The sequence below is a fragment of the Ranitomeya variabilis genome, chromosome 4, assembly GCF_051348905.1.
Source record: "Ranitomeya variabilis isolate aRanVar5 chromosome 4, aRanVar5.hap1, whole genome shotgun sequence".
Lineage (NCBI taxonomy): Eukaryota > Metazoa > Chordata > Amphibia > Anura > Dendrobatidae > Ranitomeya > Ranitomeya variabilis.
This window is the reverse complement of record NC_135235.1, coordinates 498679158-498751246: the sequence shown is the minus strand read 5'-3', so window position 1 is coordinate 498751246 and position 72089 is coordinate 498679158.

Below are 72089 nucleotides of genomic sequence, written 5' to 3'. Positions count from 1 at the left end.
TCAAAAAATCTAATACCCAGCCAAGCCAAAAATGGCTGATTTTCAGCCAAATATTTTTTTTCCACAAATCAAACACGCACTATACCCCATCTTTGAGAACTCTTTTGGGAAGCTTTCCAACAAAGTTTTAACCCTCTAGATGTAGAAGTAGGAAAATTAAGTGATTTTTCGCAAAACCTGAAAACTTCAAAAAATCTAATAACCGGCCATGCCAAATATGGCTGATTTTCAGCCAAATTTTTTTTATACAAATCAAACACGCACTATACCCCCTCTTTGGGAACTTTTTTGGAATGCTTTCCAACATAGTTTTAACCCTCTAGATGTAGAAAGAGAATTAAGTGATTTTTCGCAAAACCTGGAAATGTCAAAAAATCTAATAACCGGCCAAGCAAAAAATGGCTGATTTTCAGCCAAATGTTTTTTTCCACAAATCAAACACACACTATACCCCCTCTTTGAGAACTGTTTTGGGATGCTTTCCAACATAGTTTTAACCCTCTAGATGTAGAAGTAGGAGAATTAAGTGATTTTTCGCAAAACCTGAAAATGTCAAAAAATCTAATACCCGGCTAAGCAAAAAATGGCTGATTTTCAGCCAAATTTTTTTTCCACAAATCAAAAACGCACTATACCCCCTCTTTGAGAACTCTTTTGGGATGCTTTCCAACATAGTTTTAACCCTCTAGATGTAGAAGTAGGAGAATTAAGTGATTTTTCGCAAAACCTGAAAACGTCAAAAAATCTAATACCCGGCCAATCCAAAAATGGCTGATTTTCAGACGAAATTTTTTTTCACAAATCAAACACGCACTATACCCCCTTTTTGAGAACTGTTTTGGGATGCTTTCCAACGTAGTTTTAACCCTCTAGATGTAGAAGTAGGAGAATTAAGTGATTTTTCGCAAAACCTGAAAACTTCAAAAAATCTAATACCCGGCCAAGCCAAAAATGGCTGATTTTCAGCCAAATTTTTTTTTCCACAAATCAAACATACACTATACCCCCTCTTTGAGAACTCTTTTGGGATGCTTTCCAACATAGTTTTAACCCTCTATATGTGAAGTAGGAGAATTAAGTGATTTCTCTCAAAACCTGAAAACGTCAAAAAATCTAATACCAGGCCAAGCCAAATATGGCTGATTTTCAGCCAAAATTTTTTTTCCACAAATCAAACACGCACTATACCCCCTCTTTGGGAACTCTTTTGGAATGCTTCCCTGCATAGTTTTAACCCTCTAGATGTAGAACGTGAATTAAGTGATTTTTCACAAAACCTGAAAACGTCAAAAAATCTAATACCCGGCCAAGCCAAAAATGGCTGATTTTCAGACAAAAATTTTTTTTCACAAATCAAGCACGCACTATACCCCCTCTTTGGGAGATCTTTTGGGATGCTTTCCAACATAGTTTTAACCCACTAGATGTAGAAGTAGGAGAATTCAGTGATTTTTCGCAAAACCTGGAAACGTAAAAAAAATGTAATACCCGGCCAAGCCAAAAATGGCTGATTTTCAGCCAAAATGTTTTTTTCCACAAATCAAACACGCACTACACCGCCTCTTTGGGAACTCTTTTGGGATGCTTTCCAACATAGTTTTAACTCTCTAGATGTAGAAGTAGGAGAATTAAGTGATTTTTCGCAAAACCTGAAAACGTCAAAAAATCTAATACCCGGCCAAGCCAAAAATGGCTGATTTTCAGCCAATTTTTTTTTTTATACAAATCAAACACGCACTATACCCCATCTTTGAGAACTCTTTTGGGAAGCTTTCCAACAAAGTTTTAACCCTCTAGATGTAGAAGTAGGAAAATTAAGTGATTTTTCGCAAAACCTGAAAACTTCAAAAAATCTAATAACCGGCCATGCCAAATATGGCTGATTTTCAGCCAAATTTTTTTTTATACAAATCAAACACGCACTATACCCCCTCTTTGGGAACTTTTTTGGAATGCTTTCCAACATAGTTTTAACCCTCTAGATGTAGAAAGAGAATTAAGTGATTTTTCGCAAAACCTGGAAATGTCAAAAAATCTAATAACCGGCCAAGCAAAAAATGGCTGATTTTCAGCCAAATGTTTTTTTCCACAAATCAAACACGCACTATACCCCCTCTTTGAGAACTGTTTTGGGATGCTTTCCAACATAGTTTTAACCCTCTAGATGTAGAAGTAGGAGAATTAAGTGATTTTTCGCAAAACCTGAAAATGTCAAAAAATCTAATACCCGGCTAAGCAAAAAATGGCTGATTTTCAGCCAAATTTTTTTTCCACAAATCAAAAACGCACTATACCCCCTCTTTGAGAACTCTTTTGGGATGCTTTCCAACATAGTTTTAACCCTCTAGATGTAGAAGTAGGAGAATTAAGTGATTTTTCGCAAAACCTGAAAACGTCAAAAAATCTAATACCCGGCCAATCCAAAAATGGCTGATTTTCAGACAAAATTTTTTTTCACAAATCAAACACGCACTATTCCCCCTTTTTGAGAACTCTTTTGGGATGCTTTCCAACATAGTTTTAACCCTCTAGATGTAGAAGTAGGAGAATTAAGTGATTTTTCGCAAAACCTGAAAACGTCAAAAAATCTAATACCCGACCAAGCCAAAAATGGCTGATTTTCAGCCAAAAAATTTTTTTCCACAAATCAAACACGCACTATATTCCCTCTTTGGGAACTCTTTTGGGATACTTTCCAACATAGTTTTAACCCTCTAGATGTAGAAGTAGGAGAATTAACTGATTTTTCGAAAACCTGAAAACGTCAAAAAATCTAATGCCCGGCCAAGCCAAAAATGGCTGATTTTCAGCCAATATTTTTTTTCCCATGAATCAAACACGCACTATACCCCCTCTTTGGGAACTCTTTTGGGATGCTTTCCAACATAGTTTAAACACTCTAGATGTAGAAGTAGGAGAATTAAGCGATTTTTCGCAAAACCTGAAAACGCCAAAAAATCTAATACCCGGCCAAGCCAAAAATGGCTGATTTTCAGCCAAATTTTTTTTTTCCACAAATCAAACACGCACTATATTCCCTCTTTGGGAACTCTTTTGGGATGCTTTCCAACATAGTTTTAACCCTCTAGATGTAGAAGTAGGAGAATTAAGTGATTTTTCGCAAAACCTGAAAACGTCAAAAAATCTAATACCCGGCCAAGCCAAAAATGGCTGATTTTCAGCCAAAATAGTTTTTTCCACAAATCAAACACGCACTATATTCCCTCTTTGGGAACTCTTTTGGGATGCTTTCCAACATAGTTTTAACCCTCTAGATGTAGAAGTAGGAGAATTAAGTGATTTTTCGCAAAACCTGAAAACGTCAAAAAATCTAATACCCGGCCAAGCCAAAAATGGCTGATTTTCAGCCAAAATTTTTTTTCCACAAATCAAACACGCACTATACCCCCTCTTTGGGAACTCTTTTGGAATGCTTTCCAACAAAGTTTTAACCCTCTAGATGTAGAAGTAGGAGAATTAAGTGATTTTTCGCAAAACCTGAAAACGTCAAAAAATCTAATACCCGGCCAATCCAAAAATGGCTGATTTTCAGACAAAATTTTTTTTCACAAATCAAACACGCACTATTCCCCCTTTTTGAGAACTCTTTTGGGATGCTTTCCAACATAGTTTTAACCCTCTAGATGTAGAAGTAGGAGAATTAAGTGATTTTTCGCAAAACCTGAAAACGTCAAAAAATCTAATACCCGACCAAGCCAAAAATGGCTGATTTTCAGCCAAAAAATTTTTTTCCACAAATCAAACACGCACTATATTCCCTCTTTGGGAACTCTTTTGGGATACTTTCCAACATAGTTTTAACCCTCTAGATGTAGAAGTAGGAGAATTAACTGATTTTTCGAAAACCTGAAAACGTCAAAAAATCTAATGCCCGGCCAAGCCAAAAATGGCTGATTTTCAGCCAAATTTTTTTTTTCCACAAATCAAACACGCACTATATTCCCTCTTTGGCAACTCTTTTGGGATGCTTTCCAACATAGTTTTAACCCTCTAGATGTAGAAGTAGGAGAATTAAGTGATTTTTCGAAAACCTGAAAACGTCAAAAAATCTAATACCCGGCCAAGCCAAAAATGGCTGATTTTCAGCCAAAATTTTTTTTTCCACAAATCAAACACGCACTATATTCCCTCTTTGGGGACTCTTTTGGGATGCTTTCCAACATAGTTTTAACCCTCTAGATGTAGAATTAGGAGAATTAAGTGATTTTTCGCAAAACCTGAAAACGTCAAAAAATCTAATACCCGGCCAAGCCAAAAATGGCAGATTTTCAGCCAATATTTTTTTTCCCATGAATCAAACACGCACTATACCCCCTCTTTGGGAACTCTTTTGGGATGCTTTCCAACATAGTTTAAACACTCTAGATGTAGAAGTAGGAGAATTAAGCGATTTTTCGCAAAACCTGAAAACGCCAAAAAATCTAATACCCGGCCAAGCCAAAAATGGCTGATTTTCAGCCAAATTTTTTTTTTCCACAAATCAAACACGCACTATATTCCCTCTTTGGGAACTCTTTTGGGATGCTTTCCAACATAGTTTTAACCCTCTAGATGTAGAAGTAGGAGAATTAAGTGATTTTTCGCAAAACCTGAAAACGTCAAAAAATCTAATACCCGGCCAAGCCAAAAATGGCTGATTTTCAGCCAAAATAGTTTTTTCCACAAATCAAACACGCACTATATTCCCTCTTTGGGAACTCTTTTGGGATGCTTTCCAACATAGTTTTAACCCTCTAGATGTAGAAGTAGGAGAATTAAGTGATTTTTCGCAAAACCTGAAAACGTCAAAAAATCTAATACCCGGCCAAGCCAAAAATGGCTGATTTTCAGCCAAAATTTTTTTTCCACAAATCAAACACGCACTATACCCCCTCTTTGGGAACTCTTTTGGAATGCTTTCCAACAAAGTTTTAACCCTCTAGATGTAGAAGTAGGAGAATTAAGTGATTTATCTCAAAACCTGAAAACGTCAAAAAATCTAATACCAGGCCAAGCCAAATATGGCTGATTTTCAGCCAAAAATTTTTTTCCACAAATCAAACACGCACTATACCCCCTCTTTGGGAACTCTTTTGGAATGCTTCCCTGCATAGTTTTAACCCTCTAGATGTAGAACGTGAATTAAGTGATTTTTCACAAAACCTGAAAACGTCAAAAAATCTAATACCCGGCCAAGCCAAAAATGGCTGATTTTCAGCCAATTTTTTTTTTTATACAAATCAAACACGCACTATACCCCATCTTTGAGAACTCTTTTGGGAAGCTTTCCAACAAAGTTTTAACCCTCTAGATGTAGAAGTAGGAAAATTAAGTGATTTTTCGCAAAACCTGAAAACTTCAAAAAATCTAATAACCGGCCATGCCAAATATGGCTGATTTTCAGCCAAATTTTTTTTTATACAAATCAAACACGCACTATACCCCCTCTTTGGGAACTTTTTTGGAATGCTTTCCAACATAGTTTTAACCCTCTAGATGTAGAAAGAGAATTAAGTGATTTTTCGCAAAACCTGGAAATGTCAAAAAATCTAATAACCGGCCAAGCAAAAAATGGCTGATTTTCAGCCAAATGTTTTTTTCCACAAATCAAACACGCACTATACCCCCTCTTTGAGAACTGTTTTGGGATGCTTTCCAACATAGTTTTAACCCTCTAGATGTAGAAGTAGGAGAATTAAGTGATTTTTCGCAAAACCTGAAAATGTCAAAAAATCTAATACCCGGCTAAGCAAAAAATGGCTGATTTTCAGCCAAATTTTTTTTCCACAAATCAAAAACGCACTATACCCCCTCTTTGAGAACTCTTTTGGGATGCTTTCCAACATAGTTTTAACCCTCTAGATGTAGAAGTAGGAGAATTAAGTGATTTTTCGCAAAACCTGAAAACGTCAAAAAATCTAATACCCGGCCAATCCAAAAATGGCTGATTTTCAGACAAAATTTTTTTTCACAAATCAAACACGCACTATTCCCCCTTTTTGAGAACTCTTTTGGGATGCTTTCCAACATAGTTTTAACCCTCTAGATGTAGAAGTAGGAGAATTAAGTGATTTTTCGCAAAACCTGAAAACGTCAAAAAATCTAATACCCGACCAAGCCAAAAATGGCTGATTTTCAGCCAAAAATTTTTTTTCCACAAATCAAACACGCACTATATTCCCTCTTTGGGAACTCTTTTGGGATGCTTTCCAACATAGTTTTAACCCTCTAGATGTAGAAGTAGGAGAATTAACTGATTTTTCGAAAACCTGAAAACGTCAAAAAATCTAATGCCCGGCCAAGCCAAAAATGGCTGATTTTCAGCCAAATTTTTTTTTTCCACAAATCAAACACGCACTATATTCCCTCTTTGGCAACTCTTTTGGGATGCTTTCCAACATAGTTTTAACCCTCTAGATGTAGAAGTAGGAGAATTAAGTGATTTTTCGAAAACCTGAAAACGTCAAAAAATCTAATACCCGGCCAAGCCAAAAATGGCTGATTTTCAGCCAAAATTTTTTTTTCCACAAATCAAACACGCACTATATTCCCTCTTTGGGGACTCTTTTGGGATGCTTTCCAACATAGTTTTAACCCTCTAGATGTAGAATTAGGAGAATTAAGTGATTTTTCGCAAAACCTGAAAACGTCAAAAAATCTAATACCCGGCCAAGCCAAAAATGGCAGATTTTCAGCCAATATTTTTTTTCCCATGAATCAAACACGCACTATACCCCCTCTTTGGGAACTCTTTTGGGATGCTTTCCAACATAGTTTTAACACTCTAGATGTAGAAGTAGGAGAATTAAGTGATTTTTCGCAAAACCTGAAAACGCCAAAAAATCTAATACCCGGCCAAGCCAAAAATGGCTGATTTTCAGCCAAATTTTTTTTTTCCACAAATCAAACACGCACTATATTCCCTCTTTGGGAACTCTTTTGGGATGCTTTCCAACATAGTTTTAACCCTCTAGATGTAGAAGTAGGAGAATTAAGTGATTTTTCGCAAAACCTGAAAACGTCAAAAAATCTAATACCCGGCCAAGCCAAAAATGGCTGATTTTCAGCCAAAATAGTTTTTTCCACAAATCAAACACGCACTATATTCCCTCTTTGGGAACTCTTTTGGGATGCTTTCCAACATAGTTTTAACCCTCTAGATGTAGAAGTAGGAGAATTAAGTGATTTTTCGCAAAACCTGAAAACGTCAAAAAATCTAATACCCGGCCAAGCCAAAAATGGCTGATTTTCAGCCAAAATTTTTTTTCCACAAATCAAACACGCACTATACCCCCTCTTTGGGAACTCTTTTGGAATGCTTCCCTGCATAGTTTTAACCCTCTAGATGTAGAACGTGAATTAAGTGATTTTTCACAAAACCTGAAAACGCCAAAAAATCTAATACCCGGCCAAGCCAAAAATGGCTGATTTTCAGCCAAATTTTTTTTTTCCACAAATCAAACACGCACTATATTCCCTCTTTGGGAACTCTTTTGGGATGCTTTCCAACATAGTTTTAACCCTCTAGATGTAGAAGTAGGAGAATTAACTGATTTTTCGAAAACCTGAAAACGTCAAAAAATCTAATGCCCGGCCAAGCCAAAAATGGCTGATTTTCAGCCAAATTTTTTTTTTCCACAAATCAAACACGCACTATATTCCCTCTTTGGCAACTCTTTTGGGATGCTTTCCAACATAGTTTTAACCCTCTAGATGTAGAAGTAGGAGAATTAAGTGATTTTTCGAAAACCTGAAAACGTCAAAAAATCTAATACCCGGCCAAGCCAAATATGGCTGATTTTCAGCCAAAATTTTTTTTCCACAAATCAAACACGCACTATACCCCCTCTTTGGGAACTCTTTTGGAATGCTTCCCTGCATAGTTTTAACCCTCTAGATGTAGAACGTGAATTACGTGATTTTTCACAAAACCTGAAAACGTCAAAAAATCTAATACCCGGCCAAGCCAAAAATGGCTGATTTTCAGCCAATTTTTTTTTTTATACAAATCAAACACGCACTATACCCCCTTTTTGAGAACTGTTTTGGGATCTTTCCAACGTAGTTTTAACCCTCTAGATGTAGAAGTAGGAGAATTAAGTGATTTTTCGCAAAACCTGAAAACGTCAAAAAATCTAATACCCGGCCAAGCCAAAAATGGCTGATTTTCAGCCAAAATTTTTTTTCCACAAATCAAACATGCACTATACCCCCTCTTTGGGAACTCTTTTGGAATGCTTTCCAACATAGTTTTAACCCTCTACATGCAGAAAGAGAATTAAGTGATTTTTTCCAAAACCTGAAAATGTCAAAAAATCTAATAACCGGCCAAGCAAAAAATGGCTAATTTTCAGCCAAATGTTTTTTTCCACAAATCAAACACGCACTATACCCCCTCTTTGAGAACTCTTTTGGGATGCTTTCCAACATAGTTTTAACCCTCTAGATGTAGAAGTAGGAGAATTAAGTGATTTATCTCAAAACCTGAAAACGTCAAAAAATCTAATACCAGGCCAAGCCAAATATGGCTGATTTTCAGCCAAAATTTTTTTTCCACAAATCAAACACGCACTATACCCCCTCTTTGGGAACTCTTTTGGAATGCTTCCCTGCATAGTTTTAACCCTCTAGATGTAGAACGTGAATTAAGTGATTTTTCACAAAACCTGAAAACGTCAAAAAATCTAATACCCGGCCAAGCCAAAAATGGCTGATTTTCAGCCAATTTTTTTTTTTATACAAATCAAACACGCACTATACCCCATCTTTGAGAACTCTTTTGGGAAGCTTTCCAACAAAGTTTTAACCCTCTAGATGTAGAAGTAGGAAAATTAAGTGATTTTTCGCAAAACCTGAAAACTTCAAAAAATCTAATAACCGGCCATGCCAAATATGGCTGATTTTCAGCCAAATTTTTTTTTATACAAGTCAAACACGCACTATACCCCCTCTTTGGGAACTTTTTTGGAATGCTTTCCAACATAGTTTTAACCCTCTAGATGTAGAAAGAGAATTAAGTGATTTTTCGCAAAACCTGGAAATGTCAAAAAATCTAATAACCGGCCAAGCAAAAAATGGCTGATTTTCAGCCAAATGTTTTTTTCCACAAATCAAACACGCACTATACCCCCTCTTTGAGAACTGTTTTGGGATGCTTTCCAACATAGTTTTAACCCTCTAGATGTAGAAGTAGGAGAATTAAGTGATTTTTCGCAAAACCTGAAAATGTCAAAAAATCTAATACCCGGCTAAGCAAAAAATGGCTGATTTTCAGCCAAATTTTTTTTCCACAAATCAAAAACGCACTATACCCCCTCTTTGAGAACTCTTTTGGGATGCTTTCCAACATAGTTTTAACCCTCTAGATGTAGAAGTAGGAGAATTAAGTGATTTTTCGCAAAACCTGAAAACGTCAAAAAATCTAATACCCGGCCAATCCAAAAATGGCTGATTTTCAGACAAATTTTTTTTTCACAAATCAAACACGCACTATACCCCCTTTTTGAGAACTGTTTTGGGATGCTTTCCAACGTAGTTTTAACCCTCTAGATGTAGAAGTAGGAGAATTAAGTGATTTTTCGCAAAACCTGAAAACTTCAAAAAATCTAATACCCGGCCAAGCCAAAAATGGCTGATTTTCAGCCAAATTTTTTTTTCCACAAATCAAACATACACTATACCCCCTCTTTGAGAACTCTTTTGGGATGCTTTCCAACATAGTTTTAACCCTCTATATGTGAAGTAGGAGAATTAAGTGATTTCTCTCAAAACCTGAAAACGTCAAAAAATCTAATACCAGGCCAAGCCAAATATGGCTGATTTTCAGCCAAAATTTTTTTTCCACAAATCAAACACGCACTATACCCCCTCTTTGGGAACTCTTTTGGAATGCTTCCCTGCATAGTTTTAACCCTCTAGATGTAGAACGTGAATTAAGTGATTTTTCACAAAACCTGAAAACGTCAAAAAATCTAATACCCGGCCAAGCCAAAAATGGCTGATTTTCAGACAAAAAATTTTTTTCACAAATCAAGCACGCACTATACCCCCTCTTTGGGAAATCTTTTGGGATGCTTTCCAACATAGTTTTAATCCACTAGATGTAGAAGTAGGAGAATTCAGTGATTTTTCGCAAAACCTGGAAACGTAAAAAAAATGTAATACCCGGCACAGCAAAAATGGCTGATTTTCAGCCAAAATGTTTTTTTCCACAAATCAAACACGCACTACACCGCCTCTTTGGGAACTCTTTTGGGATGCTTTCCAACATAGTTTTAACCCTCTAGATGTAGAAGTAGGAGAATTAAGTGATTTTTCGCAAAACCTGAAAACGTCAAAAAATCTAATACCCGGCCAAGCCAAAAATGGCTGATTTTCAGACAAAATTTTTTTTCACAAATCAAACACGCACTATTCCCCCTTTTTGAGAACTCTTTTGGGATGCTTTCCAACATAGTTTTAACCCTCTAGATGTAGAAGTAGGAGAATTAAGTGATTTTTCGCAAAACCTGAAAACATCAAAAAATCTAATACCCGACCAAGCCAAAAATGGCTGATTTTCAGCCAAAAAATTTTTTTCCACAAATCAAACACGCACTATATTCCCTCTTTGGGAACTCTTTTGGGATGCTTTCCAACATAGTTTTAACCCTCTAGATGTAGAAGTAGGAGAATTAACTGATTTTTCGAAAACCTGAAAACGTCAAAAAATCTAATGCCCGGCCAAGCCAAAAATGGCTGATTTTCAGCCAAATTTTTTTTTTCCACAAATCAAACACGCACTATATTCCCTCTTTGGCAACTCTTTTGGGATGCTTTCCAACATAGTTTTAACCCTCTAGATGTAGAAGTAGGAGAATTAAGTGATTTTTCGAAAACCTGAAAACGTCAAAAAATCTAATACCCGGCCAAGCCAAAAATGGCTGATTTTCAGCCAAAATTTTTTTTTCCACAAATCAAACACGCACTATATTCCCTCTTTGGTGACTCTTTTGGGATGCTTTCCAACATAGTTTTAACCCTCTAGATGTAGAATTAGGAGAATTAAGTGATTTTTCGCAAAACCTGAAAACGTCAAAAAATCTAATACCCGGCCAAGCCAAAAATGGCAGATTTTCAGCCAATATTTTTTTTCCCATGAATCAAACACGCACTATACCCCCTCTTTGGGAACTCTTTTGGGATGCTTTCCAACATAGTTTTAACACTCTAGATGTAGAAGTAGGAGAATTAAGTGATTTTTCGCAAAACCTGAAAACGCCAAAAAATCTAATACCCGGCCAAGCCAAAAATGGCTGATTTTCAGCCAAATTTTTTTTTTCCACAAATCAAACACGCACTATATTCCCTCTTTGGGAACTCTTTTGGGATGCTTTCCAACATAGTTTTAACCCTCTAGATGTAGAAGTAGGAGAATTAAGTGATTTTTCGCAAAACCTGAAAACGTCAAAAAATCTAATACCCGGCCAAGCCAAAAATGGCTGATTTTCAGCCAAAATAGTTTTTTCCACAAATCAAACACGCACTATATTCCCTCTTTGGGAACTCTTTTGGGATGCTTTCCAACATAGTTTTAACCCTCTAGATGTAGAAGTAGGAGAATTAAGTGATTTTTCGCAAAACCTGAAAACGTCAAAAAATCTAATACCCGGCCAAGCCAAAAATGGCTGATTTTCAGCCAAAATTTTTTTTCCACAAATCAAACACGCACTATACCCCCTCTTTGGGAACTCTTTTGGAATGCTTTCCAACAAAGTTTTAACCCTCTAGATGTAGAAGTAGGAGAATTAAGTGATTTTTCGCAAAACCTGAAAACGTCAAAAAGTCTAATACCCGGCCAAGCCAAAAATGGCTGATTTTCAGCCAAAATTTTTTTTTCCACAAATCAAACACGCACTATATTCCCTCTTTGGGAACTCTTTTGGGATGCTTTCCAACATAGTTTTAACCCTCTAGATGTAGAAGTAGGAGAATTAAGTGATTTTTCGCAAAACCTGAAAACGTCAAAAAATCTAATACCCGGCCAAGCCAAAAATGGCTGATTTTCAGCCAAAAATTTTTTCCACAAATCAAACACGCACTATACCCCCTCTTTGGGAACTCTTTTGGAATGCTTTCCAACATAGTTTTAACCCTCTAGATGTAGAAGTAGGAGAATTAAGTGATTTTTCGCAAAACCTGAAAACGTCAAAAAATCTAATACCCGGCCAAGCCAAAAATGGCTGATTTTCAGCCAAAATTTTTTTTTCCACAAATCAAACACGCACTATATTCCCTCTTTGGGAACTCTTTTGGGATGCTTTCCAACATAGTTTTAACCCTCTAGATGTAGAAGTAGCAGAATTAACTGATTTTTCGAAAACCCGAAAACGTCAAAAAATCTAATACCCGGCCAAGCCAAAAATGGCTGATTTTCAGGCAAAATTTTTTTTTCCACAAATCAAACACGCACTATATTCCCTCTTTGGGAACTCTTTTGGGATGCTTTCCAACATAGTTTTAACCCTCTAGATGTAGAAGTAGGAGAATTAAGTGATTTTTCGCAAAGCCTGAAAACGTCAAAAAATCTAATACCCGGCCAAGCCAAAAATGGTTAATTTTCAGCCAAATTTTTTTTTCCACAAATCAAACACGCACTATATTCCCTCTTTGGGAACTCTTTTGGGATGCTTTACAACATAGTTTTAACCCTCTAGATGTAGAAGTAGGAGAATTAAGTGATTTTTCGAAAACCTGAAAACGTAAAAAAATCTAATACCCGGCCAAGCCAAAAATGGCTGATTTTCAGCCAAATTTTTTCTTTCCACAAATCAAACACGCACTATATTCCCTCTTTGGGAACTCTTTTGGGATGCTTTCCAACATAGTTTTAACCCTCTAGATGTAGAAGTAGGAAAATTAAGTGATTTATCGCAAAACCTGAAAACGTCAAAAAATCTAATACCCGGCCAAGCCAAAAATGGCTGATTTTCAGCCAAAATTTTTATTTCCACAAATCAAACACGCACTATATTCCCTCTTTGGGAACTCTTTTGGGATGCTTTCCAACATAGTTTTAACCCTCTAGGTGTAGAAGTAGGAGAATTAAGTGATTTTTCGCAAAACCTGAAAACGTCAAAAAATCTAATACCCGGCCAAGCCAAAAATGGCAGATTTTCAGCCAAAATTTTTTTTCCCACGAATCAAACACGCACTATACCCCCTCTTTGGGAACTCTTTTGGGATGCTTTCCAACATAGTTTTAACCCTCTAGATGTAGAAGTAGGAGAATTAAGTGATTTTTCGCAAAACCTGAAAACGTCAAAAAATCTAATACCCGGCCAAGCCAAAAATGGCTGATTTTCAGCCAAAATAGTTTTTTCCACAAATCAAACACGCACTATATTCCCACTTTGGGAACTCTTTTGGGATGCTTTCCAACATAGTTTTAACCCTCTAGATGTAGAAGTAGGAGAATTAAGTGATTTTTCGCAAAACCTGAAAACGTCAAAAAATCTAATACCCGGCCAAGCCAAAAATGGCTGATGTTCAGCCAAAAATTTTTTTCCACAAATCAAACACGCACAATACCCCCTCTTTGGGAACTCTTTTGGAATGCTTTCCAACATAGTTTTAACCCTCTAGATGTAGAAGTAGGAGAATTAAGTGATTTTTCGCAAAGCCTGAAAACGTCAAAAAATCTAATACCCGGCCAAGCCAAAAATGGTTGATTTTCAGCCAAAATAGTTTTTTCCACAAATCAAACACGCACTATATTCCCTCTTTGGGAACTCTTTTGGGATGCTTTCCAACATAGTTTTAACCCTCTAGATGTAGAAGTAGGAGAATTAAGTCATTTTTTGCAAAACCTGAAAACGTCAAAAAATCTAATACCCGGCCAAGCCATAAATGGCTGATTTTCAGCCAAAATTTTTTTTCCACAAATCAAACACGCACTATACCCCCTCTTTGGGAACTCTTTTGGAATGCTTTCCAACATAGTTTTAACCCTCTAGATGTAGAAGTAGGAGAATTAAGTGATTTTTTCCAAAACCTGAAAATGTGACAAAATCTAATACCCGGCCAAGCCAAAAATGGCTGATTTTCAGCCAAAATTTTTTTTTCCGCAAATCAAACACGCACTATACCCCCTCTTTGAGAACTCTTTTGGGATGCTTTCCAACATAGTTTTAACCCTCTAGATGTAGAAGTAGGAGAATTAAGTGATTTTTCGCAAAACCTGAAAACGTTAAAAAATCTAATACCCGGCCAAGCCAAAAATGGCTGATTTTCAGCCAAATTTTTTTTTTCCACAAATCAAACACGCACTATATTCCCTCTTTGGGAACTCTTTTGGGATGCTTTCCAACATAGTTTTAACCCTCTAGATGTAGAAGTAGGAGAATTAAGTGATTTTTCGCAAAACCTGAAAACGTCAAAAAATCTAATACCCGGCCAAGCCAAAAATGGCTGATTTTCAGCCAAAAATTTTTTTTCCACAAATCAAACACGCACTATATTCCCTCTTTGGGAACTCTTTTGGGATGCTTTCCAACATAGTTTTAACCCTCTAGATGTAGAAGTAGCAGAATTAACTGATTTTTTGAAAACCCGAAAACGTCAAAAAATCTAATACCCGGCCAAGCCAAAAATGGCAGATTTTCAGCCAAAATTTTTTTTTCCACAAATCAAACACGCACTATATTCCCTCTTTGGGAACTCTTTTGGGATGCTTTCCAACATAGTTTTAACCCTCTAGATGTAGAAGTAGGAGAATTAAGTGATTTTTCGCAAAGCCTGAAAACGTCAAAAAATCTAATACCCGGCCAAGCCAAAAATGGTTGATTTTCAGCCAAATTTTTTTTTCCACAAATCAAACACGCACTATATTCCCTCTTTGGGAACTCTTTTGGGATGCTTTCCAACATAGTTTTAACCCTCTAGATGTAGAAGTAGGAGAATTAAGTGATTTTTCGAAAACCTGAAAACGTCAAAAAATCTAATACCCGGCCAAGCCAAAAATGGCTGATTTTCAGCCAAAATTTTTTTTTCCACAAATCAAACACGCACTATATTCCCTCTTTGGGAACTCTTTTGGGATGCTTTCCAACATAGTTTTAACCCTCTAGATGTAGAAGTAGGAGAATTAAGTGATTTATCGCAAAACCTGAAAACGTCAAAAAATCTAATACCCGGCCAAGCCAAAAATGGCTGATTTTCAGCCAAATTTTTTTTTCCACAAATCAAACACGCACTATATTCCCTCTTTGGGAACTCTTTTGGGATGCTTTCCAACATAGTTTTAACCCTCTAGATGTAGAAGTAGGAGAATTAAGTGATGTTTCGCAAAACCTGAAAACGTCAAAAAATCTAATACCCGGCCAAGCCAAAAATGGCAGATTTTCAGCCAAAATTTTTTTTCCCACGAATCAAACACGCACTATACCCCCTCTTTGGGAACTCTTTTGGGATGCTTTCCAACATAGTTTTAACCCTCTAGATGTAGAAGTAGGAGAATTAAGTGATTTTTCGAAAACCTGAAAACGTAAAAAAATCTAATACCCGGCCAAGCCAAAAATGGCTGATTTTCAGCCAAAATTTTTTTTTCCACAAATCAAACACGCACTATATTCCCTCTTTGGGAACTCTTTTGGGATGCTTTACAACATAGTTTTAACCCTCTAGATGTAGAAGTAGGAGAATTAAGTGATTTTTCGAAAACCTGAAAACGTAAAAAAATCTAATACCCGGCCAAGCCAAAAATGGCTGATTTTCAGCCAAATTTTTTCTTTCCACAAATCAAACACGCACTATATTCCCTCTTTGGGAACTCTTTTGGGATGCTTTCCAACATAGTTTTAACCCTCTAGATGTAGAAGTAGGAAAATTAAGTGATTTATCGCAAAACCTGAAAACGTCAAAAAATCTAATACCCGGCCAACCCAAAAATGGCTGATTTTCAGCCAAAATTTTTTTTTCCACAAATCAAACACGCACTATATTCCCTCTTTGGGAACTCTTTTGGGATGCTTTCCAACATAGTTTTAACCCTCTAGATGTAGAAGTAGGAGAATTAAGTGATTTTTCGCAAAACCTGAAAACGTCAAAAAATCTAATACCCGGCCAAGCCAAAAATGGCAGATTTTCAGCCAAAATTTTTTTTCCCACGAATCAAACACGCACTATACCCCCTCTTTGGGAACTCTTTTGGGATGCTTTCCAACATAGTTTTAACCCTCTAGATGTAGAAGTAGGAGAATTAAGTGATTTTTCGCAAAACCTGAAAACGTCAAAAAATCTAATACCCGGCCAAGCCAAAAATGGCTGATTTTCAGCCAAAATTTTTTTTCCACAAATCAAACACGCACAATACCCCCTCTTTGGGAACTCTTTTGGAATGCTTTCCAACATAGTTTTAACCCTCTAGATGTAGAAGTAGGAGAATTAAGTGATTTTTCGCAAAGCCTGAAAACGTCAAAAAATCTAATACCCGGCCAAGCCAAAAATGGTTGATTTTCAGCCAAAATAGTTTTTTCCACAAATCAAACACGCACTATATTCCCTCTTTGGGAACTCTTTTGGGATGCTTTCCAACATAGTTTTAACCCTCTAGATGTAGAAGTAGGAGAATTAAGTCATTTTTTGCAAAACCTGAAAACGTCAAAAAATCTAATACCCGGCCAAGCCATAAATGGCTGATTTTCAGCCAAATTTTTTTTTCCACAAATCAAACACGCACTATACCCCCTCTTTGGGAACTCTTTTGGAATGCTTTCCAACATAGTTTTAACCCTCTAGATGTAGAAGTAGGAGAATTAAGTGATTTTTTCCAAAACCTGAAAATGTGACAAAATCTAATACCCGGCCAAGCCAAAAATGGCTGATTTTCAGCCAAAAATTTTTTTTCCGCAAATCAAACACGCACTATACCCCCTCTTTGAGAACTCTTTTGGGATGCTTTCCAACATAGTTTTAACCCTCTAGATGTAGAAGTAGGAGAATTAAGTGATTTTTCGCAAAACCTGAAAACGTCAAAAAATCTAATACCCGGCCAAGCCAAAAATGGCTGATTTTCAGCCAAAAATTTTTTTTCCACAAATCAAACACGCACTATATTCCCTCTTTGGGAACTCTTTTGGGATGCTTTCCAACATAGTTTTAACCCTCTAGATGTAGAAGTAGCAGAATTAACTGATTTTTTGAAAACCCGAAAACGTCAAAAAATCTAATACCCGGCCAAGCCAAAAATGGCAGATTTTCAGCCAAAAATTTTTTTTCCACAAATCAAACACGCACTATATTCCCTCTTTGGGAACTCTTTTGGGATGCTTTCCAACATAGTTTTAACCCTCTAGATGTAGAAGTAGGAGAATTAAGTGATTTTTCACAAAGCCTGAAAACGTCAAAAAATCTAATACCCGGCCAAGCCAAAAATGGTTGATTTTCAGCCAAATTTTTTTTTCCACAAATCAAACACGCACTATATTCCCTCTTTGGGAACTCTTTTGGGATGCTTTCCAACATAGTTTTAACCCTCTAGATGTAGAAGTAGGAGAATTAAGTGATTTTTCGAAAACCTGAAAACGTCAAAAAATCTAATACCCGGCCAAGCCAAAAATGGCTGATTTTCAGCCAAAATTTTTTTTTCCACAAATCAAACACGCACTATATTCCCTCTTTGGGAACTCTTTTGGGATGCTTTCCAACATAGTTTTAACCCTCTAGATGTAGAAGTAGGAGAATTAAGTGATTTATCGCAAAACCTGAAAACGTCAAAAAATCTAATACCCGGCCAAGCCAAAAATGGCTGATTTTCAGCCAAATTTTTTTTTCCACAAATCAAACACGCACTATATTCCCTCTTTGGGAACTCTTTTGGGATGCTTTCCAACATAGTTTTAACCCTCTAGATGTAGAAGTAGGAGAATTAAGTGATTTTTCGCAAAACCTGAAAACGTCAAAAAATCTAATACCCGGCCAAGCCAAAAATGGCAGATTTTCAGCCAAAATTTTTTTTCCCACGAATCAAACACGCACTATACCCCCTCTTTGGGAACTCTTTTGGGATGCTTTCCAACATAGTTTTAACCCTCTAGATGTAGAAGTAGGAGAATTAAGTGATTTTTCGAAAACCTGAAAACGTAAAAAAATCTAATACCCGGCCAAGCCAAAAATGGCTGATTTTCAGCCAAAATTTTTTTTTCCACAAATCAAACACGCACTATATTCCCTCTTTGGGAACTCTTTTGGGATGCTTTCCAACATAGTTTTAACCCTCTAGATGTAGAAGTAGGAGAATTAAGTGATTTTTCGCAAAACCTGAAAACATCAAAAAATCTAATACCCGGCCAAGCCAAAAATGGCTGATTTTCAGCCAAATTTTCTTTTTCCACAAATCAAACACGCACTATATTCCCTCTTTGGGAACTCTTTTGGGATGCTTTCCAACATAGTTTTAACCCTCTAGATGTAGAAGTAGGAGAATTAAGTGATTTTTCGCAAAACCTGAAAACGTTAAAAAATCTAATACCCGGCCAAGCCAAAAATGGTTGATTTTCAGCCAAATTTTTTTTTCCACAAATCAAACACGCACTATATTCCCTCTTTGGGAACTCTTTTGGGATGCTTTCCAACATAGTTTTAACCCTCTAGATGTAGAAGTAGCAGAATTAACTGATATTTCGAAAACCCGAAAACGTCAAAAAATCTAATACCCGGCCAAGCCAAAAATGGCTGATTTTCAGCCAAAATTTTTTTTTCCACAAATCAAACACGCACTATATTCCCTCTTTGGGAACTCTTTTGGGATGCTTTCCAACATAGTTTTAACCCTCTAGATGTAGAAGTAGGAGAATTAAGTGATTTTTCGCAAAGCCTGAAAACGTCAAAAAATCTAATACCCGGCCAAGCCAAAAATGGTTGATTTTCAGCCAATTTTTTTTTTCCACAAATCAAACACGCACTATATTCCCTCTTTGGGAACTCTTTTGGGATGCTTTCCAACATAGTTTTAACCCTCTAGATGTAGAAGTAGGAGAATTAAGTGATTTTTCGCAAAACCTGAAAACGTCAAAAAATCTAATACCCGGCCAAGCCAAAAATGGCTGATTTTCAGCCAAAAGTTTTTTTTCCACAAATCAAACACGCACTATATTCCCTCTTTGGGAACTCTTTTCTGATGCTTTCCAACATAGTTTTAACCCTCTAGATGTATAAGTAGGAGAATTAAGTGATTTTTCGAAAACCTGAAAACGTCAAAAAATCTAATACCCGGCCAAGCCAAAAATGGCTGATTTTCAGCCAAAAGTTTTTTTTCCACAAATCAAACACGCACTATATTCCGTCTTTGGGAACTCTTTTGGGATGCTTTCCAACATAGTTTTAACCCTCAAGATGTAGAAGTAGGAGAATTAACTGATTTTTTGAAAACCTGAAAACGTCAAAAAATCTAATACCCGGCCAAGCCAAAAATGGCTGATTTTCAGCCAAATATTTTTTTTTCCACAAATCAAACACGCACTATATTCCCTCTTTGTGAACTCTTTTGGGATGCTTTCCAACATAGTTTTAACCCTCTAGATGTAGAAGTAGGAGAATTAAGTGATTTTTCGCAAAACCTGAAAACGTCAAAAAATCTAATACCCGACCAAGCCAAAAATGGCTGATTTTCAGCCAAAATTTTTTTTTCCACAAATCAAACACGCTAACTATATTCCCTCTTTGGGAACTCTTTTGGGATGCTTTCCAACATAGTTTTAACCCTCTAGATGTAGAAGTAGGAGAATTAAGTGATTTTTCGCAAAACCTGAAAACGTCAAAAAATCTAATACCCGGCCAAGCCAAAAATGGTTGATTTTCAGCCAAAATTTTTTTTCCACAAATCAAACACGCACTATATTCCCTCTTTGGGAACTCTTTTGGGATGCTTTCCAACATAGTTTTAACCCTCTAGATGTAGAAGTAGGAGAATTAAGTGATTTTTCGAAAACCTGAAAAGTCAAAAAATCTAATACCCGGCCAAGCCAAAAATGGTTGATTTTCAGCCAAATTTTTTTTCCACAAATCAAACACGCACTATATTCCCTCTTTGTGAACTCTTTTGGGATGCTTTCCAACATAGTTTTAACCCTCTAGATGTAGAAGTAGGAGAATTAAGTGATTTTTCGCAAAACCTGAAAACGTAAAAAAATCTAATACCCGGCCAAGCCAAAAATGGCTGATTTTCAGCCAAATTTTTTTTTTTCCACAAATCAAACACGCACTATATTCCCTCTTTGGGAACTCTTTTGGGATGCTTTCCAACATAGTTTTAACCCTCTAGATGTAGAAGTAGGAGAATTAAGTGATTTTTCGCAAAGCCTGAAAACGTCAAAAAATCTAATACCCGGCCAAGCCAAAAATGGTTGATTTTCAGCCAATTTTTTTTTTCCACAAATCAAACACGCACTATATTCCCTCTTTGGGAACTCTTTTGGGATGCTTTCCAACATAGTTTTAACCCTCTAGATGTAGAAGTAGGAGAATTAAGTGATTTTTCGCAAAACCTGAAAACGTCAAAAAATCTAATACCCGGCCAAGCCAAAAATGGCTGATTTTCAGCCAAAAGTTTTTTTTCCACAAATCAAACACGCACTATATTCCCTCTTTGGGAACTCTTTTCTGATGCTTTCCAACATAGTTTTAACCCTCTAGATGTATAAGTAGGAGAATTAAGTGATTTTTCGAAAACCTGAAAACGTCAAAAAATCTAATACCCGGCCAAGCCAAAAATGGCTGATTTTCAGCCAAAATTTTTTTTTCCACAAATCAAACACGCACTATATTCCGTCTTTGGGAACTCTTTTGGGATGCTTTCCAACATAGTTTTAACCCTCTAGATGTAGAAGTAGGAGAATTAAGTGATTTTTCGAAAACCTGAAAAGTCAAAAAATCTAATACCCGGCCAAGCCAAAAATGGTTGATTTTCAGCCAAAATTTTTTTCCACAAATCAAACACGCACTATATTCCCTCTTTGGGAACTCTTTTGGGATGCTTTCCAACATAGTTTTAACCCTCTAGATGTAGAAGTAGGAGAATTAAGTGATTTTTCGCAAAACCTGAAAACGTAAAAAAATCTAATACCCGGCCAAGCCAAAAATGGCTGATTTTCAGCCAAATTTTTTTTTTCCACAAATCAAACACGCACTATATTCCCTCTTTGGGAACTCTTTTGGGATGCTTTCCAACATAGTTTTAACCCTCTAGATGTAGAAGTAGGAGAATTAAGTAATTTTTCGCAAAACCTGAAAACGTCAAAAAATCTAATACCCGGCCAAGCCAAAAATGGCTGATTTTCAGCCAAAAGTTTTTTTTCCACAAATCAAACACGCACTATATTCCCTCTTTGGGAACTCTTTTCTGATGCTTTCCAACATAGTTTTAACCCTCTAGATGTATAAGTAGGAGAATTAAGTGATTTTTCGAAAACCTGAAAACGTCAAAAAATCTAATACCCGGCCAAGCCAAAAATGGCTGATTTTCAGCCAAAATTTTTTTTTCCACAAATCAAACACGCACTATATTCCGTCTTTGGGAACTCTTTTGGGATGCTTTCCAACATAGTTTTAACCCTCAAGATGTAGAAGTAGGAGAATTAACTGATTTTTTGAAAACCTGAAAACGTCAAAAAATCTAATACCCGGCCAAGCCAAAAATGGCTGATTTTCAGCCAAATATTTTTTTTTCCACAAATCAAACACGCTAACTATATTCCCTCTTTGGGAACTCTTTTGGGATGCTTTCCAACATAGTTTTAACCCTCTAGATGTAGAAGTAGGAGAATTAAGTGATTTTTCGCAAAACCTGAAAACGTCAAAAAATCTAATACCCGGCCAAGCCAAAAATGGTTGATTTTCAGTCAAAATTTTTTTTCCACAAATCAAACACGCACTATATTCCCTCTTTGGGAACTCTTTTGGGATGCTTTCCAACATAGTTTTAACCCTCTAGATGTAGAAGTAGGAGAATTAAGTGATTTTTCGAAAACCTGAAAAGTCAAAAAATCTAATACCCGGCCAAGCCAAAAATGGTTGATTTTCAGCCAAAATTTTTTTCCACAAATCAAACACGCACTATATTCCCTCTTTGGGAACTCTTTTGGGATGCTTTCCAACATAGTTTTAACCCTCTAGATGTAGAAGTAGGAGAATTAAGTGATTTTTCGAAAACCTGAAAACGTCAAAAAATCTAATACCCGGCCAAGCCAAAAATGGCTGATTTTCAGCCAAAATTTTTTTTTCCACAAATCAAACACGCACTATATTCCCTCTTTGGGAACTCTTTTGGGATGCTTTCCAACATAGTATTAACCCTCTAGATGTAGAAGTAGGAGAATTAAGTGATTTTTCGAAAACCTGAAAACGTCAAAAAATCTAATACCCGGCCAAGCCAAAAATGGCTGTATTTCAGCCAAAAAATTTTTTTTGCACAAATCAAACACGCACTATATTCCCTCTTTGGGAACTCTTTTGGGATGCTTTCCAACATAGTTTTAACCCTCTAGATGTAGAAGTAGGAGAATTAAGTGATTTTTCGCAAAACCTGAAAACGTCAAAAAATCTAATACCCGGCCAAGCCAAAAATGGTTGATTTTCAGCCAAAATTTTTTTTCCACAAATCAAACACGCACTATATTCCCTCTTTGGGAACTCTTTTGGGATGCTTTCCAACATAGTTTTAACCCTCTAGATGTAGAAGTAGGAGAATTAAGTGATTTTTCGCAAAACCTGAAAACGTAAAAAAATCTAATACCCGGCCAAGCCAAAAATGGCTGATTTTCAGCCAAAATTTTTTTTTCCACAAATCAAACACGCACTATATTCCCTCTTTGGGAACTCTTTTGGGATGCTTTCCAACATAGTTTTAACCCTCTAGATGTAGAAGTAGCAGAATTAACTGATTTTTTGAAAACCCGAAAACGTCAAAAAATCTAATACCCGGCCAAGCCAAAAATGGCAGATTTTCAGCCAAAAATTTTTTTTCCACAAATCAAACACGCACTATATTCCCTCTTTGGGAACTCTTTTGGGATGCTTTCTGTCATGATCTCAATGGCAAGAGATCATAGCATAGCATATATAGGAACTAGCTCTTGGAAGATGGAAACTGAGCTGACCATGAACTAAACCTAACGCACAACTAGCAGTGGCCGGGTAGCATGCCTACATTGATTCTAGATGCCCAGCACCAGCCGGAGGACTAAATAAAGCTAGCAGAGGAAAACATTAGTCCTAGCTCACCTCTAGAGAAATACCCCGAAAGGAGACAGAGGCCCCCCACATGTATTGGCGGTGAATCAAGATGAAATAACAAACGTAGTATGAAAATAGGTTTAGCAAATTTGAGGTCCACTTACTACATAGCAGAAGACAGAAAGGACACTTTCATGGTCAGCTAAAAAACTCTATCAAAACACCATCCAGAAATTACTTTAAAACTCTGGCATTAACTCATAACACCAGAGTGGCAATTCCTGTTCACAAGAGCTTTCCAGACACAGTAACGAAACTACAGCTGTGAACTGGAACAAAAATGCAAAAACAAACATGGACAAGAGTCCAACTTATCTAGTAGTTGTCTAGGAGCAGGAACAAGCACAGAGAGGCTTCTGATAACATTGTTGACCGGCAAGCAACTAACAGAGCAGCAAGGTTATATAGCGACTCCCACCTCTTGATGGGAACAGGTGAACAGAGAAGATGAAGACACCAGTTCAATTCCACCAGTAGCCACCGGGGGAGCCCAGAATCCAGATTCACAACAGTACCCCCCCCTCAAGGAGGGGGCACCGAACCCTCACCAGAACCACCAGGGCGATCAGGATGGGCCCTATGAAAGGCACGAACCAGATCAGAGGCATGAACATCAGATGCATTCACCCAAGAATTATCCTCCTGGCCGTATCCCTTCCACTTGACCAGATACTGGAGTCTCCGTCTGGAAACACGAGAGTCTAAGATTTTCTCCACAACGTACTCCAACTCACCCTCAACCAACACCGGAGCAGGAGGCTCAACGGAAGGCACAACCGGTACCTCATACCTGCGCAATAATGACCGATGAAAAACGTTATGAATAGAAAAGGATGCAGGGAGGTCCAAACGGAAGGAAACAGGGTTAAGAATCTCCAATATCTTATACGGGCCGATGAACCGAGGCTTAAACTTAGGAGAAGAGACCCTCATAGGGACAAAACGAGAAGACAACCACACCAAGTCCCCAACACGAAGACGAGGACCAACACGACGACGGCGGTTAGCAAAAAGCTGAGTCTTCTCCTGGGACAACCTCAAATTGTCCACCACCTGCCCCCAGATCTGATGCAATCTCTCCACCACAGCATCCACTCCAGGACAATCCGAAGATTCCACCTGACCAGAGGAAAATCGAGGATGAAACCCCGAATTACAGAAAAACGGGGACACCAAAGTGGCAGAGCTGGCCCGATTATTGAGAGCGAACTCCGCCAATGGCAAAAAAGCAACCCAATCATCCTGGTCAGCAGACACAAAACACCTCAGATATGTCTCCAGGGTCTGATTAATCCGCTCAGTCTGGCCATTCGTCTGAGGATGGAAAGCGGACGAAAAAGATAAATCTATGCCCATCCTAGCACAGAATGCCCGCCAAAATCTAGACACGAATTGGGTCCCTCTGTCAGAAACGATATTCTCAGGAATACCATGCAAACGAACAACATTTTGAAAAAACAGAGGAACCAACTCGGAAGAAGAAGGCAACTTGGGCAGAGGAACCAAATGGACCATCTTAGAGAAACGGTCACACACCACCCAGATGACAGACATCTTCTGAGAGACAGGCAGATCTGAAATAAAATCCATCGAGATGTGCGTCCAAGGCCTCTTAGGAATAGGCAAGGGCAACAACAATCCACTAGCCCGAGAACAACAAGGCTTGGCCCGAGCACAAACGTCACAAGACTGCACAAAGCCTCGCACATCTCGTGACAGGGAAGGCCACCAGAAGGACCTTGCCACCAAATCCCTGGTACCAAAAATGCCAGGATGACCTGCCAACGCAGAAGAATGAACCTCAGAGATGACTCTACTGGTCCAATCATCAGGAACAAACAGTTTATCAGGTGGGCAACGATCATGTCTATCCGCCTGAAACTCCTGCAAGGCCCGCCGCAGATCTGGAGAAACGGCTGACAATACCACTCCATCCTTAAGGATACCTGTGGGCTCAGAGTTACCAGGCGAGTCAGGCTCAAAACTCCTAGAAAGGGCATCCGCCTTAACATTCTTAGAACCCGGTAGGTATGACACCACAAAATTAAACCGAGAGAAAAATAATGACCAGCGCGCCTGTCTAGGATTCAGGCGCCTGGCGGTCTCAAGATAAACCAAATTTTTGTGGTCAGTCAATACCACCACCTGATGTCTGGCCCCCTCAAGCCAATGGCGCCACTCCTCAAAAGCCCACTTCATGGCCAAAAGCTCCCGATTCCCAACATCATAATTCCGCTCAGCGGGCGAAAATTTACGGGAAAAGAAGGCACAAGGCCTCATCACGGAGCAGTCAGAACTTTTCTGCGACAACACTGCCCCAGCTCCGATCTCAGAAGCGTCGACCTCAACCTGAAAAGGTAGAGCAACATCAGGCTGACGCAACACAGGGGCAGAGGAAAAACGGCGCTTAAGCTCCCGAAAGGCCTCCACAGCATCAGGGGACCAATCAGCAACATCAGCACCCTTCTTAGTCAAATCGGTCAATGGCTTAGCAATATCCGAAAAACCAGCAATAAATCGACGATAAAAGTTAGCAAAGCCCAAAAATTTCTGAAGACTCTTAAGAGAAGAGGGCTGCGTCCAATCACAAATAGCTTGAACCTTGACAGGATCCATTTCAATGGAAGAGGGGGAAAAAATATATCCCAAAAAGGAAATCCTCTGTACCCCAAAAACACACTTAGAACCCTTCACACACAAAGAATTAGACCGCAAAACCTGAAAAACCCTCCTGACTTGCTGGACATGAGAGTCCCAGTCATCCGAAAAAATCAGAATATCATCCAGATACACAATCATAAATTTATCCAAATAATCGCGAAAAATATCATGCATAAAGGACTGGAAAACTGACGGAGCATTTGAAAGACCAAAAGGCATCACTAAATACTCAAAGTGGCCCTCGGGCGTATTAAATGCGGTTTTCCACTCATCCCCCTGCCTGATTCGCACCAAATTATACGCCCCACGAAGGTCAATCTTAGAGAACCACTTGGCCCCCTTTATGCGAGCAAACAAATCAGTCAGCAACGGCAATGGGTATTGATATTTAACAGTGATTTTATTCAAAAGCCGATAATCAATACATGGTCTCAAAGAGCCGTCTTTTTTTGACACAAAGAAAAAACCGGCTCCTAAGGGAGATGACGATGGACGAATATGTCCCTTTTCCAAGGACTCCTTTATATATTCACGCATAGCAGCATGTTCAGGCACAGACAGATTAAATAAACGACCCTTTGGGTATTTACTACCCGGGATTAAATCTATGGCACAATCGCACTCTCGGTGCGGAGGTAACGAACCAAGCTTGGATTCTTCAAAGACGTCACGATAGTCAGACAGGAACTCAGGAATTTCAGAGGGAATAGATGATGAAATGGAAACCACAGGTACATCCCCATGAGCCCCCTTACATCCCCAGCTCAACACAGACATAGCTTTCCAGTCGAGGACTGGGTTGTGAGATTGCAGCCAAGGCAATCCTAGCACCAAATCATCATGTAGATTATACAGCACCAGAAAGCGAATAATCTCCTGGTGATCCGGATTAATACGCATAGTTACTTGTGTCCAGTATTGTGGTTTATTATTAGCCAATGGGGTGGAGTCAATCCCCTTCAGAGGAATAGGAGTCTCCAAAGGCTCTAAATCATACCCACAGCGTTTGGCAAAGGACCAATCCATAAGACTCAAAGCGGCGCCAGAGTCGACATAGGCGTCCGTGGTAATAGATGACAAAGAGCAAATCAGGGTCACAGATAGAATAAACTTAGACGGTAAGGTGCAAATGGAAACAGATTTACCAAGCTTTTTAGTGCGCTTAGAGCATGCTGATATAACATGAGTAGAATCACCACAATAGAAACACAACCCATTTTTCCGTCTAAAACTCTGCCGCTCGCTTCGGGACAGAATTCTATCACACTGCATACTCTCTGGCGATTTCTCAGTGGACACCGCCAGATGGTGCACTGGTTTGCGCTCCCGCAAACGCCTATCGATCTGAATAGCCATTGTCATGGACTCATTCAGACCCGCAGGCACAGGGAACCCCACCATAACATCCTTAATGGCATCAGAGAGACCCTCTCTGAAAGTCGCCGCCAGGGCGCACTCATTCCACTGAGTAAGCACAGACCATTTACGGAATCTTTGGCAGTAAATTTCCGCTTCATCTTGCCCCTGAGATAGGGACATCAAAGTTTTTTCTGCCTGAAGCTCCAAATGAGGTTCGTCATAAAGCAACCCCAAGGCCAGAAAAAACGCATCCACATTGAGCAACGCAGGATCCCCTGGTGTCAATGAAAAAGCCCAGTCTTGAGGGTCGCCCCGGAGCAAGGAAATCACAATCCTGACCTGCTGTGCAGGATCTCCGGCAGAGCGAGATTTCAGGGACAAAAATAATTTGCAATTATTTCGAAAATTCTGAAACCCAGATCTATTCCCCGAGAAAAATTCCGGCAAAGGAATTCTCGGCTCAGATACAGGTGCATGACAAACAAAATCTTGCAAATTTTGTACCTTCGTGGCGAGATTATTCAAACCTGCAGTTACACTCTGAAGATCCATTGCAAACAGGTGAACACAGAGCCATTCAAAGGAGAGAAAAAAAAAAAAAAAAAAAAAAAAATTTCAGCAGACTACTTATTTCTCTCCTTTCTCAGCCAAGGATTTTAACCCTTTAGTGGGCCGGTCAAACTGTCATGATCTCAATGGCAAGAGATCATAGCATAGCATATATAGGAACTAGCTCTTGGAAGATGGAAACTGAGCTGACCATGAACTAAACCTAACGCACAACTAGCAGTGGCCGGGTAGCATGCCTACGTTGATTCTAGATGCCCAGCACCAGCCGGAGGACTAAATAAAGCTAGCAGAGGAAAATATTAGTCCTAGCTCACCTCTAGAGAAATACCCCGAAAGGAGACAGAGGCCCCCCACATGTATTGGCGGTGAATCAAGATGAAATAACAAACGTAGTATGAAAATAGGTTTAGCAAATTTGAGGTCCACTTACTACATAGCAGAAGACAGAAAGGACACTTTCATGGTCAGCTAAAAAACTCTATCAAAACACCATCCAGAAATTACTTTAAAACTCTGGCATTAACTCATAACACCAGAGTGGCAATTCCTGTTCACAAGAGCTTTCCAGACACAGTAACGAAACTACAGCTGTGAACTGGAACAAAAATGCAAAAACAAACATGGACAAGAGTCCAACTTATCTAGTAGTTGTCTAGGAGCAGGAACAAGCACAGAGAGGCTTCTGATAACATTGTTGACCGGCAAGCAACTAACAGAGCAGCAAGGTTATATAGCGACTCCCACCTCTTGATGGGAACAGGTGAACAGAGAAGATGAAGACACCAGTTCAATTCCACCAGTAGCCACCGGGGGAGCCCAGAATCCAGATTCACAACAGCTTTCCAACATAGTTTTAACCCTCTAGATGTAGAAGTAGGAGAATTAAGTGATTTTTCACAAAGCCTGAAAACGTCAAAAAATCTAATACCCGGCCAAGCCAAAAATGGTTGATTTTCAGCCAAATTTTTTTTCCCACAAATCAAACACGCACTATATTCCCTCTTTGGGAACTCTTTTGGGATGCTTTCCAACATAGTTTTAACCCTCTAGATGTAGAAGTAGGAGAATTAAGTGATTTTTCGAAAACCTGAAAACGTCAAAAAATCTAATACCCGGCCAAGCCAAAAATGGCTGATTTTCAGCCAAATTTTCTTTTTCCACAAATCAAACACGCACTATATTCCCTCTTTGGGAACTCTTTTGGGATGCTTTCCAACATAGTTTTAACCCTCTAGATGTAGAAGTAGGAGAATTAAGTGATTTTTCGCAAAACCTGAAAACGTTAAAAAATCTAATACCCGGCCAAGCCAAAAATGGTTGATTTTCAGCCAAATTTTTTTTTCCACAAATCAAACACGCACTATATTCCCTCTTTGGGAACTCTTTTGGGATGCTTTCCAACATAGTTTTAACCCTCTAGATGTAGAAGTAGCAGAATTAACTGATATTTCGAAAACCCGAAAACGTCAAAAAATCTAATACCCGGCCAAGCCAAAAATGGCTGATTTTCAGCCAAAATTTTTTTTTCCACAAATCAAACACGCACTATATTCCCTCTTTGGGAACTCTTTTGGGATGCTTTCCAACATAGTTTTAACCCTCTAGATGTAGAAGTAGGAGAATTAAGTGATTTTTCGCAAAGCCTGAAAACGTCAAAAAATCTAATACCCGGCCAAGCCAAAAATGGTTGATTTTCAGCCAATTTTTTTTTTCCACAAATCAAACACGCACTATATTCCCTCTTTGGGAACTCTTTTGGGATGCTTTCCAACATAGTTTTAACCCTCTAGATGTAGAAGTAGGAGAATTAAGTGATTTTTCGCAAAACCTGAAAACGTCAAAAAATCTAATACCCGGCCAAGCCAAAAATGGCTGATTTTCAGCCAAAAGTTTTTTTTCCACAAATCAAACACGCACTATATTCCCTCTTTGGGAACTCTTTTCTGATGCTTTCCAACATAGTTTTAACCCTCTAGATGTATAAGTAGGAGAATTAAGTGATTTTTCGAAAACCTGAAAACGTCAAAAAATCTAATACCCGGCCAAGCCAAAAATGGCTGATTTTCAGCCAAAAGTTTTTTTTCCACAAATCAAACACGCACTATATTCCGTCTTTGGGAACTCTTTTGGGATGCTTTCCAACATAGTTTTAACCCTCAAGATGTAGAAGTAGGAGAATTAACTGATTTTTTGAAAACCTGAAAACGTCAAAAAATCTAATACCCGGCCAAGCCAAAAATGGCTGATTTTCAGCCAAATATTTTTTTTTCCACAAATCAAACACGCACTATATTCCCTCTTTGTGAACTCTTTTGGGATGCTTTCCAACATAGTTTTAACCCTCTAGATGTAGAAGTAGGAGAATTAAGTGATTTTTCGCAAAACCTGAAAACGTCAAAAAATCTAATACCCGACCAAGCCAAAAATGGCTGATTTTCAGCCAAAATTTTTTTTTCCACAAATCAAACACGCTAACTATATTCCCTCTTTGGGAACTCTTTTGGGATGCTTTCCAACATAGTTTTAACCCTCTAGATGTAGAAGTAGGAGAATTAAGTGATTTTTCGCAAAACCTGAAAACGTCAAAAAATCTAATACCCGGCCAAGCCAAAAATGGTTGATTTTCAGCCAAAATTTTTTTTCCACAAATCAAACACGCACTATATTCCCTCTTTGGGAACTCTTTTGGGATGCTTTCCAACATAGTTTTAACCCTCTAGATGTAGAAGTAGGAGAATTAAGTGATTTTTCGAAAACCTGAAAAGTCAAAAAATCTAATACCCGGCCAAGCCAAAAATGGTTGATTTTCAGCCAAAATTTTTTTCCACAAATCAAACACGCACTATATTCCCTCTTTGTGAACTCTTTTGGGATGCTTTCCAACATAGTTTTAACCCTCTAGATGTAGAAGTAGGAGAATTAAGTGATTTTTCGCAAAACCTGAAAACGTAAAAAAATCTAATACCCGGCCAAGCCAAAAATGGCTGATTTTCAGCCAAATTTTTTTTTTTCCACAAATCAAACACGCACTATATTCCCTCTTTGGGAACTCTTTTGGGATGCTTTCCAACATAGTTTTAACCCTCTAGATGTAGAAGTAGGAGAATTAAGTGATTTTTCGCAAAGCCTGAAAACGTCAAAAAATCTAATACCCGGCCAAGCCAAAAATGGTTGATTTTCAGCCAATTTTTTTTTTCCACAAATCAAACACGCACTATATTCCCTCTTTGGGAACTCTTTTGGGATGCTTTCCAACATAGTTTTAACCCTCTAGATGTAGAAGTAGGAGAATTAAGTGATTTTTCGCAAAACCTGAAAACGTCAAAAAATCTAATACCCGGCCAAGCCAAAAATGGCTGATTTTCAGCCAAAAGTTTTTTTTCCACAAATCAAACACGCACTATATTCCCTCTTTGGGAACTCTTTTCTGATGCTTTCCAACATAGTTTTAACCCTCTAGATGTATAAGTAGGAGAATTAAGTGATTTTTCGAAAACCTGAAAACGTCAAAAAATCTAATACCCGGCCAAGCCAAAAATGGCTGATTTTCAGCCAAAATTTTTTTTTCCACAAATCAAACACGCACTATATTCCGTCTTTGGGAACTCTTTTGGGATGCTTTCCAACATAGTTTTAACCCTCTAGATGTAGAAGTAGGAGAATTAAGTGATTTTTCGAAAACCTGAAAAGTCAAAAAATCTAATACCCGGCCAAGCCAAAAATGGTTGATTTTCAGCCAAAATTTTTTTCCACAAATCAAACACGCACTATATTCCCTCTTTGGGAACTCTTTTGGGATGCTTTCCAACATAGTTTTAACCCTCTAGATGTAGAAGTAGGAGAATTAAGTGATTTTTCGCAAAACCTGAAAACGTAAAAAAATCTAATACCCGGCCAAGCCAAAAATGGCTGATTTTCAGCCAAATTTTTTTTTTTCCACAAATCAAACACGCACTATATTCCCTCTTTGGGAACTCTTTTGGGATGCTTTCCAACATAGTTTTAACCCTCTAGATGTAGAAGTAGGAGAATTAAGTAATTTTTCGCAAAACCTGAAAACGTCAAAAAATCTAATACCCGGCCAAGCCAAAAATGGCTGATTTTCAGCCAAAAGTTTTTTTTCCACAAATCAAACACGCACTATATTCCCTCTTTGGGAACTCTTTTCTGATGCTTTCCAACATAGTTTTAACCCTCTAGATGTATAAGTAGGAGAATTAAGTGATTTTTCGAAAACCTGAAAACGTCAAAAAATCTAATACCCGGCCAAGCCAAAAATGGCTGATTTTCAGCCAAAATTTTTTTTTCCACAAATCAAACACGCACTATATTCCGTCTTTGGGAACTCTTTTGGGATGCTTTCCAACATAGTTTTAACCCTCAAGATGTAGAAGTAGGAGAATTAACTGATTTTTTGAAAACCTGAAAACGTCAAAAAATCTAATACCCGGCCAAGCCAAAAATGGCTGATTTTCAGCCAAATATTTTTTTTTCCACAAATCAAACACGCTAACTATATTCCCTCTTTGGGAACTCTTTTGGGATGCTTTCCAACATAGTTTTAACCCTCTAGATGTAGAAGTAGGAGAATTAAGTGATTTTTCGCAAAACCTGAAAACGTCAAAAAATCTAATACCCGGCCAAGCCAAAAATGGTTGATTTTCAGCCAAAATTTTTTTTCCACAAATCAAACACGCACTATATTCCCTCTTTGGGAACTCTTTTGGGATGCTTTCCAACATAGTTTTAACCCTCTAGATGTAGAAGTAGGAGAATTAAGTGATTTTTCGAAAACCTGAAAAGTCAAAAAATCTAATACCCGGCCAAGCCAAAAATGGTTGATTTTCAGCCAAAATTTTTTTCCACAAATCAAACACGCACTATATTCCCTCTTTGGGAACTCTTTTGGGATGCTTTCCAACATAGTTTTAACCCTCTAGATGTAGAAGTAGGAGAATTAAGTGATTTTTCGAAAACCTGAAAACGTCAAAAAATCTAATACCCGGCCAAGCCAAAAATGGCTGATTTTCAGCCAAAATTTTTTTTTCCACAAATCAAACACGCACTATATTCCCTCTTTGGGAACTCTTTTGGGATGCTTTCCAACATAGTATTAACCCTCTAGATGTAGAAGTAGGAGAATTAAGTGATTTTTCGAAAACCTGAAAACGTCAAAAAATCTAATACCCGGCCAAGCCAAAAATGGCTGTATTTCAGCCAAAAAATTTTTTTTGCACAAATCAAACACGCACTATATTCCCTCTTTGGGAACTCTTTTGGGATGCTTTCCAACATAGTTTTAACCCTCTAGATGTAGAAGTAGGAGAATTAAGTGATTTTTCGCAAAACCTGAAAACGTCAAAAAATCTAATACCCGGCCAAGCCAAAAATGGTTGATTTTCAGCCAAAATTTTTTTTCCACAAATCAAACACGCACTATATTCCCTCTTTGGGAACTCTTTTGGGATGCTTTCCAACATAGTTTTAACCCTCTAGATGTAGAAGTAGGAGAATTAAGTGATTTTTCGCAAAACCTGAAAACGTAAAAAAATCTAATACCCGGCCAAGCCAAAAATGGCTGATTTTCAGCCAAAATTTTTTTTTCCACAAATCAAACACGCACTATATTCCCTCTTTGGGAACTCTTTTGGGATGCTTTCCAACATAGTTTTAACCCTCTAGATGTAGAAGTAGCAGAATTAACTGATTTTTTGAAAACCCGAAAACGTCAAAAAATCTAATACCCGGCCAAGCCAAAAATGGCAGATTTTCAGCCAAAAATTTTTTTTCCACAAATCAAACACGCACTATATTCCCTCTTTGGGAACTCTTTTGGGATGCTTTCTGTCATGATCTCAATGGCAAGAGATCATAGCATAGCATATATAGGAACTAGCTCTTGGAAGATGGAAACTGAGCTGACCATGAACTAAACCTAACGCACAACTAGCAGTGGCCGGGTAGCATGCCTACATTGATTCTAGATGCCCAGCACCAGCCGGAGGACTAAATAAAGCTAGCAGAGGAAAACATTAGTCCTAGCTCACCTCTAGAGAAATACCCCGAAAGGAGACAGAGGCCCCCCACATGTATTGGCGGTGAATCAAGATGAAATAACAAACGTAGTATGAAAATAGGTTTAGCAAATTTGAGGTCCACTTACTACATAGCAGAAGACAGAAAGGACACTTTCATGGTCAGCTAAAAAACTCTATCAAAACACCATCCAGAAATTACTTTAAAACTCTGGCATTAACTCATAACACCAGAGTGGCAATTCCTGTTCACAAGAGCTTTCCAGACACAGTAACGAAACTACAGCTGTGAACTGGAACAAAAATGCAAAAACAAACATGGACAAGAGTCCAACTTATCTAGTAGTTGTCTAGGAGCAGGAACAAGCACAGAGAGGCTTCTGATAACATTGTTGACCGGCAAGCAACTAACAGAGCAGCAAGGTTATATAGCGACTCCCACCTCTTGATGGGAACAGGTGAACAGAGAAGATGAAGACACCAGTTCAATTCCACCAGTAGCCACCGGGGGAGCCCAGAATCCAGATTCACAACAGTACCCCCCCCTCAAGGAGGGGGCACCGAACCCTCACCAGAACCACCAGGGCGATCAGGATGGGCCCTATGAAAGGCACGAACCAGATCAGAGGCATGAACATCAGATGCATTCACCCAAGAATTATCCTCCTGGCCGTATCCCTTCCACTTGACCAGATACTGGAGTCTCCGTCTGGAAACACGAGAGTCTAAGATTTTCTCCACAACGTACTCCAACTCACCCTCAACCAACACCGGAGCAGGAGGCTCAACGGAAGGCACAACCGGTACCTCATACCTGCGCAATAATGACCGATGAAAAACGTTATGAATAGAAAAGGATGCAGGGAGGTCCAAACGGAAGGAAACAGGGTTAAGAATCTCCAATATCTTATACGGGCCGATGAACCGAGGCTTAAACTTAGGAGAAGAGACCCTCATAGGGACAAAACGAGAAGACAACCACACCAAGTCCCCAACACGAAGACGAGGACCAACACGACGACGGCGGTTAGCAAAAAGCTGAGTCTTCTCCTGGGACAACCTCAAATTGTCCACCACCTGCCCCCAGATCTGATGCAATCTCTCCACCACAGCATCCACTCCAGGACAATCCGAAGATTCCACCTGACCAGAGGAAAATCGAGGATGAAACCCCGAATTACAGAAAAACGGGGACACCAAAGTGGCAGAGCTGGCCCGATTATTGAGAGCGAACTCCGCCAATGGCAAAAAAGCAACCCAATCATCCTGGTCAGCAGACACAAAACACCTCAGATATGTCTCCAGGGTCTGATTAATCCGCTCAGTCTGGCCATTCGTCTGAGGATGGAAAGCGGACGAAAAAGATAAATCTATGCCCATCCTAGCACAGAATGCCCGCCAAAATCTAGACACGAATTGGGTCCCTCTGTCAGAAACGATATTCTCAGGAATACCATGCAAACGAACAACATTTTGAAAAAACAGAGGAACCAACTCGGAAGAAGAAGGCAACTTGGGCAGAGGAACCAAATGGACCATCTTAGAGAAACGGTCACACACCACCCAGATGACAGACATCTTCTGAGAGACAGGCAGATCTGAAATAAAATCCATCGAGATGTGCGTCCAAGGCCTCTTAGGAATAGGCAAGGGCAACAACAATCCACTAGCCCGAGAACAACAAGGCTTGGCCCGAGCACAAACGTCACAAGACTGCACAAAGCCTCGCACATCTCGTGACAGGGAAGGCCACCAGAAGGACCTTGCCACCAAATCCCTGGTACCAAAAATGCCAGGATGACCTGCCAACGCAGAAGAATGAACCTCAGAGATGACTCTACTGGTCCAATCATCAGGAACAAACAGTTTATCAGGTGGGCAACGATCATGTCTATCCGCCTGAAACTCCTGCAAGGCCCGCCGCAGATCTGGAGAAACGGCTGACAATACCACTCCATCCTTAAGGATACCTGTGGGCTCAGAGTTACCAGGCGAGTCAGGCTCAAAACTCCTAGAAAGGGCATCCGCCTTAACATTCTTAGAACCCGGTAGGTATGACACCACAAAATTAAACCGAGAGAAAAATAATGACCAGCGCGCCTGTCTAGGATTCAGGCGCCTGGCGGTCTCAAGATAAACCAAATTTTTGTGGTCAGTCAATACCACCACCTGATGTCTGGCCCCCTCAAGCCAATGGCGCCACTCCTCAAAAGCCCACTTCATGGCCAAAAGCTCCCGATTCCCAACATCATAATTCCGCTCAGCGGGCGAAAATTTACGGGAAAAGAAGGCACAAGGCCTCATCACGGAGCAGTCAGAACTTTTCTGCGACAACACTGCCCCAGCTCCGATCTCAGAAGCGTCGACCTCAACCTGAAAAGGTAGAGCAACATCAGGCTGACGCAACACAGGGGCAGAGGAAAAACGGCGCTTAAGCTCCCGAAAGGCCTCCACAGCATCAGGGGACCAATCAGCAACATCAGCACCCTTCTTAGTCAAATCGGTCAATGGCTTAGCAATATCCGAAAAACCAGCAATAAATCGACGATAAAAGTTAGCAAAGCCCAAAAATTTCTGAAGACTCTTAAGAGAAGAGGGCTGCGTCCAATCACAAATAGCTTGAACCTTGACAGGATCCATTTCAATGGAAGAGGGGGAAAAAATATATCCCAAAAAGGAAATCCTCTGTACCCCAAAAACACACTTAGAACCCTTCACACACAAAGAATTAGACCGCAAAACCTGAAAAACCCTCCTGACTTGCTGGACATGAGAGTCCCAGTCATCCGAAAAAATCAGAATATCATCCAGATACACAATCATAAATTTATCCAAATAATCGCGAAAAATATCATGCATAAAGGACTGGAAAACTGACGGAGCATTTGAAAGACCAAAAGGCATCACTAAATACTCAAAGTGGCCCTCGGGCGTATTAAATGCGGTTTTCCACTCATCCCCCTGCCTGATTCGCACCAAATTATACGCCCCACGAAGGTCAATCTTAGAGAACCACTTGGCCCCCTTTATGCGAGCAAACAAATCAGTCAGCAACGGCAATGGGTATTGATATTTAACAGTGATTTTATTCAAAAGCCGATAATCAATACATGGTCTCAAAGAGCCGTCTTTTTTTGACACAAAGAAAAAACCGGCTCCTAAGGGAGATGACGATGGACGAATATGTCCCTTTTCCAAGGACTCCTTTATATATTCACGCATAGCAGCATGTTCAGGCACAGACAGATTAAATAAACGACCCTTTGGGTATTTACTACCCGGGATTAAATCTATGGCACAATCGCACTCTCGGTGCGGAGGTAACGAACCAAGCTTGGATTCTTCAAAGACGTCACGATAGTCAGACAGGAACTCAGGAATTTCAGAGGGAATAGATGATGAAATGGAAACCACAGGTACATCCCCATGAGCCCCCTTACATCCCCAGCTCAACACAGACATAGCTTTCCAGTCGAGGACTGGGTTGTGAGATTGCAGCCAAGGCAATCCTAGCACCAAATCATCATGTAGATTATACAGCACCAGAAAGCGAATAATCTCCTGGTGATCCGGATTAATACGCATAGTTACTTGTGTCCAGTATTGTGGTTTATTATTAGCCAATGGGGTGGAGTCAATCCCCTTCAGAGGAATAGGAGTCTCCAAAGGCTCTAAATCATACCCACAGCGTTTGGCAAAGGACCAATCCATAAGACTCAAAGCGGCGCCAGAGTCGACATAGGCGTCCGTGGTAATAGATGACAAAGAGCAAATCAGGGTCACAGATAGAATAAACTTAGACGGTAAGGTGCAAATGGAAACAGATTTACCAAGCTTTTTAGTGCGCTTAGAGCATGCTGATATAACATGAGTAGAATCACCACAATAGAAACACAACCCATTTTTCCGTCTAAAACTCTGCCGCTCGCTTCGGGACAGAATTCTATCACACTGCATACTCTCTGGCGATTTCTCAGTGGACACCGCCAGATGGTGCACTGGTTTGCGCTCCCGCAAACGCCTATCGATCTGAATAGCCATTGTCATGGACTCATTCAGACCCGCAGGCACAGGGAACCCCACCATAACATCCTTAATGGCATCAGAGAGACCCTCTCTGAAAGTCGCCGCCAGGGCGCACTCATTCCACTGAGTAAGCACAGACCATTTACGGAATCTTTGGCAGTAAATTTCCGCTTCATCTTGCCCCTGAGATAGGGACATCAAAGTTTTTTCTGCCTGAAGCTCCAAATGAGGTTCGTCATAAAGCAACCCCAAGGCCAGAAAAAACGCATCCACATTGAGCAACGCAGGATCCCCTGGTGTCAATGAAAAAGCCCAGTCTTGAGGGTCGCCCCGGAGCAAGGAAATCACAATCCTGACCTGCTGTGCAGGATCTCCGGCAGAGCGAGATTTCAGGGACAAAAATAATTTGCAATTATTTCGAAAATTCTGAAACCCAGATCTATTCCCCGAGAAAAATTCCGGCAAAGGAATTCTCGGCTCAGATACAGGTGCATGACAAACAAAATCTTGCAAATTTTGTACCTTCGTGGCGAGATTATTCAAACCTGCAGTTACACTCTGAAGATCCATTGCAAACAGGTGAACACAGAGCCATTCAAAGGAGAGAAAAAAAAAAAAAAAAAAAAAAAATTTCAGCAGACTACTTATTTCTCTCCTTTCTCAGCCAAGGATTTTAACCCTTTAGTGGGCCGGTCAAACTGTCATGATCTCAATGGCAAGAGATCATAGCATAGCATATATAGGAACTAGCTCTTGGAAGATGGAAACTGAGCTGACCATGAACTAAACCTAACGCACAACTAGCAGTGGCCGGGTAGCATGCCTACGTTGATTCTAGATGCCCAGCACCAGCCGGAGGACTAAATAAAGCTAGCAGAGGAAAATATTAGTCCTAGCTCACCTCTAGAGAAATACCCCGAAAGGAGACAGAGGCCCCCCACATGTATTGGCGGTGAATCAAGATGAAATAACAAACGTAGTATGAAAATAGGTTTAGCAAATTTGAGGTCCACTTACTACATAGCAGAAGACAGAAAGGACACTTTCATGGTCAGCTAAAAAACTCTATCAAAACACCATCCAGAAATTACTTTAAAACTCTGGCATTAACTCATAACACCAGAGTGGCAATTCCTGTTCACAAGAGCTTTCCAGACACAGTAACGAAACTACAGCTGTGAACTGGAACAAAAATGCAAAAACAAACATGGACAAGAGTCCAACTTATCTAGTAGTTGTCTAGGAGCAGGAACAAGCACAGAGAGGCTTCTGATAACATTGTTGACCGGCAAGCAACTAACAGAGCAGCAAGGTTATATAGCGACTCCCACCTCTTGATGGGAACAGGTGAACAGAGAAGATGAAGACACCAGTTCAATTCCACCAGTAGCCACCGGGGGAGCCCAGAATCCAGATTCACAACAGCTTTCCAACATAGTTTTAACCCTCTAGATGTAGAAGTAGGAGAATTAAGTGATTTTTCACAAAGCCTGAAAACGTCAAAAAATCTAATACCCGGCCAAGCCAAAAATGGTTGATTTTCAGCCAAATTTTTTTTCCCACAAATCAAACACGCACTATATTCCCTCTTTGGGAACTCTTTTGGGATGCTTTCCAACATAGTTTTAACCCTCTAGATGTAGAAGTAGGAGAATTAAGTGATTTTTCGAAAACCTGAAAACGTCAAAAAATCTAATACCCGGCCAAGCCAAAAATGGCTGATTTTCAGCCAAAAATTTTTTTTCCACAAATCAAACACGCACTATATTCCCTCTTTGGGAACTCTTTTGGGATGCTTTCCAACATAGTTTTAACCCTCTAGATGTAGAAGTAGGAGAATTAAGTGATTTATCGCAAAACCTGAAAACGTCAAAAAATCGAATACCCGGCCAAGCCAAAAATGGCTGATTTTCAGCCAAATTTTTTTTTCCACAAATCAAACACGCACTATATTCCCTCTTTGGGAACTCTTTTGGGATGCTTTCCAACATAGTTTTAACCCTCTAGATGTAGAAGTAGGAGAATTAAGTGATTTTTCGCAAAACCTGAAAACGTCAAAAAATCTAATACCCGGCCAAGCCAAAAATGGCAGATTTTCAGCCAAAATTTTTTTTCCCACGAATCAAACACGCACTATACCCCCTCTTTGGGAACTCTTTTGGGATGCTTTCCAACATAGTTTTAACCCTCTAGATGTAGAAGTAGGAGAATTAAGTGATTTTTCGAAAACCTGAAAACGTAAAAAAATCTAATACCCGGCCAAGCCAAAAATGGCTGATTTTCAGCCAAAATTTTTTTTTCCACAAATCAAACACGCACTATATTCCCTCTTTGGGAACTCTTTTGGGATGCTTTCCAACATAGTTTTAACCCTCTAGATGTAGAAGTAGGAGAATTAAGTGATTTTTCGCAAAACCTGAAAACATCAAAAAATCTAATACCCGGCCAAGCCAAAAATGGCTGATTTTCAGCCAAATTTTCTTTTTCCACAAATCAAACACGCACTATATTCCCTCTTTGGGAACTCTTTTGGGATGCTTTCCAACATAGTTTTAACCCTCTAGATGTAGAAGTAGGAGAATTAAGTGATTTTTCGCAAAACCTGAAAACGTTAAAAAATCTAATACCCGGCCAAGCCAAAAATGGTTGATTTTCAGCCAAATTTTTTTTTCCACAAATCAAACACGCACTATATTCCCTCTTTGGGAACTCTTTTGGGATGCTTTCCAACATAGTTTTAACCCTCTAGATGTAGAAGTAGCAGAATTAACTGATTTTTCGAAAACCCGAAAACGTCAAAAAATCTAATACCCGGCCAAGCCAAAAATGGCTGATTTTCAGCCAAAAGTTTTTTTTCCACAAATCAAACACGCACTATATTCCCTCTTTGGGAACTCTTTTCTGATGCTTTCCAACATAGTTTTAACCCTCTAGATGTATAAGTAGGAGAATTAAGTGATTTTTCGAAAACCTGAAAACGTCAAAAAATCTAATACCCGGCCAAGCCAAAAATGGCTGATTTTCAGCCAAAATTTTTTTTTCCACAAATCAAACACGCACTATATTCCGTCTTTGGGAACTCTTTTGGGATGCTTTCCAACATAGTTTTAACCCTCAAGATGTAGAAGTAGGAGAATTAACTGATTTTTTGAAAACCTGAAAACGTCAAAAAATCTAATACCCGGCCAAGCCAAAAATGGCTGATTTTCAGCCAAATATTTTTTTTTCCACAAATCAAACACGCACTATATTCCCTCTTTGTGAACTCTTTTGGGATGCTTTCCAACATAGTTTTAACCCTCTAGATGTAGAAGTAGGAGAATTAAGTGATTTTTCGCAAAACCTGAAAACGTCAAAAAATCTAATACCCGACCAAGCCAAAAATGGCTGATTTTCAGCCAAAAATTTTTTTTCCACAAATCAAACACGCTAACTATATTCCCTCTTTGGGAACTCTTTTGGGATGCTTTCCAACATAGTTTTAACCCTCTAGATGTAGAAGTAGGAGAATTAAGTGATTTTTCGCAAAACCTGAAAACGTCAAAAAATCTAATACCCGGCCAAGCCAAAAATGGTTGATTTTCAGCCAAAATTTTTTTTCCACAAATCAAACACGCACTATATTCCCTCTTTGGGAACTCTTTTGGGATGCTTTCCAACATAGTTTTAACCCTCTAGATGTAGAAGTAGGAGAATTAAGTGATTTTTCGAAAACCTGAAAAGTCAAAAAATCTAATACCCGGCCAAGCCAAAAATGGTTGATTTTCAGCCAAAATTTTTTCCACAAATCAAACACGCACTATATTCCCTCTTTGGGAACTCTTTTGGGATGCTTTCCAACATAGTTTTAACCCTCTAGATGTAGAAGTAGGAGAATTAAGTGATTTTTCGCAAAACCTGAAAACGTAAAAAAATCTAATACCCGGCCAAGCCAAAAATGGCTGATTTTCAGCCAAATTTTTTTTTTTCCACAAATCAAACACGCACTATATTCCCTCTTTGGGAACTCTTTTGGGATGCTTTCCAACATAGTTTTAACCCTCTAGATGTAGAAGTAGGAGAATTAAGTGATTTTTCGCAAAGCCTGAAAACGTCAAAAAATCTAATACCCGGCCAAGCCAAAAATGGTTGATTTTCAGCCAATTTTTTTTTTCCACAAATCAAACACGCACTATATTCCCTCTTTGGGAACTCTTTTGGGATGCTTTCCAACATAGTTTTAACCCTCTAGATGTAGAAGTAGGAGAATTAAGTGATTTTTCGCAAAACCTGAAAACGTCAAAAAATCTAATACCCGGCCAAGCGAAAAATGGCTGATTTTCAGCCAAAAGTTTTTTTTCCACAAATCAAACACGCACTATATTCCCTCTTTGGGAACTCTTTTCTGATGCTTTCCAACATAGTTTTAACCCTCTAGATGTATAAGTAGGAGAATTAAGTGATTTTTCGAAAACCTGAAAACGTCAAAAAATCTAATACCCGGCCAAGCCAAAAATGGCTGATTTTCAGCCAAAATTTTTTTTTCCACAAATCAAACACGCACTATATTCCGTCTTTGGGAACTCTTTTGGGATGCTTTCCAACATAGTTTTAACCCTCAAGATGTAGAAGTAGGAGAATTAACTGATTTTTTGAAAACCTGAAAACGTCAAAAAATCTAATACCCGGCCAAGCCAAAAATGGCTGATTTTCAGCCAAATATTTTTTTTTCCACAAATCAAACACGCACTATATTCCCTCTTTGTGAACTCTTTTGGGATGCTTTCCAACATAGTTTTAACCCTCTAGATGTAGAAGTAGGAGAATTAAGTGATTTTTCGCAAAACCTGAAAACGTCAAAAAATCTAATACCCGACCAAGCCAAAAATGGCTGATTTTCAGCCAAAATTTTTTTTTCCACAAATCAAACACGCTAACTATATTCCCTCTTTGGGAACTCTTTTGGGATGCTTTCCAACATAGTTTTAACCCTCTAGATGTAGAAGTAGGAGAATTAAGTGATTTTTCGCAAAACCTGAAAACGTCAAAAAATCTAATACCCGGCCAAGCCAAAAATGGTTGATTTTCAGCCAAAATTTTTTTTCCACAAATCAAACACGCACTATATTCCCTCTTTGGGAACTCTTTTGGGATGCTTTCCAACATAGTTTTAACCCTCTAGATGTAGAAGTAGGAGAATTAAGTGATTTTTCGAAAACCTGAAAAGTCAAAAAATCTAATACCCGGCCAAGCCAAAAATGGTTGATTTTCAGCCAAAAATTTTTTCCACAAATCAAACACGCACTATATTCCCTCTTTGGGAACTCTTTTGGGATGCTTTCCAACATAGTTTTAACCCTCTAGATGTAGAAGTAGGAGAATTAAGTGATTTTTCGCAAAACCTGAAAACGTAAAAAAATCTAATACCCGGCCAAGCCAAAAATGGTAGATTTTCAGCCAATTTTTTTTTTCCACAAATCAAACACGCACTATATTCCCTCTTTGGGAACTCTTTTGGGATGCTTTCCAACATAGTTTTAACCCTCTAGATGTAGAAGTAGGAGAATTAAGTGATTTTTCGCAAAACCTGAAAACGTCAAAAAATCTAATACCCGGCCAAGCCAAAAATGGCTGATTTTCAGCCAAAAGTTTTTTTTCCACAAATCAAACACGCACTATATTCCCTCTTTGGGAACTCTTTTCTGATGCTTTCCAACATAGTTTTAACCCTCTAGATGTATAAGTAGGAGAATTAAGTGATTTTTCGAAAACCTGAAAACGTCAAAAAATCTAATACCCGGCCAAGCCAAAAATGGCTGATTTTCAGCCAAAATTTTTTTTTCCACAAATCAAACACGCACTATATTCCGTCTTTGGGAACTCTTTTGGGATGCTTTCCAACATAGTTTTAACCCTCAAGATGTAGAAGTAGGAGAATTAACTGATTTTTTGAAAACCTGAAAACGTCAAAAAATCTAATACCCGGCCAAGCCAAAAATGGCTGATTTTCAGCCAAATATTTTTTTTCCACAAATCAAACACGCACTATATTCCCTCTTTGTGAACTCTTTTGGGATGCTTTCCAACATAGTTTTAACCCTCTAGATGTAGAAGTAGGAGAATTAAGTGATTTTTCGCAAAACCTGAAAACGTCAAAAAATCTAATACCCGACCAAGCCAAAAATGGCTGATTTTCAGCCAAAATTTTTTTTTCCACAAATCAAACACGCTAACTATATTCCCTCTTTGGGAACTCTTTTGGGATGCTTTCCAACATAGTTTTAACCCTCTAGATGTAGAAGTAGGAGAATTAAGTGATTTTTCGCAAAACCTGAAAACGTCAAAAAATCTAATACCCGGCCAAGCCAAAAATGGTTGATTTTCAGCCAAAATTTTTTTTCCACAAATCAAACACGCACTATATTCCCTCTTTGGGAACTCTTTTGGGATGCTTTCCAACATAGTTTTAACCCTCTAGATGTAGAAGTAGGAGAATTAAGTGATTTTTCGAAAACCTGAAAAGTCAAAAAATCTAATACCCGGCCAAGCCAAAAATGGTTGATTTTCAGCCAAAATTTTTTTCCACAAATCAAACACGCACTATATTCCCTCTTTGGGAACTCTTTTGGGATGCTTTCCAACATAGTTTTAACCCTCTAGATGTAGAAGTAGGAGAATTAAGTGATTTTTCGCAAAACCTGAAAACGTAAAAAAATCTAATACCCGGCCAAGCCAAAAATGGCTGATTTTCAGCCAAATTTTTTTTTTTCCACAAATCAAACACGCACTATATTCCCTCTTTGGGAACTCTTTTGGGATGCTTTCCAACATAGTTTTAACCCTCTAGATGTAGAAGTAGGAGAATTAAGTGATTTTTCGAAAACCTGAAAACGTCAAAAAATCTAATACCCGGCCAAGCCAAAAATGGCTGATTTTCAGCCAAAATTTTTTTTTCCACAAATCAAACACGCACTATATTCCCTCTTTGGGAACTCTTTTGGGATGCTTTCCAACATAGTTTTAACCCTCTAGATGTAGAAGTAGGAGAATTAAGTGATTTTTCAAAAACCTGAAAACGTCAAAAAATCTAATACCCGGCCAAGACAAAAATGGCTGATTTTCAGCCAAAATTTTTTTTTCCACAAATCAAACACGCACTATATTCCCTCTTTGGGAACTCTTTTGGGATGCTTTCCAACATAGTTTTAACCCTCTAGATGTAGAAGTAGGAGAATTAAGTGATTTTTCGCAAAACCTGAAAACGTCAAAAAATCTAATACCCGGCCAAGCCAAAAATGGCAGATTTTCAGCCAAAATTTTTTTTCCCACGAATCAAACACGCACTATACCCCCTCTTTGGGAACTCTTTTGGGATGCTTTCCAACATAGTTTTAACCCTCTAGATGTAGAAGTAGGAGAATTAAGTGATTTTTCGAAAACCTGAAAACGTAAAAAAATCTAATACCCGGCCAAGCCAAAAACGGCTGATTTTCATCCAAAATTTTTTTTTCCACAAATCAAACACGCACTATATTCCCTCTTTGGGAACTCTTTTGGGATGCTTTCCAACATAGTTTTAACCCTCTAGATGTAGAAGTAGGAGAATTAAGTGATTTTTCGCAAAACCTGAAAACATCAAAAAATCTAATACCCGGCCAAGCCAAAAATGGCTGATTTTCAGCCAAATTTTCTTTTTCCACAAATCAAACACGCACTATATTCCCTCTTTGGGAACTCTTTTGGGATGCTTTCCAACATAGTTTTAACCCTCTAGATGTAGAAGTAGGAGAATTAAGTGATTTTTCGAAAACCTGAAAACGTCAAAAAATCCCGGCCAAGCCAAAAATGGCTGATTTTCAGCCAAAATTTTTTTTTCCACAAATCAAACACGCACTATATTCCGTCTTTGGGAACTCTTTTGGGATGCTTTCCAACATAGTTTTAACCCTCAAGATGTAGAAGTAGGAGAATTAACTGATTTTTTGAAAACCTGAAAACGTCAAAAAATCTAATACCCGGCCAAGCCAAAAATGGCTGATTTTCAGCCAAATATTTTTTTTTCCACAAATCAAACACGCACTATATTCCCTCTTTGTGAACTCTTTTGGGATGCTTTCCAACATAGTTTTAACCCTCTAGATGTAGAAGTAGGAGAATTAAGTGATTTTTCGCAAAACCTGAAAACGTCAAAAAATCTAATACCCGACCAAGCCAAAAATGGCTGATTTTCAGCCAAAATTTTTTTTTCCACAAATCAAACACGCTAACTATATTCCCTCTTTGGGAACTCTTTTGGGATGCTTTCCAACATAGTTTTAACCCTCTAGATGTAGAAGTAGGAGAATTAAGTGATTTTTCGCAAAACCTGAAAACGTCAAAAAATCTAATACCCGGCCAAGCCAAAAATGGTTGATTTTCAGCCAAAATTTTTTTTCCACAAATCAAACACGCACTATATTCCCTCTTTGGGAACTCTTTTGGGATGCTTTCCAACATAGTTTTAACCCTCTAGATGTAGAAGTAGGAGAATTAAGTGATTTTTCGAAAACCTGAAAAGTCAAAAAATCTAATACCCGGCCAAGCCAAAAATGGTTGATTTTCAGCCAAAATTTTTTTCCACAAATCAAACACGCACTATATTCCCTCTTTGGGAACTCTTTTGGGATGCTTTCCAACATAGTTTTAACCCTCTAGATGTAGAAGTAGGAGAATTAAGTGATTTTTCGCAAAACCTGAAAACGTAAAAAAATCTAATACCCGGCCAAGCCAAAAATGGTTGATTTTCAGCCAATTTTTTTTTTCCACAAATCAAACACGCACTATATTCCCTCTTTGGGAACTATTTTGGGATGCTTTCCAACATAGTTTTAACCCTCTAGATGTAGAAGTAGGAGAATTAAGTGATTTTTCGCAAAACCTGAAAACGTCAAAAAATCTAATACCCGGCCAAGCCAAAAATGGCTGATTTTCAGCCAAAAGTTTTTTTTCCACAAATCAAACACGCACTATATTCCCTCTTTGGGAACTCTTTTCTGATGCTTTCCAACATAGTTTTAACCCTCTAGATGTATAAGTAGGAGAATTAAGTGATTTTTCGAAAACCTGAAAACGTCAAAAAATCTAATACCCGGCCAAGCCAAAAATGGCTGATTTTCAGCCAAAATTTTTTTTTCCACAAATCAAACACGCACTATATTCCGTCTTTGGGAACTCTTTTGGGATGCTTTCCAACATAGTTTTAACCCTCAAGATGTAGAAGTAGGAGAATTAACTGATTTTTTGAAAACCTGAAAACGTCAAAAAATCTAATACCCGGCCAAGCCAAAAATGGCTGATTTTCAGCCAAATATTTTTTTTTCCACAAATCAAACACGCACTATATTCCCTCTTTGTGAACTCTTTTGGGATGCTTTCCAACATAGTTTTAACCCTCTAGATGTAGAAGTAGGAGAATTAAGTGATTTTTCGCAAAACCTGAAAACGTCAAAAAATCTAATACCCGACCAAGCCAAAAATGGCTGATTTTCAGCCAAAATTTTTTTTTCCACAAATCAAACACGCTAACTATATTCCCTCTTTGGGAACTCTTTTGGGATGCTTTCCAACATAGTTTTAACCCTCTAGATGTAGAAGTAGGAGAATTAAGTGATTTTTCGCAAAACCTGAAAACGTCAAAAAATCTAATACCCGGCCAAGCCAAAAATGGTTGATTTTCAGCCAAAAATTTTTTTCCACAAATCAAACACGCACTATATTCCCTCTTTGGGAACTGTTTTGGGATGCTTTCCAACATAGTTTTAACCCTCTAGATGTAGAAGTAGGAGAATTAAGTGATTTTTCGAAAACCTGAAAAGTCAAAAAATCTAATACCCGGCCAAGCCAAAAATGGTTGATTTTCAGCCAAAATTTTTTTCCACAAATCAAACACGCACTATATTCCCTCTTTGGGAACTCTTTTGGGATGCTTTCCAACATAGTTTTAACCCTCTAGATGTAGAAGTAGGAGAATTAAGTGATTTTTCGCAAAACCTGAAAACGTAAAAAAATCTAATACCCGGCCAAGCCAAAAATGGCTGATTTTCAGCCAAAATTTTTTTTTCCACAAATCAAACACGCACTATATTCCCTCTTTGGGAACTCTTTTGGGATGCTTTCCAACATAGTTTTAACCCTCTAGATGTAGAAGTAGGAGAATTAAGTGATTTTTCAAAAACCTGAAAACGTCAAAAAATCTAATACCCGGCCAAGCCAAAAATGGCTGATTTTCAGCCAAAATTTTTTTTTCCACAAATCAAACACGCACTATATTCCCTCTTTGGGAACTCTTTTGGGATGCTTTCCAACATAGTATTAACCCTCTAGATGTAGAAGTAGGAGAATTAAGTGATTTTTCGAAAACCTGAAAATGTCAAAAAATCTAATACCCGGCCAAGCCAAAAATGGCTGTATTTCAGCCAAAAAATTTTTTTTGCACAAATCAAACACGCACTATATTCCCTCTTTGGGAACTCTTTTGGGATGCTTTCCAACATAGTTTTAACCCTCTAGATGTAGAAGTAGGAGAATTAAGTGATTTTTCGCAAAACCTGAAAACGTCAAAAAATCTAATACCCGGCCAAGCCAAAAATGGCTGATTTTCAGCCAAAATTTTTTTTTCCACAAATCAAACACGCACTATATTCCCTCTTTGGGAACTCTTTTGGGATGCTTTCCAACATAGTTTTAACCCTCTAGATGTAGAAGTAGGAGAATTAAGTGATTTTTCGCAAAACCTGAAAACGTCAAAAAATCTAATACCCGGCCAAGCCAAAAATGCCTGATTTTCAGCCAAAACTTTTTTTTCCACAAATCAAACACGCACTATATTCCCTCTTTGGGAACTCTTTTCTGATGCTTTCCAACATAGTTGTAACCCTCTAGATGTATAAGTAGGAGAATTAAGTGATTTTTCGAAAACCTGAAAACGTCAAAAAATCTAATACCCGGCCAAGCCAAAAAAGGCTGATTTTCAGCCAAAATTTTTTTTTCCACAAATCAAACACGCACTATATTCCCTCTTTGGGAACTCTTTTGGGATGCTTTCCAACATAGTTTTAACCCTCAAGATGTAGAAGTAGGAGAATTAACTGATTTTTCGAAAACCTGAAAACGTCAAAAAATCTAATACCCAGCCAAGCCAAAAATGGCTGATTTTCAGCCAAATATTTTTTTTCCACAAATCAAACACGCACTATATTCCCTCTTTGGGAACTCTTTTGGGATGCTTTCCAACATAGTTTTAACCCTCTAGATGTAGAAGTAGGAGAATTAAGTGATTTTTCGAAAACCTGAAAACGTCAAAAAATCTAATACCCAGCCAAGCCAAAAATGGCTGATTTTCAGCCAAATATTTTTTTTCCACAAATCAAACACGCACTATATTCCCTCTTTGGGAACTCTTTTGGGATGCTTTCCAACATAGTTTTAACCCTCTATATGTAGAAGTAGGAGAATAAAGTGATTTTTCGCAAAACCTGAAAACGTCAAAAAATCTAATACCCGGCCAAGCCAAAAATGGCTGAATTTCAGCCAAAATTCTTTTTTTGCACAAATCTAACACGCACTATATTCCCTCTTTGGGAACTCTTTTGGAATGCTTTCCAACATAGTTTTAACACTCTAGATGTAGAAGTAGGAGAATTAAGTGATTTTTCGCAAAACCTGAAAACGTCAAAAAATCATTATAATACCCGACCAAGCCAAAAATGGCTGATTTTCAGCCAAAATTTTTTTTTCCACAAATCAAACACGCACTATATTCCCTCTTTGGGAACTCTTTTGGAATGCTTTCCAACATAGTTTTAACCCTCTAGATGTAGAAGTAGGAGAATTAAGTGATTTTTCGCAAAACCTGAAAACGTCAAAAAATCTAATTCCCGGCCAAGCCAAAAATGGCTGAATTTCAGCCAAATTTTTTTTTTCCACAAATCAAACACGCACTATATTCCCTCTTTGGGAACTCTTTTGGGATGCTTTCCAACATAGTTTTAACCCTCTAGATGTAGAAGTAGGAGAATTAAGTGATTTTTCGCAAAACCTGAAAACGTCAAAAAATCTAATACCCGGCCAAGCCAAAAATGGTTGATCTTCAGCCAAAATTTTTTTTCCACAAATCAAACACGCACTATATTCCCTCTTTGGGAACTCTTTTGGGATGCTTCCCAACATAGTTTTAACCCTCTAGATGTAGAAGTAGGAGAATTAAGTGATTTTTCGAAAACCTGAAAACGTCAAAAAATCTAATACCCGGCCAAGCCAAAAATGGCTGATTTTCAGCCAAAATTTTTTTTTCCACAAATCAAACACACACTATATTCCCTCTTTGGGAACTCTTTTGGGATGCTTTCCAACATAGTTTTAACCCTCTAGATGTAGAAGTAGGAGAATTAAGTGATTTTTCAAAAACCTGAAAACGTCAAAAAATCTAATACCCGGCCAAGCCAAAAATGGCTGATTTTCAGCCAAAATTTTTTTTCCACAAATCAAACACGCACTATATTCCCTCTTTGGGAACTCTTTTGGGATGCTTTCCAACATAGTTTTAACCCTCTAGATGTAGAAGTAGGAGAATTAAGTGATTTTTCGAAAACCTGAAAACGTCAAAAAATCTAATACCCAGCCAAGCCAAAAATGGCTGATTTTCAGCCAAATATTTTTTTTCCACAAATCAAACACGCACTATATTCCCTCTTTGGGAACTCTTTTGGGATGCTTTCCAACATAGTTTTAACCCTCTATATGTAGAAGTAGGAGAATTAAGTGATTTTTCGCAAAACCTGAAAATGTCAAAAAATCTAATACCCGGCCAAGCCAAAAATGGCTGATTTTCAGCCAAAATTTTTTTTTCCACAAATCAAACACGCACTATATTCCCTCTTTGGGAACTCTTTTGGAATGCTTTCCAACATAGTTTTAACCCTCTAGATGTAGAAGTAGGAGAATTAAGTGATTTTTCAAAAAACCTGAAAACGTCAAAAAATCTAATACCCGGCCAAGCCAAAAATGGCTGAATTTCAGCCAAATTTTTTTTTTCCACAAATCAAACACGCACTATATTCCCTCTTTGGGAACTCTTTTGGGATGCTTTCCAACATAGTTTTAACCCTCTAGATGTAGAAGTAGGAGAATTAAGTGATTTTTCGCAAAACCTGAAAACGTCAAAAAATCTAATACCCGGCCACGCCAAAAATGGTTGATTTTCAGCCAAAATTTTTTTTACACAAATCAAACACGCACTATGTTCCCTCTTTGGGAACTCTTTTGGGATGCTTTCCAACATAGTTTTAACCCTCTAGATGTAGAAGTAGGAGAATTAAGTGATTTTTCGCAAAACCTGAAAACGTCAAAAAATCTAATACCCGGCCAAGCCAAAAATGGCTGATTTTCAGCCAAAATTTTTTTTTCCACAAATCAAAAACGCACTATATTCCCTCTTTGGGAACTCTTTTGGGATGCTTTCCAACATCGTTTTAACCCTCTAGATGTAGAAGTAGGAGAATTAACTGATTTTTCGAAAACCTGAAAACGTCAAAAAATCTAATACCCGGCCAAGCCAAAAATGGCTGAATTTCAGCCAAATTTTTTTTTCCACAAATCAAACACGCACTATATTCCCTCTTTGTGAACTCTTTTGGGATGCTTTCCAACATAGTTTTAACCCTCTAGATGTAGAAGTAGGAGAATTAGGCGATTTTTCGCAAAACCTGAAAACGTCAAAAAATCTAATACCCGGCCAAGCCAAAAATGGCTGATTTTCAGCCAAAATTTTTTTTTCCACAAATCAAACACGCACTATATTCCCTCTTTGGGAACTCTTTTGGGATGCTTTCCAACATAGTTTTAACCTTCTAGATGTAGAAGTAGGAGAATTAAGTGATTTTTCGCAAAACCTGAAAACGTCAAAAAATCTAATACCCGGCCAAGCCAAAAATGGCTGATTTTCAGCCAAAAAATTTTTTTCCACAAATCAAACACGCACTATATTCCCTCTTTGGGAACTCTTTTGGGATGCTTTCCAACATAGTTTTAACCCTCTAGATGTAGAAGTAGGAGAATTAAGTGATTTTTCGAAAACCTGAAAACGTCAAAAAATCTAATACCCGGCCAAGCCAAAAATGGCTGATTTTCAGCCAAAATTTTTTTTTACACAAATCAAACACGCACTATATTCCCTCTTTGGGAACTCTTTTGGGATGCTTTCCAACATAGTTTTAACCCTCTAGATGTAGAAGTAGGAGAATTAAGTGATTTTTCGAAAACCTGAAAACGTCAAAAAATCTAATACCCGCACAAGCCAAAAATGGCTGATATTCAGCCAAAAATTTTTTTTCCACAAATCAAACACGCACTATATTCCCTCTTTGGGAACTCTTTTGGGATGCTTTCCAACATAGTATTAACCCTCTAGATGTAGAAGTAGGAGAATTAAGTGATTTTTCAAAAACCTGAAAACGTCAAAAAATCTAATACCCGGCCAAGACAAAAATGGCTGATTTTCAGCCAAAAATTTTTTTTCCACAAATCAAACACGCACTATATTCCCTCTTTGGGAACTCTTTTGGGATGCTTTCCAACATAGTTTTAACCCTCTAGATGTAGAAGTAGGAGAATTAAGTGATTTTTCGCAAAACCTGAAAACGTCAAAAAATCTAATACCCGGCCAAGCCAAAAATGGCTGTATTTCAGCCAAAAAAAATTTTTTGCACAAATCAAACACGCACTATATTCCCTCTTTGGGAACTCTTTTGGGATGCTTTCCAACATAGTTTTACCCCTCTAGATGTAGAAGTAGGAGAATTAAGTGATTTTTCGCAAAACCTGAAAACGTCAAAAAATCTAATACCCGGCCAAGCGAAAAATGGCTGATTTTCAGCCAAAAAATTTTTTTCCACAAATCAAACACGCACTATATTCCCTCTTTGGGAACTCTTTTGGGATGCTTTCCAACATAATTTTAACCCTCTAGATGTAGAAGTAGGAGAATTAAGTGATTTTTCGCAAAACCTGAAAACGTCAAAAAATCTAATACCCGGCCAAGCCAAAAATGGCTGATTTTCAGCCAAAAGTTTTTTTTCCACAAATCAAACACGCACTATATTCCCTCTTTGGGAACTCTTTTCTGATGCTTTCCAACATAGTTTTAACCCTCTAGATGTATAAGTAGGAGAATTAAGTGATTTTTCGAAAACCTGAAAACGTCAAAAAATCTAATACCCGGCCAAGCCAAAAATGGCTGATTTTCAGCCAAAATTTTTTTTTCCACAAATCAAACACACACTATATTCCCTCTTTGGGAACTCTTTTGGGATGCTTTCCAACATAGTTTTAACCCTCTAGATGTAGAAGTAGGAGAATTAAGTGATTTTTCAAAAACCTGAAAACGTCAAAAAATCTAATACCCGGCCAAGCCAAAAATGGCTGATTTTCAGCCAAAATTTTTTTTCCACAAATCAAACACGCACTATATTCCCTCTTTGGGAACTCTTTTGGGATGCTTTCCAACATAGTTTTAACCCTCTAGATGTAGAAGTAGGAGAATTAAGTGATTTTTCGAAAACCTGAAAACGTCAAAAAATCTAATACCCAGCCAAGCCAAAAATGGCTGATTTTCAGCCAAATATTTTTTTTCCACAAATCAAACACGCACTATATTCCCTCTTTGGGAACTCTTTTGGGATGCTTTCCAACATAGTTTTAACCCTCTATATGTAGAAGTAGGAGAATTAAGTGATTTTTCGCAAAACCTGAAAATGTCAAAAAATCTAATACCCGGCCAAGCCAAAAATGGCTGATTGTCAGACAAAATTTTTTTTTCCACAAATCAAACACGCACTATATTCCCTCTTTGGGAACTCTTTTGGAATGCTTTCCAACATAGTTTTAACCCTCTAGATGTAGAAGTAGGAGAATTAAGTGATTTTTTGAAAACCTGAAAACGTCAAAAAATCTAATACCCGGCCAAGCCAAAAATGGCTGATTTTCAGCCAAAATTTTTTTTTCCACAAATCAAAAACGCACTATATTCCCTCTTTGGGAACTCTTTTGGAATGCTTTCCAACATAGTTTTAACCCTCTAGATGTAGAAGTAGGAGAATTAAGTGATTTTTCGCAAAACCTGAAAACGTCAAAAAATCTAATACCCGGCCAAGCCAAAAATGGCTGATTTTCAGCCAAAAATTTTTTTTCCACAAATCAAACACGCACTATATTCCCTCTTTGGGAACTCTTTTGGAATGCTTTCCAACATAGTTTTAACCCTCTAGATGTAGAAGTAGGAGAATTAAGTGATTTTTCGCAAAACCTGAAAACGTCAAAAAATCTAATACCCGGCCAAGCCAAAAATGGTTGATTTTTAGCCAAAATTTTTTTTCCACAAATCAAACACGCACTATGTTCCCTCTTTGGGAACTCTTTTGGGATGCTTTCCAACATAGTTTTAACCCTCTACATGTAGAAGTAGGAGAATTAAGTGATTTTTCGCAAAACCTGAAAACGTCAAAAAATCTAATACCCGGCCAAGCCAAAAATGGCTGATTTTCAGCCAAAATTTTTTTTTCCACAAATCAAAAACGCACTATATTCCCTCTTTGGGAACTCTTTTGGGATGCTTTCCAACATAGTTTTAACCCTCTAGATGTAGAAGTAGGAGAATTAACTGATTTTTCGAAAACCTGAAAACGTCAAAAAATCTAATACCCGGCCAAGCCAAAAATGGCTGAATTTCAGCCAAATTTTGTTTTCCACAAATCAAACACGCACTATATTCCCTCTTTGTGAACTCTTTTGGGATGCTTTCCAACATAGTTTTAACCCTCTAGATGTAGAAGTAGGAGAATTAGGCGATTTTTCGCAAAACCTGAAAACGTCAAAAAATCTAATACCCGGCCAAGCCAAAAATGGCTGATTTTCAGCCAAAATTTTTTTTTCCACAAATCAAACACGCACTATATTCCCTCTTTGGGAACTCTGTTGGGATGCTTTCCAACATAGTTTTAACCTTCTAGATGTAGAAGTAGGAGAATTAAGTGATTTTTCGCAAAACCTGAAAACGTCAAAAAATCTAATACCCGGCCAAGCCAAAAATGGCTGATTTTCAGCCAAAAAATTTTTTTCCACAAATCAAACACGCACTATATTCCCTCTTTGGGAACTCTTTTGGGATGCTTTCCAACATAGTTTTAACCCTCTAGATGTAGAAGTAGGAGAATTAAGTGATTTTTCGAAAACCTGAAAATGTCAAAAAATCTAATACCCGGCCAAGCCAAAAATGGCTGATTTTCAGCCAAAATTTTTTTTTCCACAAATCAAACACGCACTATATTCCCTCTTTGGGAACTCTTTTGGGATGCTTTCCAACATAGTTTTAACCCTCTAGATGTAGAAGTAGGAGAATTAAGTGATTTTTCGAAAACCTGAAAACGTCAAAAAATCTAATACCCGGCCAAGCCAAAAATGGCTGATTTTCAGCCAAAAATTTTTTTTCCACAAATCAAACACGCACTATATTCCCTCTTTGGGAACTCTTTTGGGATGCTTTCCAACATAGTATTAACCCTCTAGATGTAGAAGTAGGAGAATTAAGTGATTTTTCGAAAACCTGAAAACGTCAAAAAATCTAATACCCGGCCAAGACAAAAATGGCTGATTTTCAGCCAAAATTTTTTTTTTCCACAAATCAAACACGCACTATATTCCCTCTTTGGGAACTCTTTTGGGATGCTTTCCAACATAGTTTTAACCCTCTAGATGTAGAAGTAGGAGAATTAAGTGATTTTTCGCAAAACCTGAAAACGTCAAAAAATCTAATACCCGGCCAAGCCAAAAATGGCTGTATTTCAGCCAAAAAAATTTTTTTGCACAAATCAAACACGCACTATATTCCCTCTTTGGGAACTCTTTTGGGATGCTTTCCAACATAGTTTTACCCCTCTAGATGTAGAAGTAGGAGAATTAAGTGATTTTTCGCAAAACCTGAAAACGTCAAGAAATCTAATACCCGGCCAAGCCAAAAATGGCTGATTTTCAGCCAAAAATTTTTTTCCCACAAATCAAACACGCACTATATTCCCTCTTTGGGAACTCTTTTGGGATGCTTTCCAACATAATTTTAACCCTCTAGATGTAGAAGTAGGAGAATTAAGTGATTTTTCGCAAAACCTGAAAACGTCAAAAAATCTAATACCCGGCCAAGCCAAAAATGGCTGATTTTCAGCCAAAAGTTTTTTTTCCACAAATCAAACACGCACTATATTCCCTCTTTGGGAACTCTTTTCTGATGCTTTCCAACATAGTTTTAACCCTCTAGATGTATAAGTAGGAGAATTAAGTGATTTTTCGAAAACCTGAAAACGTCAAAAAATCTAATACCCGGCCAAGCCAAAAATGGCTGATTTTCAGCCAAAATTTTTTTTTCCACAAATCAAACACGCACTATATTCCCTCTTTGGGAACTCTTTTGGGATGCTTTCCAACATAGTTTTAACCCTCAAGATGTAGAAGTAGGAGAATTAACTGATTTTTTGAAAACCTGAAAACGTCAAAAAATCTAATACCCGGCCAAGCCAAAAATGGCTGATTTTCAGCCAAATATTTTTTTTCCACAAATCAAACACGCACTATATTCCCTCTTTGTGAACTCTTTTGGGATGCTTTCCAACATAGTTTTAACCCTCTAGATGTAGAAGTAGGAGAATTAAGTGATTTTTCGCAAAACCTGAAAACGTCAAAAAATCTAATACCCGACCAAGCCAAAAATGGCTGATTTTCAGCCAAAATTTTTTTTTCCACAAATCAAACACGCACTATATTCCCTCTTTGGGAACTCTTTTGGGATGCTTTCCAACATAGTTTTAACCCACTAGATGTAGAAGTAGGAGAATTAAGTGATTTTTCGCAAAACCTGAAAACGTCAAAAAATCTAATACCCGGCCAAGCCAAAAATGGCTGATTTTCAGCCAAATTTTTTTTTTCCACAAATCAAACACGCACTATATTCCCTCTTTGGGAACTCTTTTGGGATGCTTTCCAACATAGTTTTAACCCTCTAGATGTAGAAGTAGGAGAATTAAGTGATTTTTCGAAAACCTGAAAAGTCAAAAAATCTAATACCCGGCCAATCCAAAAATGGTTGATTTTCAGCCAAAAATTTTTTTCCACAAATCAAACACGCACTATATTCCCTCTTTGGGAACTCTTTTGGGATGCTTTCCAACATAGTTTTAACCCTCTAGATGTAGAAGTAGGAGAATTAAGTGATTTTTCGCAAAACCTGAAAACGTCAAAAAATCTAATACCCGGCCAAGCCAAAAATGGCTGATTTTCAGCCAAAATTTTTTTTTCCACAAATCAAACACGCACTATATTCCCTCTTTGGGAACTCTTTTGGGATGCTTTCCAACATAGTTTTAACCCTCTAGATGTAGAAGTAGGAGAATTAAGTGATTTTTCAAAAACCTGAAAACGTCAAAAAATCTAATACCCGGCCAAGCCAAAAATGGCTGATTTTCAGCCAAAATTTTTTTTTCCACAAATCAAACACGCACTATATTCCCTCTTTGGGAACTCTTTTGGGATGCTTTCCAACATAGTATTAACCCTCTAGATGTAGAAGTAGGAGAATTAAGTGATTTTTCGAAAACCTGAAAACGTCAAAAAATCTAATACCCGGCCAAGCCAAAAATGGCTGTATTTCAGCCAAAAATTTTTTTTTGCACAAATCAAACACGCACTATATTCCCTCTTTGGGAACTCTTTTGGGATGCTTTCCAACATAGTTTTAACCCTCTAGATGTAGAAGTAGGAGAATTAAGTGATTTTTCGCAAAACCTGAAAACGTCAAAAAATCTAATACCCGGCCAAGCCAAAAATGGCTGTATTTCAGCCAAAAAAAATTTTTTGCACAAATCAAACACGCACTATATTCCCTCTTTGGGAACTCTTTTGGGATGCTTTCCAACATAGTTTTAACCCTCTAGATGTAGAAGTAGGAGAATTAAGTGATTTTTCGCAAAACCTGAAAACGTCAAAAAATCTAATACCCGGCCAAGCCAAAAATGGCTGATTTTCAGCCAAAATTTTTTTTTCCACGAATCAAACACGCACTATATTCCCTCTTTGGGAACTCTTTTGGGATGCTTTCCAACATAGTTTTAACCCTCTAGATGTAGAAGTAGGAGAATTAAGTGATTTTTCAAAAACCTGAAAACGTCAAAAAATCTAATACCCGGCCAAGCCAAAAATGGCTGATTTTCAGCCAAAATTTTTTTTTCCACAAATCAAACACGCACTATATTCCCTCTTTGGGAACTCTTTTGGGATGCTTTCCAACATAGTATTAACCCTCTAGATGTAGAAGTAGGAGAATTAAGTGATTTTTCGAAAACCTGAAAACGTCAAAAAATCTAATACCCGGCCAAGCCAAAAATGGCTGTATTTCAGCCAAAAATTTTTTTTTGCACAAATCAAACACGCACTATATTCCCTCTTTGGGAACTCTTTTGGGATGCTTTCCAACATAGTTTTAACCCTCTAGATGTAGAAGTAGGAGAATTAAGTGATTTTTCGCAAAACCTGAAAACGTCAAAAAATCTAATACCCGGCCAAGCCAAAAATGGCTGTATTTCAGCCAAAAAAATTTTTTTGCACAAATCAAACACGCACTATATTCCCTCTTTGGGAACTCTTTTGGGATGCTTTCCAACATAGTTTTAACCCTCTAGATGTAGAAGTAGGAGAATTAAGTGATTTTTCGCAAAACCTGAAAACGTCAAAAAATCTTATACCCGGCCAAGCCAAAAATGGCTGATTTTCAGCCAAAATTTTTTTTTCCACAAATCAAACACGCACTATATTCCCTCTTTGGGAACTCTTTTGGGATGCTTTCCAACATAGTTTTAACCCTCTAGATGTAGAAGTAGGAGAATTAAGTGATTTTTCGCAAAACCTGAAAACGTCAAAAAATCTAATACCCGGCCAAGCCAAAAATGGCTGATTTTCAGCCAAAAATTTTTTTTCCACAAATCAAACACGCACTATATTCCCTCTTTGGGAACTCTTTTGGGATGCTTTCCAACATAGTTTTAACCCTCAAGATGTAGAAGTAGGAGAATTAACTGATTTTTCGAAAACCTGAAAACGTCAAAAAATCTAATACCCAGCCAAGCCAAAAATGGCTGATTTTCAGCCAAATATTTTTTTTCCACAAATCAAACACGCACTATATTCCCTCTTTGGGAACTCTTTTGGGATGCTTTCCAACATAGTTTTAACCCTCTAGATGTAGAAGTAGGAGAATTAAGTGATTTTTCGAAAACCTGAAAACGTCAAAAAATCCAATACTCGGCCAAGCCAAAAATGGCTGATTTTCCTCCAAAATTTTTTTTTCCACAAATCAAACACGCACTATATTCCCTCTTTGGGAACTCTTTTGGGATGCTTTCCAACATAGTTTTAACCCTCTAGATGTAGAAGTAGGAGAATTAAGTGATTTTTCGCAAAACCTGAAAACGTCAAAAAATCTAATACCCGGCCAAGCCAAAAATGGCTGAATTTCAGCCAAAATTTTTTTTTTGCACAAATCAAACACGCACTATATTCCCTCTTTGGGAACTCTTTTGGGATGCTTTCCAACATAGTTTTAACACTCTAGATGTAGAAGTAGGAGAATTAAGTGATTTTTCGCAAAACCTGAAAACGTCAAAAAATCTAATACCCGACCAAGCCAAAAATGGCTGATTTTCAGCCAAAATTTTTTTTTCCACAAATCAAACACGCACTATATTCCCTCTTTGGGAACTCTTTTGGAATGCTTTCCAACATAGTTTTAACCCTATAGATGTAGAAGTAGGAGAATTAAGTGATTTTTCGCAAAACCTGAAAACGTCAAAAAATCTAATACCCGGCCAAGCCAAAAATGGCTGAATTTCAGCCAAATTTTTTTTTTCCACAAATCAAACACGCACTATATTCCCTCCTTGGGAACTCTTTTGGGATGCTTTCCAACATAGTTTTAACCCTCTAGATGTAGAAGTAGGAGAATTAAGTGATTTTTCGCAAAACCTGAAAACGTCAAAAAATCTAATACCCGGCCAAGCCAAAAATGGTTGATTTTCAGCCAAAATTTTTTTTCCACAAATCAAACACGCACTATATTCCCTCTTTGGGAACTCTTTTGGGATGCTTTCCAACATAGTTTTAACCCTCTAGATGTAGAAGTAGGAGAATTAAGTGATTTTTCGAAAACCTGAAAACATCAAAAAATCTAATATCCGGCCAAGCCAAAAATGGCTGATTTTCAGCCAAAATTTTTTTTTCCACAAATCAAACACGCACTATATTCCCTCTTTGGGAACTCTTTTGGGATGCTTTCCAACATCATTTTAACCCTCTAGATGTAGAAGTAGGAGAATTAACAGATTTTTCGAAAACCTGAAAACGTCAAAAAATCTAATACCCGGCCAAGCCAAAAATGGCTGAATTTCAGCCAAATTTTTTTTTCCACAAATCAAACACGCACTATATTCCCTCTTTGGGAACTCTTTTGGGATGCTTTCCAACATAGTTTTAACCCTCTAGATGTAGAAGTAGGAGAATTAAGTGATTTTTTGCAAAACCTGAAAACGTCAAAAAATCTAATACCCGGCCAAGCCAAAAACGGCTGATTTTCAGCCAAATTTTTTTTTCCACAAATCAAACACGCACTATATTCCCTCTTTGTGAACTCTTTTGGGATGCTTTCCAACATAGTTTTAACCCTCTAGATGTAGAAGTAGGAGAATTAAGTGATTTTTCGCAAAACCTGAAAACGTCAAAAAATCTAATACCCGGCCAAGCCAAAAATGGTTGATTTTCAGCCAAAAATTTTTATCCACAAATCAAACACGCACTATATTCCCTCTTTGGGAACTCTTTTGGGATGCTTTCCAACATAGTTTTAACCCTCTAGGTGTAGAAGTAGGAGAATTAAGTGATTTTTCGAAAACCTGAAAACGTCAAAAAAATCTAATACACGGCCAAGCCAAAAATGGCTGATTTTCAGCCAATTTTTTTTTTCCACAAATCAAACACGCACTATATTCCCTCTTTGTGAACTCTTTTGGGATGCTTTCCAACATAGTTTTAACCCTCTAGATGTAGAAGTAGGAGAATTAAGTGATTTTTTCGCAAAACCTGAAAACGTCAAAAAATCTAATACCCGGCCAAGCCAAAAATGGTTGATTTTCAGCCAAAATTTTTTTTCCACAAATCAAACACGCACTATATTCCCTCTTTGGGAACTCTTTTGGGATGCTTTCCAACATAGTTTTAACCCTCTAGATGTAGAAGTAGGAGAATTAAGTGATTTTTCGCAAAACCTGAAAACGTCAAAAAATCTAATACCCGGCCAAGCCAAAAATGGTTGATTTTCAGCCAAAATTTTTTTTCCACAAATCAAACACGCACTATATTCCCTCTTTGGGAACTCTTTTGGGATGCTTTCCAACATAGTTTTAACCCTCTAGATGTAGAAGTAGGAGAATTAAGTGATTTTTCGAAAACCTGAAAACGTGAAAAAAATCTAATACCCGGCCAAGCCAAAAATGGCTGATTTTCAGCCAATTTTTTTTTTTCCACAAATCAAACACGCACTATATTCCTTCTTTGGGAACTCTTTTGGGATGCTTTCCAACATCGTTTTAACCCTCTAGATGTAGAAGTAGGAGAATTAAGTGATTTTTCGCAAAACCTGAAAACGTCAAAAAATCTAATACCCGGCCAAGCCAAAAATGGTTGATTTTCAGCCAAAATTTTTTTTTCCACAAATCAAACACGCACTATATTCCCTTTTTGGGAACTCTTTTGGGATGCTTTCCAACATAGTTTTAACCCTCTAGATGTAGAAGTAGGAGAATTAACTGATTTTTCGAAAACCTGAAAACGTCAAAAAATCTAATACCCGGCCAAGCCAAAAATGGCTGATTTTCAGCCAAATTTTTTTTTCCACAAATCAAACACGCACTATATTCCCTCTTTGGGAACTCTTTTGGGATGCTTTCCAACATAGTTTTAACCCTCTAGATGTAGAAGTAGGAGAATTAAGTGATTTTTCGCAAAACCTGAAAACGTCAAAAAATCTAATACCTGGCCAAGCCAAAAATTGCTGATTTTCAGCCAAAATTTTTTTTTCCACAAATCAAACACGCACTATATTCCCTCTTTGGGAACTCTTTTGGGATGCTTTCCAACATAGTTTTAACCCTCTAGATGTAGAAGTAGGAGAATTAAGTGATTTTTCGAAAACCTGAAAACGTCAAAAAATCTAATACCCGGCCAAGCCAAAAATGGCTGATTTTCAGCCAAAATTTTTTTTTCCACAAATCAAACACGCACTATATTCCCTCTTTGGGAACTCTTTTGGGATGCTTTCCAACATAGTTTTAACCCTCTAGATGTAGAAGTAGGAGAATTAAGTGATTTTTCAAAAACCTGAAAACGTCAAAAAATCTAATACCCGGCCAAGCCAAAAATGGCTGTATTTCAGCCAAAAAAAATTTTTTGCACAAATCAAACACGCACTATATTCCCTCTTTGGGAACTCTTTTGGGATGCTTTCCAACATAGTTTTAACCCTCTAGATGTAGAAGTAGGAGAATTAAGTGATTTTTCGCAAAACCTGAAAACGTCAAAAAATCTAATACCCGGCCAAGCCAAAAATGGCTGATTTTCAGCCAAAATTTTTTTTTCCACAAATCAAACACGCACTATATTCCCTCTTTGGGAACTCTTTTGGGATGCTTTCCAACATAGTTTTAACCCTCTAGATGTAGAAGTAGGAGAATTAAGTGATTTTTCGCAAAACCTGAAAACGTCAAAAAATCTAATACCCGGCCAAGCCAAAAATGGCTGATTTTCAGTCAAAATTTTTTTTTCCACAAATCAAACACGCACTATATTCCCTCTTTGGGAACTCTTTTCTGATGCTTTCCAACATAGTTTTAACCCTCTAGATGTGTAAGTAGGAGAATTAAGTGATTTTTCGAAAACCTGAAAACGTCAAAAAATCGAATACCCGGCCAAGCCAAAAATGGCTGATTTTCAGCCAAATTTTTTTTTTCCACAAATCAAACACGCACTATATTCCCTCTTTGGGAACTCTTTTGGGATGCTTTCCAACATAGTTTTAACCCTCAAGATATAGAAGTAGGAGAATTAACTGATTTTTCGAAAACCTGAAAACGTCAAAAAATCTAATACCCGGCCAAGCCAAAAATGGCTGATTTTCAGCCAAATATTTTTTTTCCACAAATCAAACACGCACTATATTCCCTCTTTGGGAACTCTTTTGGGATGCTTTCCAACATAGTTTTAACCCTCTAGATGTAGAAGTAGGAGAATTAAGTGATTTTTCGCAAAACCTGAAAACGTCAAAAAATCTAATACCCGGCCAAGCCAAAAATGGCTGATTTACAGCCAAATTTTTTTTTTCCACAAATCAAACACGCACTATATTCCCTCTTTGGGAACTCTTTTGGGATGCTTTCCAACATAGTTTTAACTCTCTAGATGTAGAAGTAGGAGAATTAAGTGATTTTTCGCAAAACCTGAAAACGTCAAAAAATCTAATACCCGGCCAAGCCAAAAATGGCTGATTTACAGCCAAATTTTTTTTTCCACAAATCAAACACGCACTATATTCCTTCTTTGGGAACTCTTTTGGGATGCTTTCCAACATAGTTTTAACCCTCTAGATGTAGAAGTAGGAGAATTAAGTGATTTTTCGCAAAACCTGAAAACGTCAAAAAATCTAATACCCGGCCAAGCCAAAAATGGCTGATTTACAGCCAAAAATTTTTTTTCCACAAATCAAACACGCACTATATTCCCTCTTTGGGAACTCTTTTGGGATGCTTTCCAACATAGTTTTAACCCTCTAGATGTAGAAGTAGGAGAATTAAGTGATTTTTCGAAAACCTGAAAACGTCAAAAAATCTAATACCCGGCCAAGCCAAAAATGGCTGATTTTCAGCCAAAATTTTTTTTTTCCACAAATCAAACACGCACTATATTCCCTCTTTGGGAACTCTTTTGGGATGCTTTCCAACATAGTTTTAACCCTCTAGATGTAGAAGTAGGAGAATTAGGTGATTTTTCAAAAACCTGAAAACGTCAAAAAATCTAATACCCGGCCAAGCCAAAAATGGCTGATTTTCAGCCAAAATTTTTTTTTCCACAAATCAAACACGCACTATATTCCCTCTTTGGGAACTCTTTTGGGATGCTTTCCAACATAGTTTTAACCCTCTAGATGTAGAAGTAGGAGAATTAAGTGATTTTTCGAAAACCTGAAAACGTCAAAAAATCTAATACCCGGCCCAGACAAAAATGGCTGATTTTTAGCCAAAAATTTTTTTTCCACAAATCAAACACGCACTATATTCCCTCTTTGGGAACTCTTTTGGGATGCTTTCCAACATAGTTTTAACCCTCTAGATGTAGAAGTAGGAGAATTAAGTGATTTTTCGCAAAACCTGAAAACGTCAAAAAATCTAATACCCGGCCAAGCCAAAAATGGCTGTATTTCAGCCAAAAATTTTTTTTTGCACAAATCAAACACGCACTATATTCCCTCTTTGGGAACTCTTTTGGGATGCTTTCCAACATAGTTTTAACCCTCTAGATGTAGAAGTAGGAGAATTAAGTGATTTTTCGCAAAACCTGAAAACGTCAAAAAATCTAATACCCGGCCAAGCCAAAAATGGCTGATTTTCAGCCAAAATTTTTTTTTCCACAAATCAAACACGCACTATATTCCCTCTTTGGGAACTCTTTTGGGATGCTTTCCAACATAGTTTTAACCCTCTAGATGTAGAAGTAGGAGAATTAAGTGATTTTTCGCAAAACCTGAAAACGTCAAAAAATCTAATACCCGGCCAAGCCAAAAATGGCTGATTTTCAGTCAAAATTTTTTTTTCCACAAATCAAACACGCACTATATTCCCTCTTTGGGAACTCTTTTCTGATGCTTTCCAACATAGTTTTAACCCTCTAGATGTATAAGTAGGAGAATTAAGTGATTTTTCGAAAACCTGAAAACGTCAAAAAATCTAATACCCGGCCAAGCCAAAAATGGCTGATTTTCAGCCAAATTTTTTTTTTCCACAAATCAAACACGCACTATATTCCCTCTTTGGGAACTCTTTTGGGATGCTTTCCAACATAGTTTTAACCCTCAAGATGTAGAAGTAGGAAAATTAACTGATTTTTCGAAAACCTGAAAACGTCAAAAAATCTAATACCCGGCCAAGCCAAAAATGGCTGATTTTCAGCCAAAATTTTTTTTTCCACAAATCAAACACGCACTATATTCCCTCTTTGGGAACTCTTTTGGGATGCTTTCCAACATAGTTTTAACCCTCTAGATGTAGAAGTCGGAGAATTAAGTGATTTTTCGAAAACCTGAAAACGTCAAAAAATCTAATACCCGGCCCAGACAAAAATGGCTGATTTTCAGCCAAAAATTTTTTTTCCACAAATCAAACACGCACTATATTCCCTCTTTGGGAACTCTTTTGGGATGCTTTCCAACATAGTTTTAACCCTCTAGATGTAGAAGTAGGAGAATTAAGTGATTTTTCGCAAAACCTGAAAACGTCAAAAAATCTAATACCCGGCCAAGCCAAAAATGGCTGTATTTCAGCCAAAAATTTTTTTTTGCACAAATCAAACACGCACTATATTCCCTCTTTGGGAACTCTTTTGGGATGCTTTCCAACATAGTTTTAACCCTCTAGATGTAGAAGTAGGAGAATTAAGTGATTTTTCACAAAACCTGAAAACGTCAAAAAATCTAATACCCGGCCAAGCCAAAAATGGCTGATTTTCAGCCAAAAATTTTTTTTCCACAAATCAAACACGCACTATATTCCCTCTTTGGGAACTCTTTTGGGATGCTTTCCAACATAGTTTTAACCCTCTAGATGTAGAAGTAGGAGAATTAAGTGATTTTTCGCAAAACCTGAAAACGTCAAAAAATCTAATACCCGGCCAAGCCAAAAATGGTTGATTTTCAGCCAAAAATTTTTATCCACAAATCAAACACGCACTATATTCCCTCTTTGGGAACTCTTTTGGGATGCTTTCCAACATAGTTTTAACCCTCTAGATGTAGAAGTAGGAGAATTAAGTGATTTTTCGAAAACCTGAAAACGTCAAAAAAATCTAATACACGGCCAAGCCAAAAATGGCTGATTTTCAGCCAATTTTTTTTTTCCACAAATCAAACACGCACTATATTCCCTCTTTGTGAACTCTTTTGGGATGCTTTCCAACATAGTTTTAACCCTCTAGATGTAGAAGTAGGAGAATTAAGTGATTTTTCGCAAAACCTGAAAACGTCAAAAAATCTAATACCCGGCCAAGCCAAAAATGGTTGATTTTCAGCCAAAATTTTTTTTCCACAAATCAAACACGCACTATATTCCCTCTTTGGGAACTCTTTTGGGATGCTTTCCAACATAGTTTTAACCCTCTAGATGTAGAAGTAGGAGAATTAAGTGATTTTTCGCAAAACCTGAAAACGTCAAAAAATCTAATACCCGGCCAAGCCAAAAATGGTTGATTTTCAGCCAAAATTTTTTTTCCACAAATCAAACACGCACTATATTCCCTCTTTGGGAACTCTTTTGGGATGCTTTCCAACATAGTTTTAACCCTCTAGATGTAGAAGTAGGAGAATTAAGTGATTTTTCGAAAACCTGAAAACGTGAAAAAAATCTAATACCCGGCCAAGCCAAAAATGGCTGATTTTCAGCCAATTTTTTTTTTTCCACAAATCAAACACGCACTATATTCCTTCTTTGGGAACTCTTTTGGGATGCTTTCCAACATCGTTTTAACCCTCTAGATGTAGAAGTAGGAGAATTAAGTGATTTTTCGCAAAACCTGAAAACGTCAAAAAATCTAATACCCGGCCAAGCCAAAAATGGTTGATTTTCAGCCAAAATTTTTTTTTCCACAAATCAAACACGCACTATATTCCCTTTTTGGGAACTCTTTTGGGATGCTTTCCAACATAGTTTTAACCCTCTAGATGTAGAAGTAGGAGAATTAACTGATTTTTCGAAAACCTGAAAACGTCAAAAAATCTAATACCCGGCCAAGCCAAAAATGGCTGATTTTCAGCCAAATTTTTTTTTCCACAAATCAAACACGCACTATATTCCCTCTTTGGGAACTCTTTTGGGATGCTTTCCAACATAGTTTTAACCCTCTAGATGTAGAAGTAGGAGAATTAAGTGATTTTTCGCAAAACCTGAAAACGTCAAAAAATCTAATACCTGGCCAAGCCAAAAATTGCTGATTTTCAGCCAAAATTTTTTTTTCCACAAATCAAACACGCACTATATTCCCTCTTTGGGAACTCTTTTGGGATGCTTTCCAACATAGTTTTAACCCTCTAGATGTAGAAGTAGGAGAATTAAGTGATTTTTCGAAAACCTGAAAACGTCAAAAAATCTAATACCCGGCCAAGCCAAAAATGGCTGATTTTCAGCCAAAATTTTTTTTTCCACAAATCAAACACGCACTATATTCCCTCTTTGGGAACTCTTTTGGGATGCTTTCCAACATAGTTTTAACCCTCTAGATGTAGAAGTAGGAGAATTAAGTGATTTTTCAAAAACCTGAAAACGTCAAAAAATCTAATACCCGGCCAAGCCAAAAATGGCTGTATTTCAGCCAAAAAAAATTTTTTGCACAAATCAAACACGCACTATATTCCCTCTTTGGGAACTCTTTTGGGATGCTTTCCAACATAGTTTTAACCCTCTAGATGTAGAAGTAGGAGAATTAAGTGATTTTTCGCAAAACCTGAAAACGTCAAAAAATCTAATACCCGGCCAAGCCAAAAATGGCTGATTTTCAGCCAAAATTTTTTTTTCCACAAATCAAACACGCACTATATTCCCTCTTTGGGAACTCTTTTGGGATGCTTTCCAACATAGTTTTAACCCTCTAGATGTAGAAGTAGGAGAATTAAGTGATTTTTCGCAAAACCTGAAAACGTCAAAAAATCTAATACCCGGCCAAGCCAAAAATGGCTGATTTTCAGTCAAAATTTTTTTTTCCACAAATCAAACACGCACTATATTCCCTCTTTGGGAACTCTTTTCTGATGCTTTCCAACATAGTTTTAACCCTCTAGATGTGTAAGTAGGAGAATTAAGTGATTTTTCGAAAACCTGAAAACGTCAAAAAATCGAATACCCGGCCAAGCCAAAAATGGCTGATTTTCAGCCAAATTTTTTTTTTCCACAAATCAAACACGCACTATATTCCCTCTTTGGGAACTCTTTTGGGATGCTTTCCAACATAGTTTTAACCCTCAAGATATAGAAGTAGGAGAATTAACTGATTTTTCGAAAACCTGAAAACGTCAAAAAATCTAATACCCGGCCAAGCCAAAAATGGCTGATTTTCAGCCAAATATTTTTTTTCCACAAATCAAACACGCACTATATTCCCTCTTTGGGAACTCTTTTGGGATGCTTTCCAACATAGTTTTAACCCTCTAGATGTAGAAGTAGGAGAATTAAGTGATTTTTCGCAAAACCTGAAAACGTCAAAAAATCTAATACCCGGCCAAGCCAAAAATGGCTGATTTACAGCCAAATTTTTTTTTTCCACAAATCAAACACGCACTATATTCCCTCTTTGGGAACTCTTTTGGGATGCTTTCCAACATAGTTTTAACTCTCTAGATGTAGAAGTAGGAGAATTAAGTGATTTTTCGCAAAACCTGAAAACGTCAAAAAATCTAATACCCGGCCAAGCCAAAAATGGCTGATTTACAGCCAAATTTTTTTTTCCACAAATCAAACACGCACTATATTCCTTCTTTGGGAACTCTTTTGGGATGCTTTCCAACATAGTTTTAACCCTCTAGATGTAGAAGTAGGAGAATTAAGTGATTTTTCGCAAAACCTGAAAACGTCAAAAAATCTAATACCCGGCCAAGCCAAAAATGGCTGATTTACAGCCAAAAATTTTTTTTCCACAAATCAAACACGCACTATATTCCCTCTTTGGGAACTCTTTTGGGATGCTTTCCAACATAGTTTTAACCCTCTAGATGTAGAAGTAGGAGAATTAAGTGATTTTTCGAAAACCTGAAAACGTCAAAAAATCTAATACCCGGCCAAGCCAAAAATGGCTGATTTTCAGCCAAAATTTTTTTTTTCCACAAATCAAACACGCACTATATTCCCTCTTTGGGAACTCTTTTGGGATGCTTTCCAACATAGTTTTAACCCTCTAGATGTAGAAGTAGGAGAATTAGGTGATTTTTCAAAAACCTGAAAACGTCAAAAAATCTAATACCCGGCCAAGCCAAAAATGGCTGATTTTCAGCCAAAATTTTTTTTTCCACAAATCAAACACGCACTATATTCCCTCTTTGGGAACTCTTTTGGGATGCTTTCCAACATAGTTTTAACCCTCTAGATGTAGAAGTAGGAGAATTAAGTGATTTTTCGAAAACCTGAAAACGTCAAAAAATCTAATACCCGGCCCAGACAAAAATGGCTGATTTTTAGCCAAAAATTTTTTTTCCACAAATCAAACACGCACTATATTCCCTCTTTGGGAACTCTTTTGGGATGCTTTCCAACATAGTTTTAACCCTCTAGATGTAGAAGTAGGAGAATTAAGTGATTTTTCGCAAAACCTGAAAACGTCAAAAAATCTAATACCCGGCCAAGCCAAAAATGGCTGTATTTCAGCCAAAAATTTTTTTTTGCACAAATCAAACACGCACTATATTCCCTCTTTGGGAACTCTTTTGGGATGCTTTCCAACATAGTTTTAACCCTCTAGATGTAGAAGTAGGAGAATTAAGTGATTTTTCGCAAAACCTGAAAACGTCAAAAAATCTAATACCCGGCCAAGCCAAAAATGGCTGATTTTCAGCCAAAATTTTTTTTTCCACAAATCAAACACGCACTATATTCCCTCTTTGGGAACTCTTTTGGGATGCTTTCCAACATAGTTTTAACCCTCTAGATGTAGAAGTAGGAGAATTAAGTGATTTTTCGCAAAACCTGAAAACGTCAAAAAATCTAATACCCGGCCAAGCCAAAAATGGCTGATTTTCAGTCAAAATTTTTTTTTCCACAAATCAAACACGCACTATATTCCCTCTTTGGGAACTCTTTTCTGATGCTTTCCAACATAGTTTTAACCCTCTAGATGTATAAGTAGGAGAATTAAGTGATTTTTCGAAAACCTGAAAACGTCAAAAAATCTAATACCCGGCCAAGCCAAAAATGGCTGATTTTCAGCCAAATTTTTTTTTTCCACAAATCAAACACGCACTATATTCCCTCTTTGGGAACTCTTTTGGGATGCTTTCCAACATAGTTTTAACCCTCAAGATGTAGAAGTAGGAAAATTAACTGATTTTTCGAAAACCTGAAAACGTCAAAAAATCTAATACCCGGCCAAGCCAAAAATGGCTGATTTTCAGCCAAAATTTTTTTTTCCACAAATCAAACACGCACTATATTCCCTCTTTGGGAACTCTTTTGGGATGCTTTCCAACATAGTTTTAACCCTCTAGATGTAGAAGTCGGAGAATTAAGTGATTTTTCGAAAACCTGAAAACGTCAAAAAATCTAATACCCGGCCCAGACAAAAATGGCTGATTTTCAGCCAAAAATTTTTTTTCCACAAATCAAACACGCACTATATTCCCTCTTTGGGAACTCTTTTGGGATGCTTTCCAACATAGTTTTAACCCTCTAGATGTAGAAGTAGGAGAATTAAGTGATTTTTCGCAAAACCTGAAAACGTCAAAAAATCTAATACCCGGCCAAGCCAAAAATGGCTGTATTTCAGCCAAAAATTTTTTTTTGCACAAATCAAACACGCACTATATTCCCTCTTTGGGAACTCTTTTGGGATGCTTTCCAACATAGTTTTAACCCTCTAGATGTAGAAGTAGGAGAATTAAGTGATTTTTCACAAAACCTGAAAACGTCAAAAAATCTAATACCCGGCCAAGCCAAAAATGGCTGATTTTCAGCCAAAAAATTTTTTTCCACAAATCAAACACGCACTATATTCCCTCTTTGGGAACTCTTTTGGGATGCTTTCCAACATAGTTTTAACCCTCTAGATGTAGAAGTAGGAGAATTAAGTGATTTTTCGCAAAACCTGAAAACGCCAAAAAATCTAATACCCGGCCAAGCCAAAAATGGCTGATTTTCAGTCAAAATTTTTTTTTCCACAAATCAAACACGCACTATATTCCCTCTTTGGGAACTCTTTTCTGATGCTTTCCAACATAGTTTTAACCCTCTAGATGTATAAGTAGGAGAATTAAGTGATTTTTCGAAAACCTGAAAACGTCAAAAAATCTAATACCCGGCCAAGCCAAAAATGGCTGATTTTCAGCCAAATTTTTTTTTTCCACAAATCAAACACGCACTATATTCCCTCTTTGGGAACTCTTTTGGGATGCTTTCCAACATAGTTTTAACCCTCAAGATGTAGAAGTAGGAGAATTAACTGATTTTTCGAAAACCTGAAAACGTCAAAAAATCTAATACCCGGCCAAGCCAAAAATGGCTGATTTTCAGCCAAATATTTTTTTTCCACAAATCAAACACGCACTATATTCCCTCTTTGGGAACTCTTTTGGGATGCTTTCCAACATAGTTTTAACCCTCTAGATGTAGAAGTAGGAGAATTAAGTGATTTTTCGAAAACCTGAAAACGTCAAAAAATCCAATACTCGGCCAAGCCAAAAATGGCTGATTTTCAGCCAAAATTTTTTTTTCCACAAATCAAACACGCACTATATTCCCTCTTTGGGAACTCTTTTGGGATGCTTTCCAACATAGTTTTAACCCTCTAGATGTAGAAGAAGTAGGAGAATTAAGTGATTTTTCACAAAACCTGAAAACGTCAAAAAATCTAATACCCGGCCAAGCCAAAAATGGCTGAATTTCAGCCCAAATTTTTTTTTTGCACAAATCAAACACGCACTATATTCCCTCTTTGGGAACTCTTTTGGAATGCTTTCCAACATAGTTTTAACACTCTAGATGTAGAAGTAGGAGAATTAAGTGATTTTTTGAAAACCTGAAAACGTCAAAAAATCTAATACCCGGCCAAGCC